Raw genomic sequence first — 71,283 nt, 5'->3', positions numbered from 1 at the left:
ATTGGGGTTGGGGATTTAGCTCAGTGGTAGAGCGCTTGCCTAGCAAGCACAAGGCCCTGGGTTCGGTCTCCAGCTCTGTAAAAAAAAAAAAAAAAAAAAAGACCAAATCAAACATCTGCTGTGACATCACTTGGGCCCTTTTTATAGCAGCAGACAAGAAGCTGACTAACCTGGTTAAATAGTGGAGACTAGAGTAGGCTGAACATTTGTTTTGTAAAGAGCAGTGGCCACAGGCTAGGGGAATTCTTACAGGCTAATGACACTTGCTGCCAAAAAGCCTGACCTGAATTTGACCCCTGAACCATATGGTGGAAGGAGAGATTTGACTCCTACAAATTGGTCTCTGACCTCCACAAACACACCGTGACATCTGTCCTTACACATAAATAAAATATAAATACCTTAAATAAATAAAGTAAAATAATATAAATAAAATTTGTTTATACAAATAAATAAAGATTTATTTTAATTAACTGTACTGGCTGGTTTTATGTCAGCTTAACACAAGCTAGAATCATCATAGAGGAAGAAACCTCAGTTGAGAAAATGTCCCCATGAGATCCAGCTGTAAGGCATGTTCTTGAGGCTGGGTCTCAGTTAGTTCCAGCTGGCTTCAAGCTCTGCTTGAGAGAGGGCCCAGCCCATTGCGGGTGGTGCCATCCCTGAGCTGGTTGTCCTAGGTTCTATAAGAAAGCAGGCTGAGCAAGCCAGTAAGCAGCGCCCCTCCTGCCTCCAGGTTTTTGTCCTGTTTGAGTCCCCATCCTGACTTCCTTCTCTGATGGACAGCAGCAATGTGGAAGTATAAGCAGAGTAAACTCTTTTCTCCCCAACTTGCTTTTTGTCCCCTTAGGGCAGTAAAAACCCTAACTGGGATTTTAATTAATTAATTTTAGAGCAGTGGCAGGCAAAAGGACTATGGATAGATATCCTAGGCATTAGGATATGAATAAGGCTCTCTGGGCTTAAGAGGTCAGAGTGAGAGACTGGAGAGATGGCTCAATGGTCTGCTCTTCCAGAGGACCTGAGTTCAATTCCTGCAACCACATAGTGACTCACAACCATCTGTAATTGGATCCAATGTCCTCTTCTGGTGTGTCAGCAACAGGATGCTCATGAACATTAAATAAATAAATAAATAAATAAATAAATAAATAAATAAGGTCAGAATGGGACCTGAAACTCCTGAAGTTCTTGCTTTAACCACTTTCTTTCCTTCCTTCCTTCCTTATTTTTTTTTTTTTCTTTTCTTTTTTTCAGAGCTGGGGACCGAACTCAGGGCCTTGCGCTTCCTAGGCAAGCGCTCTACCACTGAGCCAAATCCCTGACCCCCCCCTTCCTTATTTTATTTGAGAAAGGGTCTCACTCTGTATCTCCCCCTGGCCTGGAACTCACAGAAATCTGTGTGTCACTGCTTCCTGAGTGCTGGATTAAAGGCATGCACCACCATGCCGGGCTTTCTACTTTCTAAGAGAGGCTCGGAAGCAAAATACACAAAAGGTTGTAACCAAGTCTCTCATCTTCAGATGCAGCTGCTCATGCTCCTCAGAGTCCTGAAATTACACCGCAGCCCTCTGCTGTGAGACATTTCACAGAGCGAGAGAGCACAACGCTTCCTGATCGTGAGTTCAGCATGGGCTGTCTGCAGATCCAAGATGGAGGCACAGGTCTGTAAAGAATCCATGGTCATGGGGCTGGGGATTTAGCTCAGTGGTAGAGCGCTTGCCTAGGAAGCGCAAGGCCCTGGGTTCGGTCCCCAGCTCCGAAAAAAAAGAACCAAAAAAAAAAAAAAAAAAAAAAGAATCCATGGTCATCCTTGACTACATAATGAGCCTGAGGCCAGCTGGAACTAATTGATCCTCAGTCTCAAAACACAAAACCCACCAAAATAGATAATAAATAACTATGCAAGGGAGCTGGTCGGCAGTAATAAAGAATTTGACATCCTGAAGAAACAGATTTCCTAAACTTGGCTGTCCTGTCCTTTAACTGTTAATTATCAGAACTTCCTTAAAATAAATTAATTTTCCCTTCTTTCTTTTGTTTCTTGAGACAAGGATACACATAGTCCAGACTGGTTTCCAATTCTCTGCACAGAATAACCTTGAAATTCCGAATCTCCTGCCTCCACGATTACTCCACAATTACTTTTATCAACAATGATTTTAAATTCATTTGGTGCTTAAGGATTGAACTTAGAGCTTCTTACATGCTGGGCTTGCATTTGACCCAATGAGCTGTGTGTCCAGCCCAGGTTTTTTGTCTTTTATTTAATTTTTTTTAATGAAAAAAAAAAATGGAAAAGTAGCCCTAGCCTCTGCATGGACCAGAGTAGCCTTGAACTCACAGATACCTGCCTGTGTCTGACTCCTGAGTTCGGAGATTAAAGGTATGCACCACTGTTTTTTTCTTTTGGAAACAGGGTTTAAGTTGGTAGGCCAGGCTTGCCTTAACTGTCATCTGTCCTGTAGCAAGGCATGAGGTTCCATAAATAACAGGTCACGAAAGTGCGGGAAAGTGTAGAAACATGTCAGGAGAAAAATGCTGTCCAACAAACCCAAGGAGACACTCCACGCTGGGGGAGGACATCTGCAAAACATCTGTGTGTGAAATGACAAGGGCAGGGAGCTGACGCCATGCAGCAAAGGTTTCTCAGTCAAGCCGAGGGGAAGCCTCTACTGACTCCTCATGCCAAGGACAGCCAGCTCTGTCTTCCTCATCCAGGCATTTGAGTTGACAAACCAGGGATGTGACGCTCACTGAAGTGTGTGTGAAAGTTCCACGTTTCGTTCCCAGTTTTTGCACTGGTCACTCACTCTGAGGCGACGTGAGCCCAGGGATCTAATGACTTAATTCTAATTTGCATCTCTGTGCCGGTTTGGTTGGTTTTTGAGACAGGATTGCTCTCTCCATAGCCTGGCTGTCTGGGAACTTACTGTGTAGCCTCAATTTCACAGAGATCTGCCTGCCTCTGCCTCCTCCTAAGTGCTGGGATTAAAAGTGTGTACCACAGTGCCCAGGTGCGACAGATTAGAAAACAAAACAAAACAACAACAACAGGGGTTGGGGATTTAGCTCAGTGGTAGAGCACTTGCCTAGCAAGCGCAAGGCCCTGGGTTCAGTCCCCAGCTCCGGGAAAAAAAAAAAACAAAAAAACAAAAACTATTGAATTGTACTTTCTCAAACATTCTCTCTGAAACATCACATTTTGGACTGGAGAGATGGTTCAGCGGTTAAGAGCACCTGACTGCTCTTCCAGAGGTCCTGAGTTCAATTCCCAGCAACCACATGGTGGCTCACAACCATCTGTAAAGAGATCCAATGCCCTCTTCTGGTGTATCTGAAGACAGCTACAGTGTACTTATATATAAAAAAAATGAATAAATCTTCAAAAAAAAAAAAAAAACAACAACAAAACAGAACAAAACCTCAGGCTGTAGAGATGGCTTAAGAGTATTTCCTACACCAGCAGAGGGCCTGGGTTTTGGTTCCCAGCATCCATGTGGTGGCGAACACACCTCCTGTAACTCTATATCCAAGTCTTTCAACCCCCTCTACTGGACTTGTGCAAGCATGTGCTATACAGGCAAAACAGTCACACAAATCAAATAAATCTTTTTTTATCATAACTGTTTTTTGAGAAATTAATTCAGGGGAAGATGCATGTTCTCTTCCATTATAGACAGATTTCTGAAGCTCTGCTAACTCTAGATGAGCAAGGATCTCCTAATAGGACTCAGTGGTAGAGCTCTTGCCTAGCATGCGGTAGTCCTGGGGTTCATCGAGGAGTTTATCAGTGCAGCCTCAAAGCTGGCTCTGGGGTAACTAACACATTCTTTTTCTTTAGTGGCTTTCAGCAACTTAGCAGTTTTGTACTCAGGGGGAGTCTCAGTTGGTCAGCCAGACAGGAAATATTTATCTTCAAGTCTAGCCAGTTTCAGAGGACAAATAGTTCAGCTAATGGTTTACACAGTTTACGAGACAAGGAAAGGAAATTTGAAGTGTCTGTGTCTAGTCTGACACAGGGCGCCAGGGCAGGCTGACCTAATCATGAGGAAGAGCTTGTGTTTGCAATAAGCTGGAGGCCTTTCCTGTCAAATGCTACGAGTGAGTGTGTGTGTATGTCTGTGTGTGTGTGTGTGTGTGTGTGTGTGTGTGTGTGTGTGTGTTTTCAGACCAGGGCTTCACTATGCAATACTGGTTGGCCTGGTACTCATATCTAGACTAGGTTGTCCTTGAACTCATGGACCTCTTTGCCTCCCACACTCAAATGCTAGGGTTACAGTTATGAGCCATCGTTATACTTGGTTTTGTGTTTTGTTTTTCCAGACAGCCTCTCTCTACCTATCCTTGGGTGTCCCGGAACTCACTAACATAGACCAGGCTAACTTCTCAAACAGCGGTCTGACTGCCTCCGTCTCTGGGGTGCTGGGATTAAAGACAAATTCTGCCACGCACGGCGATCATGCTTGTTTTTAATTTTTATCAATTATTTTATTGCTTCCTTTTTTGGTTTTATTTTTCATTCATTTAGATTCTTTTTATGTATATGAGTATTTTGCCTTAATGTATGCTTGTGCACGATGCTTGTAGAGACCAGCAAAAGTTGTCGGGTCCTCTGGGACTGAGGCTAGAGACAGTTGTCAGCCATTATTCAGGTGCTTGGGATGGAGCCCTGGTCCTTTGGAAGAGTAGCAGTGCTCTTAAGTGCTGACTCAACTCTCCAGTCCCTCTTTTGTCTACTTTGAAGATTTATAGTTAATGAGCTAATTAATTTTGAGCAGAGAGAACATAGATGTGTTAAGAAAAAGTGAGAAGGGATTCCCAGAGCAGGAGGGGTTCCAAGAGAGGAATAATTTATTCTGAAACAGGCATAGAATGTAGTTCTGGTTGGCCTTGAGCTGGGCAATATTTCTGCTTGAAGTGTTGGGATTCCAGAAATGAACCTTAAAATTAAGCCCTGGCTTTGTTGTTGTTGTTATTATTATTATTTTTGAGACAGGACATTATGTATTCTAGGCTAGCCCTAAATTCAGCACATAGCTGAAGATTTGCCACCATGCCTAGTTTTTAAAGGTTCGTTTTTTCATTTATTATTTTAAAACATTACAAAGCAAATCTTTCTCCTCCTCCTCTTCCTCTTCTTCTTTTTCTGAGCTTGGAGGCATAGGACCGTGACCCAGAATTTAGAGGGGAGAGGTAGAACAATCATCAGTTCAAGGCTGTTGTTGGTTTTGAGTTTAAGGCCAGCCTGGACTATGTCAGAACCTGTAGGGGGAGGGTGGAGGTGGGGAGAGAGGAAGGGAGGAAGAGAGAAGCATGAAAACTGGAGACCCTTGTCAACAGAAAAACCTAGTTTTGTTGGCAGTGACTGAGCTTAGGGCCTCTGCCCCACCCTCACCCCAGGATTTCCATTGACCGATTCCCCTAGGCGTCGGTTTCTGTCCTATGTCTCACCCAGATATGAAGCTAGATCCTACTTTGCTGTTCTCACAAATCCTAGCACCTCATGGTTTCTATTTGTAGGCTGTAGAGAAAGGTTGTCTCAAGGCAGAGGCCATCCCCTACTCCCTGCTTCTGAGTCTCAATGTCCTTCTTTCCTTCCTCTCGGATGAAGTCTTCTCTACTCCTTCCTGTGCCTCAGCCTGAACTCATCCTGTACTCATCACCTCTGACACTCCCTGGGACCTTAGGAAAGTCTCCATCCTATCCCAGGCTTATTTCAAAGCCTGCCCAGGCCTGCCTAGATTCCTTAGCTAGCTGGAAACCTGTGCACACCCTTTCTCTTCTTTTTTTTTTTTTAAAGATTTATTTATTCATTTATTATATATAAGTACACTGTAGCTGTCTTCAGACACACCAGGAGAGGGCATCGGATCTCTTTACAGATGGTTGTGAGCCACCATGTGGTTGCTGGGAATTGAACTCAGGACCTCTGGAAGAGCAGTCGGGTGCTCTTAACCGCTGAGCCATCTCTCCAGCCCCACCCTTTCTCTTCTTAAAGTAACTGTCGGGGCTGGGGATTTAGCTCAGTGGTAGAGCGCTTGCCTAAGAAGCACAAGGCCCTGGGTTCGGTCCCCAGCTCCGAAAAAAAGAAAAAAAGAACCAAAAAAAAAAAAAAAAAGTAACTGTCACACATTTTGGGATTTTTTTTTCTAGCTTTTTTTTTTTTCCCTCCAGAGCTGAGGACTGAACCCAGGGCCTTGCGCTTGCTAGGTAAGCGCTCTACCACTGAACTAAATCCCCAACCCCTTTTTTCTAGCTTTTGATGACATAACTGCATGTAGCTCACCCCCTACCCCCAGTTACACTGGACTCATCTAAGCTGATGAGTCAGACTCTCTCACTGGAACTCACTTGTTCTGGGGGTGGGGCAAAGATTTACATTTTTTGCATTTGATATATCAAGTTCCAGGCCATCCAGAGCAGCAACAGAGTGAGACCCTCTTCCAGGAAAACAAAAACCACAGGTCTTCAATTTCCATGCTTATTTAGAGCTGGTCCTGCACATTTAGAGCCAAGGAGATGCCAATGCACAGGATGAGGAGAAAGGGGGCCGTGGCAGGGGGTGGGGTTGGGGAAAGAGTAGGAACACAAGTGTGTGTGGTGGTGATGGTGGTGCAAGTTTATTTGTAAAGAAACCATTAGCCAGCGTGATGCTTTAATCCTAGTACTCTGGAGGCTGCCGCAGGTGGATCTCTGTAAATTCAAGGCCAGCCTGGTCTACAGAGTGAGTTCTGTGACAGTCAGGACTACACAGAGTAACCCAGCCTTGAAACAAAACAAGCAATTGATCCCAAAGCTTCTGATTGGTTGCATCGGTGATCTATAGCTCTAATCCTAACATCCATTAGGTTTTTGCAGGAGAATGGTGAGTTTGTAGTCAGCCTGGGCTGCATAGAAAGTATTACATAAAGAGAGCTGGTGAGATGGCTCTGGCTGCCCACCTTAATGACTTTTGTTTGATCCCCAGAGCCCAAGGGATAGGAGACAACCTTCTCTCAAAGGTTTTCTTCTACCCTCCTTATGATCACTATTCATTAAAGAGAGATAATTAGAACGGAAGGCTGGGTGTGGGCAGTGCACATCCGTAATCCCACTATTACAAGCTCTAAGCCTGAGGTACATAGAAAACTGCAACCCAGTGAGGCCTTAGAAGTGAGGCTTTTGTCTCCATGAGATTGGGCTGTAGGCAAGCCTGCGGAGCAATTTATTTAGTGGTTAACGTGGGTGGGGCCACCTTTGGGCTGGCTAGTCTGGGTTCTGTAAGAAAGCAGGCTAAGCCGGGCATGAAGGCGTACCCCTTTTATCCTAGCACCCAGAGACAGAGGTAGGCATGTCTCTGACAGTCCGAGGCCTGTCTGGTCTACATATCAAAACTCGGGACAGCCAGGGCGACATACCCGTGAAGGTTTGCTTTTTTACCACAGTGGTAGTAACCCTGACAAAAACAACCTTGTTATAGAAACAAACAGCCTGGAATTCCTCTACTTCTTTATTCAAAGTTGGGGATCCACTCTTAGTGAGCACAGGGTATATGGAGTCTTGATGATGGAGCAAATGTTTAAGGTCTGTCTACCTACTCCCTTGGGTGAACTGGATGACTCCAATAATTACTCCTAGAAAAATTACTTTTGCATTTTTAAATATGTGTATGCCCTCGTGTGTGTGTGTGTGTGTGTGTGTGTGTGTGTGTGTGAGTGTGTGTGTGTGTCTGTGCATGAGTGCATGCGCACACATAGGAATGCAGGGCAGTGAAAGGACAGCTTGTTGGAGTTAGTTTTCTCTTTCCATCATGTAGGTCTCAAAATTCAATTCAAATTGTCAAGCTAGGTGTCAAGTACCTTTACCCACGGAGCCATCACTGTCCTCAGTGAATGCATATCGACATGGATACGGCTCTGTTAAAGGTCCCAGTGCCTCAGACCCATTGTTAGTTAGCAACATCTTCTCTGGGTCAGGCTCCAGAATTGGTAAAGCCTTCCTCTGGATGTGTTCAAGTGTCGACATCATGTATAGAAAGCATCTTCCTTCCATATGCCCAGCCATGGAATCACCTACGCTAAGCTGGGCCCCCTTCTACCTCAATCAGCTCTTATGAAAATGTCACAGCCTACCTAATCTGATCTGAGCAATTATTCTCTTGGGGTTCCTTTGTCCCAAGTGACTCTTGGTTTTTTTGTCAAGTTGACAACTGAACTATGACACTTTCAGGATTAAAAAAAAATAGGTACTTAAAATGTTTTATTTGTGTGTATGTCTATGTGTATGTGTGCCCCATGTACACAGGAGCCCATGGAGACCAAAAGAGAGTTGCTGAACCTCTTGGAAGTGTAGTTACATATGCTTGTCATCAAAGTGGAGGGAGGGGTGCATGAAAACTGAACTCAGGTTGTCTGGAAGAGCAGCAAGTGCTCTTCACCACGGAGCCATCCCTCCAGCCTTCCCCTGCTCCCAAATAAACTTTTGACATGGACAGAAATGGCATAAATAAATATCCATGTTTAGTGGACTACAAAATATTTCTTTTTCTTTTTCTTTCTTTTTTTTTTTTTTTTTTTTGGTTCTTTTTTTCGGAGCTGGGGACCGAACCCAGGGCCTTGCGCTTCTTAGGTAAGCGCTCTACCACTGAGCTAAATCCCCAGCCCCTACAAAATATTTCTAAAAGACAATTCTCTCTCTCTCTCTCTCTCTCTCTCTCTCTCTCTCTCTCTCTCTCTCTCTCTGTGTGTGTGTGTGTGTGTGTGTGTGTGTGTGTATGAGTTTTACTGGCTGGCTTTGAACTTGCTATAAAGCTGGGGATGATCTTGAACTTCCCATCCTCCAGCCTCCACAGTCCCAAATTCTGGGATCCCAGATCTATGCTTCCACATCCAGTGTCAGTTACCTGTTTCTGAAGAAAAACGACTCTATTACTCTGTCTTTGCTAAATAGTTCTTGAGTTTACTTATTTTTCAAAGCATTTCAAGAACACAGGTGCTCTTGCGCTTTTCACTTTGCAGTCTCTCTGAGGTGGAAGCTGCTTTTGGATGCTGTTAGGTTTTTGTTTGAGGCGTTGCCTTTGAAGGAAGACTCCTGATGCTCCCACGGAGCTCAGCTCCTCATCCCACGCCCGGTGTTTCAGCCCCCGCCTTTCGCTACAACTGGATTTCTGTGCCATTCCTTAGAGACCAAGTTAGGTGTGCATTGCTGCTGTCCAAGTGTCAAACTGTAAGCATCTGGGATATATTTAGAGTTTGAACTCACACTGCATTTGCACGTTAACTAGATGACAACAAGAAAATAAATGGTCGCCCTTTGGTTGTGAAGCAATGTCTGGGCAGAGAGCCACATGAACTTGCTGCTTGTCCACAGCTCTGATTCTCTCTCTCTCTCTCTCTCTCTCTCTCTCTCTCTCTCTCTCTCTCTCTGTGTGTGTGTGTGTGTGTGTCTCTCTCTCTTTCTGATTAGACCTGGGTCCTCCTACATGCTGGGTAAATGTTCTATCGCTGAACAACAACACCCTTAGGCCCCTCGCTTACACTTTGTGAAGAATTCTGGGAGTCAATCTATTATAAGGGTCACAAGGCCTTAAAAATCACTGTTACTTAATCAAAAACCAAAGAGTGTCGCCTCCTGAGATAAGAGGACCGTGGTTTGGCCAGAGGGAAACCTGCCCAGGATATGCTGAGTACTGATTAGTCTGAACATCAAAATTAAAAAATGGCCCAGAAACTTTCAATTGCGGAAATTAGAGAGTGACCGCTGCTGGGGTTGGGGGGAGGTGGAGTGGACAACTTCTGCTGTCAGCCGACAAGTCCAACAGACAGGACTCAGGTGCAGAGTTGGAATGTCAGCTGCTGGAGATGGAAGGAGGCCCAGCCTGGGGCTGGTTGAGGCGAGGATGGATAAAGAGACTATGAGTCACGCCAGGAAAATTATTGGTGATCAAAGGGCTTAGCGTTAAATTGGATCCTATCAACTTATAAGGCCAGTAGAAGTCTGTGCAAAGTTCACCTAGCATTTTAGGATCACGAAGAGGCAAAGGACTGAGGCACCTAATGACACTTCAGAGCAGATGTATAGGAGAGGCTTCCTGAATAAGGGCAAGCGTGAGTGGCTTTGGGGAAGAACTCAGTGATACATAGTGCTGCTGAGGAAGTGGACAGTGTGAGTTGAGCAATGAGGATATCACCGGTATGGGATGGAATGGAACCCTAGGGTTTGTTGTTATTTTTGGTGGTGGTGTGTTCTATGTAACACAGGTTCGCCTCAAGCTCTGTAGTGGAGGATGTCCCTGTGGTAAGCTTATGAATGCAACACCAGGTCAGTTTATGTCGTGCTTGGGCATAGGGCTCAGGGGTTTGTGCATGCTTGGCAAGCACTGTAGCAACTGAACCATATCCCCGCCCAGTGTTTATATCAGAAAAGCATAGCGAGAAACTGCTGCAGAGAAAACAACTGGGGACCAAACTCTGCTCAACCACCTTTTCTCAGCCGGCTCTGTCTTTGTTATTTAGCAGAATCTTCTTGTATGTCCCTGACTGGACTGGAATTTCCCATGGAGCCTGGGTTGCCCTCAGACTCCCTCTCTTTCTTAGCCTCTCAAGGTGCTGGGTTACAGGTGTGGGCTACCGCATTCAGTTTGGGGTTCTGGAATTTAAGAACAGGGAGCTGCTTTGACTGAGGCCCATTGTTCCACTCTTGGTGAGGTGGGGGAGGCCAGACGGATAGCATGACTCAAGCATGGAGCTTCCTCAGGACACTAGTGATTGGCAGGAGGCCAAGGATTCCAGTGACCACTCCGTGGGTGGGGATTATGAGTTCTCAACTGACTGAGGACTTTTAGTCTCTCGGTGGGTATCTGATGATGTATTTAAAAATAAAACGAACACTGTTTTTGATTGCTTAGAACTAAGTTTAGCCAGAACTAATCTGTACCAGAGAAAAACACTAGCTAACTTCCTGTTTCTAAAATGTCCAGGATGCTTGCTGTATGAGAACCTGTGCGCTGAGATGAGTTTGCACACAGAGCCCCCAGCACCACATGTCCTGGAAACTCCACGGCTGTGCTGTGCCACTGAGACTCTGGGAACCCTGCCATTCAGATTCTTTGCAATTCTCAAATAACCCTTTTGACTTTGTGTATTTAAATATCCCAGAATAGCCTCTTGAGCTATAAGTTTGATGATCCAGGAAACTATTTTTAGCAGGACTCTGTGACTGATATATTTTAGTTGAGAAAGACAAATTGTTAAAAAGATAGGGCTGTGGGCTTTTTTGTTCTGTTTTGTTTTTTTTTTTAAGCCCTAGCTGTCCTCAATTTGTAGACCTGGATGCCTCGAACTCACAGAGCTCTTCCTGAGTGCTGGGATTAAAGATGTGCACCACTATGTCCAGCTTGGGCTGTGACATTCTGGATGGAAAATAGTAGTAGGGCCAACAGGGCATGTTGGGTACAAAGCTGTGATATATATATATATATATATATATATATATATATATATATATATATAATTTTATTTTATTTTTACAATTTTTTAGTGTTTAGCCAAAGGTTGGAAGAAGGCTTCCAAGAGAAGGCAGATAGAGAGTCTCAGCTTCTTCTCCTCTTCTTTAATTTAAACAAGGGTTACTCCATAGATTTGATTAATTGGACTGGAACTTACCCTATAGACCAGGCTGGCCTTGAAATCACAAAAAGGCCTTCTTGCCTCTGCTTCCCAAGGGCCGGAATTAAACATCTCTGCTACCAGGAGAAATCAGTAAATCTTTCAGGTTGTTGGGTCACTTTGGGCTAGGCAGCCTGGACTCTGCCCAGTACTTGATAACTCAGATGAGACAGGTCTCTGTCACAAGTCAAACCAATACAGTCATAGGGCCTCTGCATCTCCTCTTACAGCCAGGACAAACATCAGAGGAAGGACGATCATTGCTAACCTTAAAAAAGGTTAGCCAATTTTATTTTTTGAGGTGTTTTTTGCTGTGTCAACCTGGCTAGCACAGAACTCTTGGGCCCAAAGGATCTTTTTTGTTTGTTTTTACAAGGTCTCACAGGAATGGCGGTGTCTGCCAATCTGCCTATGAACTCAGCACTTGTGGGGCAGAGGCACACAGATCTGTGAGTTCAGGCCCAGCCTGGTCTACATTGGGACTTCCAAGTCAGGCAGGCTTTCCCATTACAATCCTGCTCCCCCGAGTAAACAATATACAAACAAACAACAAAATCAAGACAGGGGGTTGGGGATTTAGCTCAGTGGTAGAGCGCTTGCCTAGGAAGGGCAAGGCCCTGGGTTCGGTCCCCAGCTCCGAAAAAAAGAACCAAGAAAAAAAAATCAAGACAGATTCTCTGACCTTGAGTTTTTGGCGTGGCTGAGACTGAAGTTCTGATCCTGCTGCTTTCTCTTTCTAAGTTTCAGAATTATGAGTGTTGGCCATGACTGCTTAGCTTTTCAGATAGCTGGATGAATAGATACATAGCATCCACACTGACTTCCTCCTCTGGAAATTGTGATACAAAGTAATTTCCTCTGGAAATTGTGATACACAGTAAACCCATTCTGGGTTTGTCACAGATTGGAGTCATGCACAATTCCCCCAGTGGAGTTCGGCTTCTTTCCTTTGTCATGTTTCAATGCTCATCCATGTATGTGTTGCTAGTATTAGTTTCATTCACTCTTTTTTTGCTTGTTTTGGCACAGGGTCTCGCTATGTAGACCTAGCTGGACTTGAATTCTCAGAGATCTATCTGACTCTGTACTTGAGTGCTGGGATAAAAGATCTGTGTGCTATCACACCTGACTTAGTTTCATTTATTTTTTTTTTAATTTTATTTATTATGTATAGTGTTTTGCCTGCATATATGCCTGTATGCCACAAGAGGGCGCCAGGATCACATCACAAATGGTTGTGAGCCACCATGTGGTTGCTGGGAATTGAACTCAGGACCTCTGGAACAGCAGTTAGTGCTTTTTTTTTTTTAAAGATTTATTTATTTATTTATTTATTTATTTATTTATTTATTTATTTATTTATACACTGTATGGCTGGAGAGATGGCTCAGCGGTTAAGAGCACTGACTGCTCTTCCAGAGGTCCTGAGTTCAAATCCCAGCAACCACATGGTGGCTCACAACCATCTGTAATGAGATCTGATGACCTCTTCTGGTGTGTCTGAAGACAGCTACAGTGTACTCATATCTAATAAGTAAGTAAATCTTTTTAAAAAAAGTATGTTTTAAAAAAATATACACATATTTACACGTGTATGTATATATATATATTTACATACACAGATACACACATATATATACACATATGTATATACACACATGTATCAGTCAAAAAATTCATTTACTGTGAAAAGCCCTTTGGTCAACTCCCAATACTTACTAAACAACAACAAAAACTCCCACTCAGTCATTATTAGACATTCAGATTATTTTTACACTTATTTACTTATTTATGGCTATAGTTTTCTGTCATCCGAGTTGGCCTTGAATTCATCCTGTTATTCTGGAGCTGGCCTGGTCCGTCGGCCTCTTCCTATTGAGTGTGGGATGACAGGCATCCACACCTATGCCCTGCTCCTTTTGGCTTTTGGATGTACTGCTCTTTCTCCTCAAGGTCTCATGTAGTCCAGGCTGTCAATTAACTATGTAGCTGAGGTTAGTCTTGATCTCCTCCTATTGCCTCAGCCTTGTAACTGCTGGTATTACAGGAGGGGGCCACTCTCCCTAGCTCACTCATTTTTTTTTTTTTATTTTTTCAGACTTAATTCATTTATTTTTCTTGTATAAAAACCCTTATGTGGTAGCCACAGCTGGAGCCTGGGTCCTCTGAACAGAGACTCTGGTGTGGATTTTCACAGATGGTCAGTGAATTCCTGATAAGGAGACTTGGTGAACACAGTCTCTTTCCAGAGGTCAGGGGTCAGGTAGCTGTAGATCTTGGAGATAGCGTCAAAGGTGGCCTTGGCAAAGTTGCCCAGGGTGGCAGTGCAGCCCCTGGCTAAAGTGTAGCAGTCATCTATACGGCCATCATCAGTAGCTTCTTGGGCACAGGAGCAGAGACAATGCCAGTGCCTCTGGGGGCAGAGAAGAGACGCACCAGCACGGAGCCACATCGGCCCGTCACCTTGCATGGCACAGTGTGGGGTTTGCCAATCTTGTTCCCCCAGTAGCCTCTCCGCAATGGGACGATCGAAAGCTTGGCCATGATGATGGCCCCTCGGATGGCAGTGGCTACCTCCTTGGAACACTTAACACCAAGACCAACGTGGTCATTTTAGTCCCCAATAGAGACAAAAGCCTTGAACCTGGTCCACTGGCCAGCCCGAGTCTGCTTCTGCACTGGCATGGTTTTCAGAACCTCATTCTTTAGGGATGCACCCAGGAAAAAGTCAATAATCTCAGACCCCTTAATGGGCAGGGAGAACAGGTAGATCTCCTCCAAGGACTTGATCTTCATGTCCTTAACCAGGTGGCCCAGCTTGGTGAACGGGATCCACTCCTTGTCTTCAGCTTTACTTCCTCGAGCCCTGCGGCCTCGTCCACGGCCATGGCCAGGGCCACGACCTTGGCCCCTAAGGCCTCTGCTGAATCCTCCGCGGAAGCTGCCGTTGCCTCCTAATCCTGGACCCCTGAGACCTCTGGGCCCTCCCGCTGCACCCGCGTCATCTGCCATTTGGTGTTTTCCCGAAGAAGACTCATTTATTTTTTAAAGGCTTTTCTTGTATCCATTTATAAAACCCTATTACCCTGTCCAGTAGTAGCATCTGGTTATTGTCTTTAGTTCAAATGTGAGAACTTCCGGTAATTGGCAAATTTAAAGGTGGTACCATTTTGTCTACTAGAGAATGAAAAAGTCTCCAGGGGCAGGGATAGATTCAGAGAGACTCCTCCTTCCAAGAAACGGGAAAGGGCTTTGCTTGCTTGACGTTAGCTTTTTGGGTGATTGCTCTTACTGGATCTGTCCTCTAGCAATACCACACTTACTATGGGCCAGGCGCTGTAACAGTTGGTCAGAAGACTCTGCAGGTGCCACTGAGCCTCACGCCTGAGTTCAGTCCCTGGAACCCACAGTCATCCTCTGATCTCTACATGCGGACCACGGCACACAGAGAGATTGAAAAAAAAAAAAAAACACCCTTACTGTTGAAACCACACTAGATAATGTATTGCTAGTTTTTTCCTCTACCTTGGCCTTTTTCTTTGGTGGAAAGCCTTCCTCATTGCCACCATTTTATGCCAATGACTCTTAGTGTTAGGCCAGGATGGATCGAGGTGACGTGGAAATAAAAGGGAAGACTAACCCCTTACAGGGTCAGAATCATATCTTAATCAAAATAACTGAAGGACAGATTTTCCTCCCTGGGAGAGGAGAGTGTGTCGGGGCTCTGGGGATTTGGGATTTTGTAGGGCAGCGGAGGGAACTTTTGGCTGGGAAGACTTTTCTGCTTTCCCATACTCCTGCATCTTGGTGGGGTCGTTCTATGTTGGCATCTCTGTCGGAAGTTCAGTCATGTTGATCCCTGGTCTGGAGCCTTCTTGCTCCTGACTACCAGAAGGGAGTTTCTCAGGTGCTGAACCCTTTAGGCTATTAACCCTCACTCATTACCTTTTACTAGAATCCTTTTACTCCCTCCTGATAGGGATAAACCAGGGTTTGTGCCTGTGCACCCCTGTGTGGAAATGATGTGAGGCTGGCCATGCGCTGCACAGAGGCTTGAGGAGAGAAGATATCCTCTGTTGCACCCTGATGTAAGTTTTGGAGGCAGGGTCTCTCTCTGAAACTGTAGCTCTAGTTTTTGGACTAGGCTGGTAGTCAGGGAGCCCCTCCAGTTAACTTCTTGTCTTTGTCCTGCTTAGGGTCTAGATTATAGGTGTGGTGGGATTCAAACTCCAGACTTTATTGTTTCACAGCAAATATTAACTGTGGGCCATCTCTCCAGCACAGTTTATTTATTTATTTATTTATTTATTTATTTTAAAGATTTATTTATTTATTTTGTATATGAGTACACTGTAGCTGTCTTCAGACACACCAGAAGGGGACATCAGATCCCATTACAGATGGTTGTGAGCCACCATGTGGTTGCTGGGATTTGAACTCAGGACCTCTGGAAGAGCAGTCGGTGCTCTTAACCACTGAGCCATCTCTCCAGCCCTCCAGCACAGTTTATTGTGTTGAAGCTTACACTGTTAGGCACCTTTTAAAAAGAGGGTACAGATAAGCGAAATTTGAAAATTCTGACAATTTTGAGGTGTTGGGGATCCAATCTGAGGTCTTGAGCCTGCAAGTATTCTAGCACTGTATTATATATCCCCAGCCACAAAACAGCTGGAAACTGGGAGACTCAGGATTTTCCTTCTGTAATCTGTGTGGGTAGATTATCAGAAATGCTTTGAAGCTGGCCTCCTCTCCAACTCTCAGCAACTGGCTCAATCCGGCGTCGCTGTAGTTTCAGATTCTTTAGCCTAAAGCAGATATCGTGGGGGGCAGGGCTGTAATCCCAGCACTAAGGACAAAAACAAGTGCTTTAGAATTTCAAGGTCATCCGTGGAAACTGCATGAGATTTTGCCACCTCCCCACCTACTCTATATAATAATATATGTATTAGCATCAAGTAAACTTGACACTGGTCTTAGACCTTCCACTCCACGGAACATGTTATCTGGACCCTTGTGTCCAGCTCAGGGACATCTATGACTGAAAGGTCTCTTCTCTGACCTAGGGACGTGAATTAGGTTGAAGAGTGGATTCCTCTTTTCTTCGTTAGCGTTTGTTTTTAACACTGAGTTTTACGTAGAACCAAGCTGAAACAGAGGACTCTTAGCAACTGCAGAATTAACTCAGTTCACAGTGGGCCCTTATAAAAACTGCGGAGGGCTTGCGAAGTCACTGCCGGAAGTTCCTCCGCGGTGACGAGGACGGCGGAAGTGGGCTCGATGCAGCTTTCTGAAGTATTGTCTCACTCCCGCTCTCCTTACTTCTGGATGGGAGGCGCACTACAGTTCAGCGCGGCTGTAGGGGCTTCTCCGCGCAGGCTCAGTTGACAACTTCGCGTCGGACAGCTTTCGTCCGCCCACTTCCTTTCCCGTTTCCTGTGCTAGGATGTGACGCAATACTTTGTCAAACGGGAGGAGCCTCAGGAGGAAAAGCGTCTGAGCTGGGATCTCGCGAGAATATTTCGTTCCAGCGCAATTCTCGCGCTGCAGCCTTGCTCCTGTCGCAACGAGAGCCTTCGAGATCTTCTCCGCCCCCACTACCGGCGCCTCTTCTGCGGCCGTGGAGCCGGAGCCGGCCTGAGCGGTAGAGGCCCGTCTTTTTCAAGGACCCAAGCATCCTCGTGGACGGTCGTCCGGCTTCGCCCGCCCAGCCGCGGTGCTCCATCAGCCCACGCGGCGCGCCCTCTCCACGCGCCAACCCCGTCGGGTTCCGTGTGCAGTGTCGGCGGCCGGCCCTGGGCCCGAGCCCGAGCAGTAGCCGGCGCCATGTCGGTGGTGGGCATAGACCTGGGCTTTCAGAGCTGCTATGTCGCTGTGGCCCGCGCCGGCGGCATTGAGACGATCGCTAATGAGTATAGCGACCGCTGCACGCCGTAAGTGTGGGTTTGGATGGTGGGGTCGCCTCGCTTTCCAGTGGAGGGTCCGCAGGAGACCCCCGCCGAGTGCCGGGTCGCCCGCGGCTGCCACCTGCTTCGGAGCCTGGGCCTGCGCCAGGCACGAGGCCTTTCGCGCGGTCCAAACGAAGGCTTTGAGCCGGTAGTCTGATCGGCGGAGGACACGAGTAGGAAGTGAAAGGGAAGGCGGGCCTGAGACCGTAGGATGGACCGCTCTCACCTCTTTTTTTGGGGGGGGGGGTGTCGGGGGTTAGCTCTGAAACTGGGCGCAGGGCTTGTTGAGCTAGTTGAATCCAGTAGAGGTTCGAACTCTGCACACCGCGAACATTTAATAAAAGTTAACTTGCAGATTTTGGTCTCGGGACTGGGAAGCGGTCTGAGTCCCACGTGAGTGGGGGCGGGGTGGCGCCCGGAAGATGCGGAGAATGAGTACCCATGGCTCACGCCCTTTTTCCCAGCAGCTCGCAATTGGGGTGACCAGGATACATAACGAGATTTAATAAAGCCGATGCTTTTCTTGATAGCGTTTTAACTCCCTCCATTCGTTTTTGGATATTGAGTTATGTTGGGTAATTCTTCACCCAGGCTGCTCACCTACTCCTTAATAGCATTAGTTTTTCATGCTAATGAATTCCAGCCGGAAGGTTGCCACAATTGTTGATGCATGACTCAAGGACTCACTTTGACTTCTAGAACTTACATGAAGTTACGGGATCGGTGTAGACAAATCGGCAAAAAAGATGACTCACCCAGACCTTGCTGGAGTAAAAGGGAGTCTTACTTTTTAAATATATGTAGTTTTTTCCACATATGTAGCCCAGGATGACCTGAAATTTTTATTTTTTTACTTCTGTCTCCCAGTGTCTGGGATTACAGGTGTGTTAAAATTTTTTTTTTTTTTTTTTTTTTTTTTTTTTGGTCCGGCGATGGTGGCACAGGCTCTTGGTAGGCAGAGGCAGACCGATTACTGTGAGTTCGAGGCTAGTCTGGTTCACAGAGCAATTCCAGGACAGCCAGGGCTACACAGAAAAGAAAGTCCGGTCTTAAAAAAAGATTTTAATCTACCCAATTCTTTTTTTTTTTTTTTCTTTTTTTCGGAGCTGGGTACCGAACCCAGGGCCTTGCGCTCCCTAGGCAAGCGCTCTACCGCTGAGCTAAATCCCCAACCTCATCTACCCAATTCTTTAAATAAACTTTGGAAGAAGCTCTCTTGTTTCTGGGTTCACAGTCTCAGGTCATTGTTTTCATCTCGTGCTTTTAACCAACCTTCCACGCAGCTTTTCTGTATCCCAGACTGTATTGAAGTAACTTTGTGTCTGAGAATGAGTCTTACCCATCCTTCCTCCGTCACAATACCCAGTTTTTATACGATGGGGATTGAATTCGGGGCTTCCTGCATACAAAGCAATCTACCAACTAAGCTATTGTTATCCAGTTTTCAAGTTCGGAGTCACAAAGCTCTGGTACCATTATCAAAGTCAATTTTCACCCTCCCTCTCTCCTCCAATTGCCAAGCTCTTTCTCCATTTGTCATTTTTAACTAGGTATTCTGGTTAGTTTTTTTTTTTTTTTCCGGAGCTGGGGACCGAACCCAGGGCCTTGCGCCTCCTAGGTAAGCGCTCTACCACTGAGCTAAATCCCCAACCCCTTTTTGGTTCTTTTTTTTCCGGAGCTGGGGACCGAACCCAGGGCCTTGCGCTTCCTAGGTAAGCACTCTACCACTGAGCTAAATCCCCAGCCCCTCTGGTTAGTATTTTGACAGAGGTATATGGTACTGTTTTTTGAAAAGTTAAAAATCTTGCTTCTAGGTATTTTAGCATTAATATATTTGATAATGATTCTGCTGGTTCCTGACTTTATCTGTAAAAGATCATCTTTCCAAGGAATTTCAATCTGGCTTCTTGGTCCTCATCTGCTTAGAATTGAACATAGTCGGGCAGAAGAAGCCTGAGGCTTGGGAAACACCGCCCCTCTCCTTCCTTTAGATTGCCTTAACCTGTTCCTCTCTTAGACGGACGGCAGCTGTGGCAGTTTTGCCAGGAGTTTCATCATTTGAAATTTTAGGAGTTGTTTTCTGATGGCAGTTAAATTTGCATAAAGACTGAATAGGTCATTAAGTAGATCCTGTGATTGTGTACTTTGCACATTGACTTATTTTTCCAATGTATTTTCCTTCATCACCTGACTGGGTTTTTTTTTGGTGGGGTGGGGGGCAGGATCTATCTACATAGGTCTGGCTGTTGTAAACTCAGTGCGGACAGTGCTAGGAGTAAAGGTGTGCACCACCACACCCTACTGTAGTTTCTTTTTTGAGACAAGGCCTCACTCTTAGGCTGACTTTGAAGGAACTAAAGAACTGCAGCCTTCAGAGTGCTGGCACACAGGTGTGCACCACTGTGTCTGACTTCATTTATTTATTTATTTATTTTTTCTCGGAGCTGGGGACCGAACCCAGGGCCTTGCGCTTGCGCGCTCTACCACTGAGCTAAATCCCCAACCCCGTGTCTGGCTTCATTTAAATACTTTGCACTATGCGCTTGATAAACAGATTTCTATGCTGGCCTTAAAAAGGAGCAGAAAGCTGTGTCTTTTCAGGTTGTGGAGGAATGGATTTAAATCTTGTAAGTATGCAGAGACTGTGTTGTAGGTTTCTTCTGAGGTGAAAGTGTAAAGGTGTAGATCCTAGTGGTTTGGCTGTGACAGATGCACCTCATTTTTAGTCTAACACTGCCAAGTTTGATAGAATTCTGTAAAGGCAGATGAAGCTTTTTGTGTACTCCATTTCACTTTGGGATTTACTTGAACCAGAGGAGTAGCCAAATCTTGGCATTTCCATCTCTGTTTTAGCAGATGATGTAGTGTGACTGTGGCTGTGTGTCAAGCACTGGAGATGTACTGTGATGAACAACAAAATACTCAGGCTTGCCATCATGGGCAAGGTCATGGAAAAGCCGTAGGCTAAACACAAGATACCATTACTGTCTGGTGAAGAACAAGGTGAAAAGTACAGAATGTGATGATAACTGGGTGTGGGTTGGAGTTGGAGGGTGCTTCTAAATGTCATTTGTGACCTGGAAGGTAGGCATGAGTTTACATGGAGGCCATGGTGGGTTTGAAGGAGGAGTGATTTGAGCAAATGGTAAAACCTGAGGCAAGCAGTGTTTTGGTTTGACAGATTGAGAATGGTGGCTCATCTTGAGGCAAAGCTTGGAATGGTTAAGATTTCTCATGTTGGTGCATTGGAAAGTGATCCAGCTTTTAGAAATGTGTTTGACAGCCTGTCTTGAATCCCACCACTCTTTTTTTTTTTTTGGAGCTGGGGACCGAACCCAGGGCCTTGCGCTTCCTAGGTAAGCGCTCTACCACTGAGCTAAATCCCCAGCCCCGAATCTCACCACTTTTAAGGCAGAGGCAGGCAGATAATCTGACTTTGAGACTAGCCTAGCTTGGTCTACAGAGTAAATTCTACTGCTACACAGACACCATCTCAAAAAACAAATACTGACTTCTGAGAAAGTGAGAATGGATATGAGAAAAGCGGAGGGGTGATAGTGAGGAGATTGCCTGTAGTATTTGGTTTCTCCTTGTGTGGTAGCAGTGGGGGAGAATTGAGCAACTTTTGAGCATACCTGAGGCTTTAAACTTAATGTTAATTTCTTGCTCTGTATTGTGCATGTTTTATTGAGCACACTTGTTATGGTGTGCGTGAGGCGCGGACGACAACTTTTGAGTTTGCCACGTTGTTACCTGGGTATTGAACTGTGTAGCCAGGAGTGACCTTGAGTTCCTTGGGCTTTTGGTTGTTCAACTTGTACTTGCCGAGGGTAGGGCTTATATGTGTACACTGATAGGCCTGGCCTGCTTTTTTCTTGACTCGATGCATACAATAATAGTATAGTACCAGAATATTTGCCAGTAGTCTGTTTTTGTATTTCTCTCTCTCTCCTTGAAGACAGGTCTTGCTGTGTTGCCCAGGCAAGAGTGGGCTCAAATTCATGATCCTCCTGCCTCAACTTTCTAAGCACTGATATTATAGGTGTCAGCTGCCATACCTGGACCTTTTGTATTTTTGATTAATACTCTATTAACTATTATAGTGACACTAAGATGAAACCATGGAAATTTGTGCACTATTCTTTAAAACATTTTACCTGTTTTTAATGGGTATGGGTGTTTTGACTACATGTATGTCTGTACACCAAATGTGTGGCCCTTGGAGGCCAGAATGCATTTATGATTCCCTGGACTGGAGTTATAAGGAGTTATAAACAGTTCTGAGTTGCTGGGAACCAAACCTGTGTCCTCTTCAAGAGCAGCGAGTGCTTTCAGTTCACAGCCATCTGTCTAGCCCCCCGTTTTATTTCTGTAATTTTATGTGTGTGTGTCTGTATATGTGTACTTTGGATGTTGGAGGACAGTCTGTGGGAGTTGGCTTTTAGTCTTGTGGTTATTATACCCAGTCCTCTGGTTTGATAGTATTTTTCTACCTGCTGAGCTATCTTGCTGGCCCTGCTGCTTTTCTTTAAATGTGCAATACTTACTAAGAGTTTAATTTTGAGACATGCTTTTTCTGCATAGCCAGAACTCAGCATGCTCCAAGCTGTTCCTGAATTTACAGGGGTGCCTCTGCCCTCAGAGTGTTTGGGTAAAGGGGTGTATCACCACATCCACTTCAGGGGCTGCAGCGCTTAGAATCTGAGTTACTTGGCTTATTTGGAATTAACTTTTTGTTATTTTCTAGTTCTAGTTTAAGGCCAGTAACCTCATTAAGGGAATATGCATTACCAGGCCAGCCAGTTGAAGAGACAAGTCTGTTGAAGAAAGTTAGAGTAATATTTTTTTTTTTTCCGGAGCTGGGGACCGAACCCAGGGCCTTGCGCTTCCTAGGCAAGCGCTCTATCACTGAGCTAAATCCCCAACCCCTAGAGTAATATTTTCTTTAATGTGCTACTAAATTCTCTCTGCACTCAATTATATGAACCTGTGTTTAAAGATCTCTGCATTGATCTTAACCTGTTGAAAACATATAAATATTTGACTAGTAGGATCTTATCTGAAAAAGAACAAGTGTTTTCTGCCTGAAAAAGGGTAGTTTTTAGGATTTAAAGTTTAGAACAGAGGATCTTGACCTTAAATGTGAATTAGTTATCTGTAGTAGCAGTTTGTAATTTGGAATGGAGGAAAAATATTGTCAGGCTGTTATTGTGTGACTGTTCCTAGGGGTTTGTGCAGGGTTGACTGGTTATAGTAAAGTGCACAGACATAAATACAGGCAAACTCCCTTGCACATAACGAAAAGCACAAATGCTTACTGTCTGGTGTCCTCAACAGTCCTGATTTTGAATTCTGGGGTTGCAGTTTGCTGACTGTTTATGAAGCACTTGTCTCGAGTGAGTTTTTAAGAAGAGCAAGTATAAATTTAAAGAGATAGGTGGTTAGGTTTAGAGGACAGCTTGGAAAGTTAGTTTTCAGAGTGAACAATTTGTCATTTTTTGTATAAAACCTAGTCTGTATGGCTTTTTGAAGGTGTAATGGCTGTTTTTTTTTTTTTTTAATGATGTTATTAGTCTGTGATATGAACCCTTTAGAAGTATATCATTGGGCTGGAGAGATGGCTCAATGGTTGAGAGCACTGACTGCTCTTCTAGAGGTCCTGAGTTCAAATCCCAGCAACCACATGGTGACTCATAACCTTCTGTAATGGGACCTGATGCCCTCTTCTGGTGTGTCTGAAGACAGCTACAGACAGCTAAGTAAATCTTTAAAAAAAAAAAAAGAAAAGAAATATATCATCAAAATTGATCTTTAGCAATGTATTGAGATCAATGCTGTAATTTCCCCCATATCATATTTCAGACTAGGAGTTGCCTAGCTAGAATGAAGCCCATACATATTATCTGTTGGGAGAATGTCAACAGCTTGGCAATGCTTGTGTCCGTCACCCATATTGATAGCAGAGTGGAGATGCTGCAGGTCTCAGTAGTTGGTGTTGCTACAGAACTTCTAAAACACAAATTCATAGTGGACGCTGCGATGGTTTTTTAACATTTTATGTATATATAATGTAATTTGGACTTATCTACCCCTTCCTCCTCCTTACTCTTGCTCCCTATGTTCTTTCCCCCCAACTTCATCTCCTACCCTTAGAACCCACTGAGACTAATACCTGCCATATATACTCCAGCATTGCCAGTGCACCTTCAATTCATGGCTACTGCTCCTTCCCCTCCCTCCCACCGTAACTTGAACCCAGGATGTCATGTGATCTCAGGTATCTGGTCTCTTCCACTGAGCTGCACCCTCAGCTAATTTATTCTTCATCAGTTTCATCCAGGTATATAATGTATTCTGATCACACTTGCCTTCCTCACACCTGTGACTTAGCACTTTTGATAGAGTTTGAACAAAGGGCTGCAGGAAACGTAAAGACAAATAACATTGTCTTATGTTGGGATTGTGGTACTGTATAGTTCAGAAGTCAGAACTGGAGATTTCTAGAAAGATGGAAGTTTGCCAAGGGTTAGGCCAGGCAACCTTTTTGGAGTGGGATTAGTAGGATAAGGTTGCTTGGCTATTTTTTTAAAGGGCAGTGTGGCTTTTGTGATAATACATTTAAGTGGTTCTTAGGCGACTCTATCTAATTCCTTCCCCTCCCCCTCCCCTCCCCCTCCCCCTCCCCCTCCCCCTCCCCCTCCCCCTTCCCCAAGCTCGGCACCTGCTTTGTTAAAAAAGGGACTGCTTCTATATAGGCCCAAACAAAAGCTCAGGACTCAGAAAAACTCATGAGCTCTCTGGCTTGTTTGTGTTCTATCTGACACGGGACAATATAGCATGCAGAGGTCTGTGCCACCTAAATGAGCATATCGGGTTCTTAGCCTCTGAGGCCTCACAGTCTCTCCAGCCTGCTCATGAGTATGTGCAGATACCATAGTGTGCCTTTGGGGCTCAGAAGATAGCAGCTTATGGCAAATCAGTTCGCTTCTACCTTATGGGGCCTGGAGATTAAATGTAGGCTGTCATGCTTGGTGGCCCCTTCAGGACTCTTAATCCTTATTCTGTTGAATTAGAAATGAAGGTTCAGGGTGGAGGATTTGGCTCAGTGGTAGAGCACTTGCCTAGCAACCGCAAGGCCCAAGGCCCTGGGTTCGGTCCCCAGCTCCGGAAAAGAAAAAAAAAAGTCAGTTAAGGGGGCTGGAGAGATGGCTCAGTGGTTAAGAGCACTGATTGCTCTTCCAGAGGTCCTGTGTTCAAATCTCTACAACCACATGATGGCTTACAATGAGATCTGATGCCCTCTTCTGGTGTGTCTGAAGAACTACAGTGTACTTACATATAAATGAAATTAAAAAAAAAAAAGAAGTACATAGACATGGTCTGAGTCCATCACTTTTAGACCCTAGAGAAATCAACTTACTGTACTGATGATATTCCTTTTCTCTCTGATAAAGGAGGTAAGTTGGGATGCTTCTGAGGGTAAATAGGATAATACATGAAGTAAGCAGCCAATAAAGTCACAGTTAACAAAGTAGGAAATAAGAGAAATTCAGTTACTGGGAAGGAAGGGAGGGACGTGAGCATAAAGAGAGTATGACCTGGTTCTAGGGTGTTAGCTTGCAAATCACGTGTACATAGCAAAAGCATCAACTCTCTAGCAGCCTACTTTTTAAACATAGCATTTTGTTTCAAACATACAAGCAGGTTTTTGTTTAAACTTTTTAAAAGAAGCAGCAAAGGGGGTTAGAATAATGTCTCAGTGGTTAAGAGTACATACTGGGAGTTGGGGATTTAGCTCAGTGGTAGAGCGCTTGCCTAGCAAGCGCAAGGCCCTGGGTTCGGTCCCCAGCTCCAGGGGGGGTGGGGGTGGGGTTTAAAAAAAAAAGAGTACGTACTGTTCTTTCAGAGGACTAGAGCTCACCCACTCTGACACCTCACAACTGTCTTTAATTCCAGCTCTAGGAGATCTGACATCCCTGTCTTCCTCAATCATATGCAGACATGTGTATACATAATAATAATAAAGATATTTTTAAAAAGCAAGTAACTCAGTCCAGTGTATGTATGATCGATTTGGAAAAGTTAGGAGGTAGGAATGAAGTTTCTTGGCAGTATACTACTATTGTGTCTGGAAGATAGTTCTAAATAAATTACTCTTTCCTCACACAAGCAGGGCAAGAGTTTTTTTGCTTATTTTATATGTATGAGTGTAATGTATGTATGTCTGTGTATCATTTGCATACCTGGTACCTACAGAGGTCAGAAGAGGGCAACAGGTTCCCTAGAAGTGGAGTTAAAATGGTTGTGAGCTGCAATTTGAATGCTGGGATGGAACTCTTGTCCTCTCAAAGTATAACCACTGAACCCAAGAGTTGTTTACTCTTTTTTTTTTTTTTTTCCAGAGCTGGGGACCGAACCCAGGGCCTTGCGCTTGCTAGGCAAGCGCTCTACCACTGAGCTAAATCCCCAACCCAAGAGTTGTTTTAAGTTTTTGTAGACTATTCATTTTGAAATTGAACTGTTTTTTTGTTTTTTTGTTTTTTTTGGTTTTTTTTTTGGTTCTTTTTTTTCGGAGCTGGGGACCGAACCCAGGGCCTTGCGCTTCCTAGGCAAGCGCTCTACCACTGAGCTAAATCCCCAAACCCGAAATTGAACTGTTTTATCTGATGCCGGAATATATTGTTTTGTACTAAAATTTGAACATGGGATGTTGAAGGTTAGAGTGGTAGGTCTTGTTCTGTCCACCTCTTTAGTATTTTGAACAGGTGGTTATCAAGACCTGTGCTCCAGCTTTGAAATGACAAGATTCATCCTCAGACAGCCTATTTCATGGATAGTTTTACAAAACAGAAATGTTGAAATCACGGACAGGTCATGTGGTGTTAAAATTTATTATGGCTTACACCTCAAATCATATACAAGCAACACTACCTGGACTCAGCAGATTATATTGTGTGTTGTATGTGTGTTTAGTAGTTAAAACAAGATCGAAAATTTAAGGAGAGTGGGAAAGGTGTAGGAAGGGTTGGAAGGAGGGGGTAAATGATGTGATTATATTTTAATTCAAATGTTTTCACATAGATTTTAGGCTAAACTCAGAACTTTCTGCTGGAGTTTCAGATGTATTATAATAAAGTTTGATTCCTAAATGTTTTTATCTTCTAGGGCTTGTGTTTCTTTCGGTCCTAAGAATCGTTCAGTTGGAGCAGCAGCAAAGAGCCAGGTATATTGTCTGTCTTCCTCCTAAAATGACTTTCTTTGATTTGTCTTTCTTTTCACTCAGTACCAGAGCCCTCTTTTTATGTACCTGTGGGAAATGGCAGTAGCATATAATACATTTGATGTAGTCCCTACTGTTTTTCTTTTTTCTTTTTTTTTTTTCTTTTTTTCTTTTTTTTTGAGGTAGAGTCCTGTTACATGTCCCAGGTTGTCTTAGAACTCTTTGTAGTTCTGTAGTTCAGACTGGCCTTGAGCTCAGTCTTTCTGCCTTAGCTTTTCATGTACTGTGTGCCAGCACTCTCAGTCCACGTAGTTCTTTTAAAAGCAAAGTTGTTAACTTTTGCTGTTTTAAATGCTCTTTGAAAGTATTCTGCTGGGCCTTTCATCTTCGCATCTAAGGTTATTGTTAATCAGGGGCCACTAGACCTGGAGAGCTTAGTAACAACTTGCATTGTTCTTTGTCAACCAGGAGCTTGATATATTTGCTTGTTTCTAAGTAACCAGAGCGACAAAAACTCTCAAGAATCTGTTACTCTGGATGCCTGAGGTATCTGTAGAGTTAAGGAGTTGCATGTTTGACCTCAATACAGCTCAGTCTGGAGCAGCAAATGTGTGGGTAGCTTTTTTGAGCACGCTGGACCTAAAATGAGCCTAAGATGCCACTAGGGTTGGGGCGATGGCTCAGTGGGTAAAATGCTTCTCTCAGAAAATAAAGTGGGAAGGAGTAGAAGAAAAAACTCGACATTGACTTTACGTGAAGTTTCTTGCCTGGATGGCTCTCACTTGGTGTAGTATACATGAGTCCTGGGTTCAGTCCCTAGCATTACACAAAAACATGCACAATTTGTTTTAGAGCCAGCACTTGTGATGCAGTGTCTTGGTTAGGGTTTCTGTTGTTGCAACAAAATACCATGACCAAAAAGCAAGTTGGAGAAGAAAGGATTTATTGGGTTTATGCTTCCCCATCTCTGTTTATTACCAAAGGAAGTCAGGGCAGGAACCTAGAAGCAGGAGCTGCTGCAGGCAGGCTTACTGGCTTGCTCTCCACAGCTCACTAAGCCTGCTTTCCTATAGAACGCAGGACCATCAACTCAGGGATGGCACCACCCACAATGGGCGGGCCCTTCTCAATTGAAGGTCATTCCTCCCCATTACTGCAACTTGTGTCAAGGTGACATAAAACTAGCCAGTACATGGAGGAATGAGGATTAACACTTCAGGCTTATCTTTGGCTACATAGCAAGTTTAAGGCCAGCCTGGGATAAATGAGTAGAGATTCTGTCTTAAAGAAAAATGGTGCTTGGTTAGTTGTTTGTTTGTTTTAATTTATTATATATAAGTACACTGCAGCTTCTTCAGACATAAGAAGAGGGCATCAGATCCCATTAAATTTTTAAATTGAATCCAGAGTGATGCATATGCTGGGTATGTATTTGACTTCTTAACACCTTCAGCCCTATGCTCTGTCTGTTTAGTGGGACTTATGAATTAGTAAGTATTGACGAATTTGTTCCTGGAAAGTTTGAAGCATAAACTGTGAGCAGTTTTAGAAGCTAATAGTCATTTTCTGTAAATATTAAAAGTTTAGGGGTTGGGGATTTAGCTCAGTGATAGAGCGCTTGCCTAGAAAGCGCAAGTCCCTGGATTCGGTCCTCAGCTCTGAAAAAAAAAAAGAAAGGAAAAAAAAGTTTAGGAACAATATTTTGGTAAGTGCAGTGGCCTTACTTGGATAGAGAGGAAAAACATGCTTTAGATGGTTTTTAGCCCTGCCAGTGGGACTCTCATAAGTCCCTTGTTCTCATTTCACTAGATTTAGAAAGGTAGAATGTCTAAAGAAAATTGAAACTTGGAAGGATACTTTTTTCTTACATCTTATTACCCCACCCCCTTTTTTTGTGTTTGAGCATTTGTAAGATTGTTACACTAGATAGATTAGTGAAGTAGTCATGTTCTTGCGTCCCAGAGCAGAGTTTTACCAGACACATAGTTAGGAATAGGGAAATAGGACAGCTTATTAAAGGGAAAGTACACATGAGAAATGGGAGTAGGCCAGGCACCTGAGGGAAAAACATATCTTAGAAGCCTGTTGGCTTTGTGTGCGTGTGGTGTTCTTTGGACAGTATATTCCTTCATACATAGCCCTGGTTGGTCTAGAACTTGGTGTTTTGTTTTTTTTTTTCCCCCTGCTTTTATCCCTAGAAGGAATTTTGCAAATTAAAAGGATCCTAATTAACCCTAGGCTGTTGAAAATTGGAAATGGAATAGTTTTTCTATGCATTTCTCTTTTCTAGGTAATTTCCAATGCCAAGAACACAGTTCAAGGGTTTAAAAGATTTCATGGGCGTGCATTCTCAGATCCATTTGTGGAAGCAGAAAAATCTAACCTTGCATATGATATTGTACAGTTGCCCACTGGATTAACGGGCATAAAGGTAAGGATCTGCAGAGACTGAGGTCCCATTTCATCAGTTCACTATGGTCAGTGTAGTTCTCCTGAAGCCTTAAGGAAATGCTCTCTTTACACATTTTTATCTTACACATGTGAGTTTGTTTTTTTTTCCACAAATGAGTATTTTGCCTGCATGTGTATTAGTATACTGTGTATTCCTGTGCTCTTGGAATTCCAAAGAGGATGCTGGATCCTCTGGGACTGGAGTTATAGTTTGGAACCCTCATGTGTGGGTTGTGGGAATTGAACTCCCATCCTCTGGAAGAGCAGGTCTTAAACTACTCAGCCATTTTTCCAGACCCTATAATGAAAATGAGAAAGAAGAACATTTCTTGCTGATTAAGGCTGATAGTCTTTGAATGATAGTGATGGTTTACGAGCTATTGTTGGTGTTGTTCCTCTGCATGGAAACATGGGGAGTGACATTAACTCTGTCACTTCTATTGGTATCGTTCACAGAGAGTGCCGCCTTTCCGAGGTGATACTATTGATAACTTGTAGAAGAGCAGGCCAAAGAGTAACTTTAAGTTATTAGCCAGTCTCATTGCTATAGTCATGTCAGCAGGACTGAAGCTGCAAACAGATATTCTATTCTAGGGAACAGTTACAGAAGAATCTCTGTGGATCAGTAGTGACCCCATCATACTAACAGGTTAGGATATGGGCTGGGGTAATAGACCTGTGTCTTCTACAGTAGGCAAGTAAGCATAAGAGTGGTATTTCATGTGTTATGGTTTCGTTTTTTGAGACAAGGTCTTATTCTGTAGCCTAGGATAGCCTTGAATTCACCTGCCTTGGCTTCCTGAGTGCTGAGATTACAGGTGTTAGCCACTATCCTCAGCTGGGTGTGGTATTTAAGACCAGAGCAGTTGTAGAAAGAAGAGTCCTGAGACTCCTAATTGAGATTCAAATGAGACTGGGAATAGAACTTAGTAGTAGAACAATTTATGAGGTCCAGATTCAAAAAGATCACCTGACAGATAGCGGGAAGCAGAATGGCGTTACTTCTGAGAATTGATACTGGGAGCAAAAGGTGTTTTCCTAAAGATTGATTGATTACCTTCTGGCTTAGTGAGTAAAGGTGCTTGTCACCAAGACTCAATGTTTGTGAACTACATCCTGAAAGTTGTTCCCCCTGTCACCACTCTGTACATACTGTAGCACACACCCACCCTCTTGAATAGATGCAATTTAAAAGTGACGACTAGGTTTATGTAAGGTGACTGGCAGTAATCTCAGAAGAGTTTGAATGGTTCACTGAGGGAAAAGGCTCTGATGCAGCAGAGGGAAAGTGGAAAAGGTGTTACGAGGAAATGGGGACCTGTTAGTCAGGAATCCGGACAGCTTTGTAGAAAAAGGAAAAAGATCTGGGGGAACTGGTCTGTTGTGTAGACAAAAGTCACAGGGACTGACTAAAAGCCAAGTAGAAAGTCAGTAGATGGGGCAGGTTATAAAGAGACTCGGTGAGGGGAGTCTGTCCCTGCCTCTGTCAGGTAAAGTGACCAAGGGTCTGCTTGTCCACTGACTGAGGATTGGAGGAGACGGTTGCGCAGTCTGGATGTTAACTGCTGGGTGGGCAGAGCTTTTTCATGAAGCATTTCCTGAAACCTGGTCATCATTTATTCTTTAACACAATAAGCATTTATTGTGACTGTGTGGGTTCTGGAGCATAATGAGCCCAAAACCACTTGTGGCCTGGTTGGGAAAGGGAACAGTGTAAACTCAGTGCGCAGTCCACCCATCTTCTGGTGGCAAGGCAGTCCTGCTAACCGTCAGTCTTACGGCACGGCAGGATGATTTGCTTTTTTGGATCAGGTGATTGCCTCCAGGTTTGCTTTAGGTTGTCTCTCACTGAGTGTCATGTATATTAAGCAAAAGAAGTGATTTTGAAAGTAATATTTGTAAAGATAACAATTCTCTAGTTCCTTCTTGAGGCACTGTTCCTCTGACTAGGACATGAAGTGGACTAAAATTGGATCCTTTTGTCTTCCTGCAGGTTACATATATGGAAGAAGAGAGGAATTTTACCACTGAACAAGTGACTGCCATGCTCTTGTCAAAACTGAAGGAGACAGCAGAAAGTGTTCTTAAGAAGCCTGTTGTAGACTGTGTTGTTTCGGTGAGTTTGGCTCTGGTTTTAGGGAGCTGTCTTAAGAACCAGAGAAAGGAAAATTGTTTTTACTACGAATTGTTACTGTGCTGTGTTGTAGTGGTAATTTTGAGAAGTAAAATTTTTTGAGACAGAGTCTTGCTGTGTAGTCCAGGATGCCCAGTAATGTTTTTGCTTCTATCTCCCATGTTTGGGATTCTAGTATGATACCATGCTCAGAAATCTAGTCTTCATTTTCTTTGGTTTTCTTTTTTCTGGTTTTCTTTCTTTTCTAGTTTTGGAGACAGGCTCTCACTGTGTAGTGTGGGCTGGCCTCAGAGCTTGCTGTGTAGACCACCTTGGTCGTGCACTTGGTTGACATCCTTCTCACTGTGCCTCCTGCCTGTGCTGGATTCCAGGCATGGCTCAGCTTGCCTGGCTGGAAGGAAGAAGATCACCACCACCCTGCCCACTCACCCAATCTGAGCCAGCTCCCCAACCTCATACTACATTTTTCTCAGGACTCCACTGTTATACCTATTTAAAATCTTGTCCTTCAAGCCTCATTTGAAATCCTCCTAAGATTTTTCAGTACCTAGTGTAGTGCTTAGGGACAGGGTAGCTACTCTACTTGACTGAATGAGTTGAATGTTAGATGTCTGCCTCCATCTTTTTTCCTTCCTGCCTGTATCTAGTACTAGAAAACAGTCACGCACATCTTTTAGTTTTCTGTGTGTCCTTGTTGTGATTGTAGTAGGGTGTGATATGGCGGGTCGAGAGTGTATGGGTTTCAGTGCCTTTGCCATGTAATGCCCTCATCTTGCCATTGTTATCTGATTGTCCTGGTTAGGGTTATCAAAAGCAACTCACTGCTGACCAGTGAAGGAAGTCAGGATAGGAACTGAGCTTGGAAAGAACCTGGAGGTAGGAGCTGATTGTCCAGGCCACAGAAGAGCTGCTGACTGCCTCGCTCCTCATGGCTGATTCTGCCTGCTTTGTTACAGAGCCCAGTAACTGACTGAGGGACAGCTCCGTCCACTGTGGACAGGCTCTTCCAGCTGTCACTGATTAAGAGAATGCCTTCCAGGCTTTCCGTCTTACGGAGGGCGGCATTTCCTTAGTTCATGCTCCCTACTCTCAGATGACTTGTGTGTGCCAAGTTGACATAAAACTATCCACTACACTGATGTTTTAGTTCTTCGGCCTTTTCATCTTAATTGGTACATTAATTAGCAAAGCAGGGTGCCTTTTTCACTGCAGATTCCTTGGTCATCCAGGAAATTGGTACTGATACAGATAATAATTGGGTCATAGTTGTGGACCACATTCTGGCAACTAGCAGAATACAAAGGTTGTTAGCCCAGGTGAAGTGATTCTCCACATGTGGGTCATGATCCTTTTGGGGGTTGCATGTCAGATAACCTTCATACCAAATAGTTATTTACATTATGATTCATAACAGGAGCAAGGTTATAGTTAAGAGGTAACAACAAAAATAATTTTATGGTTGGGGGTCATCACAACATGAAGAACTGTGTTAAAGGGTCATAACATTAGGAAGGTTTAGTGGCTGAGGTATAGTTATAGATAGATACAGCTCTCCATTGGTCTCCCAGTCTTGACCTTTTTTCTTTGTCTTAGTGTCTTTTACTTTGAGTAATGCTAACATTTTAATGAAGTAGTGGGATATGTACATTTTTTTTTCCATTTTGAGGGACTTGGGAGTTTTTTTTTTTTTTTTTTTTTAATTTTTTCGGAGCTGGGGACCGAACCTAGGGCCTTGCGCTTGCTAGGCAAGCGCTCTACCACTGAGCTAAATCCCCAACCCCGGGACTTGAGTTTTAAAAGAAAGTTTTTTAATTGTTGCTTAGAAGTCCTTGAGACCTCACTGAGTTTGACCAGTGTGGTGGGAGAATTCTTTTGTTGCAGTGAAAGGATACTGCAGCCTACAAGGGAAATGTAATGAAGCAGCTTGTGAAGGCTTGTTGGCACAGGTGTGCTTCATTCCTTCAGCATAAGGTGTGGGAACATAGATGACACATTTTCCATTCACAAAATGTGGCCCAAGTCTAGAGATCCGATGGTGGGGTTTGGTATTCTACCCAGCATGAACGTGTACAGCATTCTGGACTTTAGAACAGCAGGCGGTCAGCACAGCTATACTGCTAAGTAGTACAGTCAGCTGTTCTTAATTGGTTAAGGAAAAATTTCCACCAGTTATTTAAAAAAATTTTTTTTGAGCTTGTGTCTGTTTATCTCAGGCTACCTTTAAACATGCTGGGATTACAAGTGTGCACCTTAAAAATTAGCCTGAGGAAATAATTTCTTAATCTAATTTCTAGATGTCAGCTTTTTGCAGGCCTTTGTAAAGAGAGTGCTTCTTTTATAGGTTCCTAGTTTCTACACTGATGCAGAACGACGGTCAGTGATGGATGCCACACAGATTGCTGGTCTCAATTGCTTGCGGTTAATGAATGAAACAACTGCAGGTAAAAGGGATTAACAAGGCTAGGCCCCAAATTCCTTTATTCCCAGCACTGTCAGCAGAGGCAGGCGGATCTCTAAGTTCGAGGCCATCCTGGTCTATAGAACAAATTCCAGGATAGCCAGGGATCCATTAAATAGAGAAAACCTGCCTCAAAAACAAATAAAAAGGTGGTAATGAATGAGACAGCTGCAGATGAGAGGACTATTGTTAACTCTTATTTGTGGACTTGTGGAATTTTCAAGCTGGTTAGCAGAGCACTGTGATGGTGATGTTCCACATGAAGAAAAACTCTGCAGTGTTTATATACAGAGTTCAGTTCTGTCTCCACCATAGTACCCAGTAGCTTGTTCCTGAGATAGAAAATTTGTCCTCTTTTTCTTTTGCTTTTTTTTTTTTAAATTGCTTAAATGAATTTTAGTATTTAGGAGATACTCTGTTGAACTTACTTTTTCCCCCTCTTGTGTAGTTGCTCTTGCTTATGGAATCTATAAACAAGACCTTCCTGCCTTAGAAGAAAAACCAAGAAATGTAGTTTTTGTAGATATGGGACATTCTGCCTATCAAGTTTCTGTATGTGCATTTAATAGAGGAAAACTGAAAGTAAGTATTTTTCCTGAAAACTGGAAATTAAAATGTGATTATTAACAGATTTTTGAGTGACAAAATTACTGTTTTTTTTCACGAATTCACTTATTGTGAGTCACCTGAGCTGGAATGCTGATATGGTGGATGGTGGGAGGAGTGGAGGTTGTGGGCCAGAAATAAGCTTTATGTCGAGTTGGTGTGGTGTGAAGTAAAGAGCGTGAACTGTGAGGTGAGGCTCCTGCGCTCTCTAGTCATGATCTTCTCACTTGGAGGCTGCATAGGAAGCAGCACATCCTGGTGGGCTTCTTTGGAGCATTTTCTCTCTCTTGGTAAAGTGAGCAACTGAGAGAATGTTAAAGGTGCTCTTGTGATTTGGAGAGTTCTAGAAAGAGGTTGTTGATCGAGATTTTGGATGCTAAAGTACTCTAGACTAGAAGTGATAGTCTAGATTTCTAGAACATTTAGAGCTCTAGAGTAACAACTATTGTTTATAGAATTGTACAACTTTAGAGAGGTAACTACACAGTGAATAGAGGCTAGTGGCCCCTTGGCTAGGTAACTGTCTAATGCCTGCTTGAGTTGAGTGTGCTTCAAGATTCTTGGTTCTAAGGTTTAAATTTACCCCCCTATTTTTGTGGTGCAATGTAGCGAGGTCTAATGTACAATCATTTGAAGACATTTTTTTGTGTTCTGGTTCTTTTTCTTTTTTTGGATAGTAGCCATGGCTCTGTTTTTTTTTTTTTAATATTTTATTTATTTATTATATATGAGTACACTGTAGCTGCCTTTAGACACACCAGACAAGGGCATCAGATCTCATTACAGATGGTTGTGAGCCACCATGTGGTTGCTGGGATTTGAACTCAGGACCTCGGGAAGAGCAGTCGGTGCTCTTAACCACTGATGGCTCTGTTTTACTTTGTTATCTATATTTCTATGTTCTGGGGGTTTTTTGTTATCAAACATTGGTTGGGAAATGAATATTTACAAGGTCGATAGCTATAAATTGTGGGTCAGACATAATTCTTAGTGTTCAGGTAATTTAAGCTGTGCAGAGGGCTCATGACTATAATCTGAGCCCTTCAGAAGCAAGGGCAAGTGTATGTATCGCCTTGAAGACAGTCTGATCTGTAAGTGACTCTTAGTCCAGTCAGACTCCATAGCTGCTGAGACATTTGAATAGATGAGGCGTACTTGCTTCAGAGCCTGGTGACGTGAGTTCCATTTCCAGCACTCACAGGGTAGGAGAGAACTGAGTTTTGAAAGTTGTACCCTCTCCATCCATGTGTGCATTCTCAATAAATATGTAAATAAATGTGTTAAAATAAAAAAAATTAACCACTGTTTTAGGGTTTCATTGCTGTGAAGAGCACCTTAAAGGACACCATATAAAAGCCACTCCATAAAGGACAACGTTAATTGGTACTGGCTTAGAGTTCAGATATCCACTGTCATTATGATGGGAAGCAGGGCAGTGTCCATGTAGATACGGTGCTGGAGAGGGAGCTGAGAATTCTGCATCTTGATCTGAAGGCAGCAGAAGACTGGTGAATACTGGGTGTATCATTGGAGACTTTAAAGCACCTCCCTGTTCGCACCCCAGTGACACATTTCCTAAAACGAGGCCACACCTCCTAATAGTGCCATTCCCCATAGGTCAAGCATTCAAAAACATGAGACTGGGGCTATACCTATTCGAAGCACCACAACGTACTGATAGAATTATTTCTAAAAATCTGACGATTTTCGCATTTAAATAAATGAATTGGATTTTGAGGCAAGTTCTCACATTAACTTTGGCTGATGTTTTATCTCTACATGGAATTCTGGGATTGCATATGCATACCTGTATGCCTAGCTTTATTATCTTTTTCGGGTGCTGAAAGTTGAGCCTAGGATTTCAGGCTTGTTTAGCAAGTGATTTACTGCTATATCCTCATCCTCAGGTGTAGAAAATAAACTTGGGATCACTGTACTCAAATCTATGTCCAGTTTTTCAGTTAACTATCAAGAAAATTTCTTGAGCCAGGCAGTGGTGTCAGGTGACTTTAATTCCAGCACTCTGTTGAGTTTTAGGCCACACTGGTCTACAGGGTGAATTCCAGGACAGATAGGTCTGTGTACCCTTATATCTGGAAAACCAATAAAATAAAACAAAAGTAACAAAAAAGTATGTATCATGGTAAATTTTACAATTGATTAACTTTCGGGTTATTTTTTTTTCCTTGAAGGTTTTGGCCACAGCTTTTGATACAACATTGGGAGGCAGAAAATTTGATGAGGTGTTGGTAAATCACTTCTGTGAAGAATTTGGAAAGAAATACAAGCTAGACATAAAATCTAAAGTTCGTGCTTTATTGCGACTCTCTCAAGAGTGTGAGAAACTCAAGAAATTAATGAGTGCGAATGCTTCAGACCTCCCTTTGAGTATTGAATGCTTTATGAACGATATTGATGTATCGGGAACCATGAATAGGTAACCATATTAATTCTTTTTTGGTTCTTTTTTCGGAGCTGGGGACCGAACCCAGGGCCTTGCGCTTCCTAGGCAAGCGCTCTACCACTGAGCTAAATCTCCAACCCCAACCATATTAATTTTTAATGTTAAATGAACTGAACCGTGACCTTCCATTTTGTTTAACTGACTAATGAAATCATGGCGGTTAACATGTTAAAAATTACAGGCCATTTAGGACCCAGTTTTCATGTAAAGGTTGTATCTGGTGGTTCTAATAATGGAAACCGAAACTTTATTCTGGTAACTTAAATATTCCTGAAAGTCACTAGTTAACTTAAATATGTTTTAGACACAAATTACTGGTTTTCATAAAACTAGTGAACTGTTTTAATGCAGAAATAGGATGAATTTAACTTAGACACCAATTTTAAAACATGTTCTTTTTGAGTAGTTGAGGATCATCTGAGGGCAGTATCCCTTTTGTACAGCACTGCAAGAATTCTGGGTAACTGACATTTAAGATTATTTCAGAAACACTCAGTGTTATTGTTTCCTGATTGTGTTGCTTGGGTGAAGGAGTGAGATGTTCTTTTGGCTGTGAACTCTTGGTAGAATTCAGGCAAGACTAATGGCTTGTTTGGAGAAGTGTGCCTGAGTGACCCTTAAAACATTTGAGATGGTATTTATTGTTGACCGGTGTCCAAGTGTATCCTAGCTCACCCTTTTCTCCTGCTTGGAAATTTCTCCTCTTTGTTTTTGGTGAGTGGGGCCTCCTCCTCCTCCTCCTGTGTGCATGAGAGAGAGGGGGGTGCGGAGGGAGAGAGACTCGGAAAGGCCAATATGTTTCAGAAATTTGTTGGTCAAATGCTATTTATAAGAGTTAAGTAGATTGGTGTGTGTGTTCATAACCTGTTTTGCCCGTGTGCTGTTTTTCAAATGTTAATTTTTATGTGTATGTGTGCTTTGCTGGCATAAATGTCTGGACCACATGCATACTTTGTCTTTTGAGATCAGGAGGAGATCTCTAGAGCTAGAATTAAAGACAGCGGGGGCTGCATTGTGGGTGTTTGGATTTGAACCTGGGTCTTCAGGAAGTGTCTGAGCCATCTGTCTCTCCAGCCTTGAATGCTACATTGTGTCTACATGTGGGAATACAACTATTTTATAAACTATTTTACAGCTTTCATATTTCTTGGGAGTTGACTCTGCTTATTTTTTAAATGAATAAAATTAGATTACTTTTGCCATTCCAGTATTCTAAATTAACTTTGTCTTTAGTTTTAAAACAGTTGAGGTATGTCTGGATGTGCTGGCAGAGGCAGAGGCAGAGGCAGAGGCAGAGGCTGATCTCGGAGTTTGAGGCCATTGTAGTCTACAGAGCAAGTCCAAGGACAGCCAGGACTCCATTACACAGAGAAACCCTGTCTTGAAAAACCAAAAAAAAGGGGGGGGGGCGTGGGGATTGAGGTAATGGCTAGACCTAGCTCAGTAGGTAGTGTTGGTTAGAGTTCCTGGGTTCAGTTTTTAGCTCCACATAATAGATTTGTAAGCTAAAGGGCTAGAAGTTGGAGATCAATCAAGCTTGAGAGATGACTTGACAAGTAAAGGTGATGACTGTCACCCCTTGTGACCTAGTTCAGTCCCCAGGATTGACATGGTAGAAGAAGAGAGCCTCTGTGTATGCTGTCACACTGCAAACACATACACATCACTAGCTAAAAGGAAACAAAAAGTTTTGCTCCATGGGCTGAGGTTGGCTTGGTCTTCATGAAACATTGCTATCCTGAATGTGTATTTCCTTGCGGTAATCAAAGACCAGGATTTACTGCACTAGGTAGGGACAGGGGAAGTATTAGTTCCTTTAATCTTCTGTCTGGGTAAATGTGCTATCTCACGGTGTTAAGAAGCTAGTTAGGCAACTGCTTGAATATATATACCATATTTAGGCCAACCTCTGGGACATGAAGATCCCATCTCAAAAAGAAAAAAGAAAAATCCCACACCAGACAGTAAACCATTTAAAAGTGACCAGCTCGTGGTATTAGTACATGCATGCCACGGAAGCATCACTTGTATATAATGGAAACAGTCATCCTATAGCTGAAGCCCCAAAGTCTTGTCTATAAGCAGTTTTCTTTCTGTTCCGGTTCAGATTTTATTTGCATTCTCTGCACATATCCTAGCAATGGAACCGTGAATGTGTGATGCATGATGGTTTTGAGGTTCATTCATGAAGTGTGCACCGGTGCATCGTTAACCTGCTCTGGCAGTTGCTTTGGATCATGTGTGTGCATTCATAGTCAATGTTCACTGATGGTTTGAGAATTGAGGTTGGCATATTTGAACAAATACTTCGATGTCTCTGTTTTCAGTTCTTTGAGATGTGCCCCTAGGAATGTGCTTGTTCTTATGAGGTAGTTCTTAAGAGCTTTGATGTGTATGTGCAAGCCACTTTTTGGAGAGCCATCTCCCCAGTCCTCATCCAGCTCTAATATAGTGAAGCTTTTCTGAGTAGCAGTTGAGTATTGGCTGTATTTTTCAGCTTTGCTTTTCTTGAGGAACCCTGCCTTTCTGGGATGTGACAGTCTCGGCTGAGTCCTCTGGGTGTTAACTGCTGGCTTGTTTTGTTCTAAAACACTTTGTGGTTAATTTCCATCTCTAATTTTTCTTCACATGTTTGTTTTCACTTCCTGTTTTTTTGATTTTTTTTTTTCTTGTGGCTGTTGAGGTAGACTTCATGTAAAGGAACTTACCATTTTAAATGTACACTTGAGTGTTTTGTATGTATATTCATAAGATGGTTACTCATGGCCAATGTCTAATTATGGAGTGTTTATCATCCCCTAAAAGAAGGAAGCTCAGTCCTAATAGCAGTCCCCGTGAGTTCCTTCTGTTCTTGGGGCAGATGATACTCTGGATTCTTTTGTGCATTTTTAGTTGAAATAAGTTTTCCAGGTTCTTCTTCGTTTTTCTGCTCCAGACCCTTTTACTTTTGTGACATAGATGCCACTCTGTAATCCTGGTTGGCGTGGAACTCATTGTGATACAGGCCAGTCCTCACCTCCACAGTCCTGGCATTACATCATGGCTGCTTCCTTGGGCTTTTTTTTTTTTTAAATCAGGGTTTGTAGGTCTGTAACCCTGGTTGTTCTGTAGACCAGGCTGGCCTTGAATATTCAGAGCTCCACTTGCCTCTGGCTCAGGAGTGCTGGGATTGAAGGTATATGTCACCACTGCCTGAACTTTTTGTTTGCTTTTTTTGGACACAGGTTTTTGTTTGTTTGTTTGTTTGTTTGTTTGTTTTTTCAGAGCTGGGGACTCTCAGGGCCTTGTGCAAGCACTCTACCACTGAGCTAAATTCCCAACCCCTGTTTGTTTTTAATGTTGACTTTGAACTCTTGCTTTGTGTACTGTTGCAGAGTGCTAGGATTGCAGTCATGAATCACCATATCCTGTTTTAAGTAGTTCAGGGATGGAATGCAGGGCTTCATGCATGCTAAACAAGTGTCCAACTAAGCACTCTCTTCAGCCCTTGGGAAATGGCGTTTAGAGTGGTTTTTTCCCCCGTTTGACTTTACTGCTATTTTCTTGCCCAGTTTGGGGTCACTTATCATTGTTTTTTCTCTCCTTACAGTCTTGTTTCCCTTTTAAGAGGACTTTTTATAAATGCTACTTAAAAGATTTATTCTTCTGTATGTGAGTGTTTGCCTGTTTGTATGTAGGTGTACCATGTGCATGCCTGATCCCTTCAGAGGTGAGAAGAGGGTTTGGTTTTCTGGAACCAGAGTTAGGGTTATATGCCACCATGTGGGTTCTAGAAAAAGCAGCAACTGGGGCTGGAGAGATGGCTCAGCGGTTAAGAGCACTGACTGCTCTTCCAGAGGTCCTGAGTTCAATTCCCAGCAACCACATGGTGGCTTACAACCATCTGGGATCCAGTGGGATCTGATGCCCTCTTCTGGTGTGTCTGAAGACAGCTGCAGTGTGCTCACATACATGAAATAAATAAAATCTTTAAAAAAAAAAAAGAAAAAAAAAAGAAAAAGCAGCAACTGTTAACCCCTGAGCCACATATCTAACCCCTTTTAAGGAAACATGTAAGTTTGCCCTCTGCTGCCGTCCTGTCTTACCAGGACCTGTTGATATTTTTTCCTCCAACAAACAAAGCATGTCTTGGCTCATCACATGGATTATTTTTTGAAATGCGTAGATATGGACCTGGAGATACATATATATATATATATATAGTTCAGTGGTTAAGGGACCCTGGGTTTTGTTCCAGCGTCATCCTGCTAGCTAACGACTATCTCTAACCCCAGTGCTAAGGATCTGATACCCTCTTCTGATCTGAGGGCACCTGGCCATGCATATGTGTACATGGATGCATGCAGACAAAAATGTCCATACACAGTAAATATGAAAAAGTAATAAAATGTAGATATATAATAAATCATGGGTGGACTGTGAGACATGCTAGTTACTAGGCTCATTTTGAAATAACTGCGTATTCCATAATTCTGTTTATATAGTTATGTTCAGAGCAAATAACCAAAACCCAAAATAGTTTAAAAGAAAACATGGAAGAAAAACAGTCAACCAAACAAAGATTGATGGTTGTCAAGGATTCTGGAGGAAAACTAGTGGTGGATGGGAGCCTCATTGTTAAAGCAATTGGCAGAGACTTCTGTGTTAGTGCTCACTAATTGTAAAAAGCCACCACACTAGTTAGTGCACAAGGTGTGGACATAGGAACTCTTTCTCTGATTCTAAATAAAGATGCATGTATGTACACTGTCACTCTCTTCAGACACACCAGAAGAGGGTGTGTGACACATTACAGATGGATGTGAGCCACCATGTGGTTGCTGGGATTTGAACTCAGGACCTCTGGAAGAGCAGTCAGTGCTCTTAACCACTGAGCCATCTCTCCAGCCCTCTTTCACTAATTCTAAACTGATGTTTCAGAGAAGTATTTTATGTATGTTAATGTTCTCTTTTTTCCTACCCAAGCTTGCACTGAACTATTTTTGTGTTGATTTACCAATCCTGGGTATTTCAATATAGATGAAATATAAAAGGTGTCCTTTGTTTGGCTTCTATTTAGCACAGAACTTTCAGGTCTAGCCTGATACACCACGAATCAGTTACTTTTTCTTCCTGAGTACCATTGACAGGCATTTGAATTATTTTTGATTTCTCGATTTTATGAATCATGTTGGAACAAGTCCTATCGTGTACATTCTTTTTTTCCTGTGAATTTACATTTTAATTCTAGTATAGACTTGAAGTCATCTGGCAATGCTGTGTTTAGCATTCCAAGCAAAAACCAAACTGTTAAGTGTTCATTTTACATTGCCTAGAAACATGTAAGGCCTGCAGTTTCCAAATCCTTATCAGTGCTTGTGATTTCTTGATTTTTGGTGATAGCCTTTTGTTTTACATACATATGGTTTGTGGTTTAATGTATTATTTCTTTACTAGAGGCAAATTTTTGGAGATGTGTGATGATCTCTTAGCAAGAGTGGAGCCGCCACTTCGTAGCATCTTGGACCAATCCAGTGAGTACTTTTGTCACTGAATTGTTTGTAGACCTCAGACTCTGGGAATGTATTGCATGTTATCATTTTTCTCCTCCCAGCAAATATTTGGTGCATGAACACTTGTCAGCTTCATGCTTCAATAAGCTTTTATCTGTTCCCTGGGATGTTTTCTTTTTCCTAAAGCCTTCTATGAAGAATACAGGGAAATAAAAAGTGTTTACTCTGAAAAAACTCATTTCAGTCTCAAGTACAGATGGATGTATAAATCTGTTTATTGAAGTTGTTTTGCAGTGTGTATGTGGTGGTCTTTTTGTCAGTGAACCCTTTGTTAACTTAGTATGGCTCTGAGAGATGGCTCAGTGGGTAAAGGCTTGCTGCTCAAACATGAAGACCTTTGTTTGGCTCTTTAGCATCTACGTAAAACCCAGGTGCAGCTGGTGGGAAGGCAGACAGATCCTCCCAGAATCAAGCTCCATGTTTAGTGGAAGACACCAACTATAACTCCAGTTCCAAGAGACCTGACCGACCCCCTCTTCTGGCCTCTGTCAGCATCAGGCATACATGCGGTGCATTGTTGGACATGATGTGTGGATTCGTATGCAGACAGCAACCATTACATTAAATTTACATTTTTGAAAGATAGAGGTTGAATGGTGGTGTGTGCCCTGTATTTTCAGTAGACAGATCAGAAGTTGAAAGTCATTATCAAATTTTAAGGCCAGCCCAGGTTAGAGATCCTTTCTCAAAATAATCTCAGTACTCAGGAGGAAGAGATAGATGGATCTCTGTGAATTCCAAGACAGCCAGAACTTCATAAAGAGATCCAGTCTCAACAACAAAAAAGACTAATAAATACACAAAAATAAAATGGAGAATCCCATTGATACAGGAGCACAGAAAGACATGCAAACCATGTGTGTGACTTATAAGATGTTTCAAACTTTAAAGGATGACAATTCCCTTAGGAGTACATTATTAACTAAAACAGTTTTGGGTACAATGTTTACCTTTTTGTTAGTCACTAACTCAGGGTGTTGATGTAATGTTAGCACTGACTTGGGTCTTAAATCAGTGTTGATGACAGGTAAATGTTTTACTTTGGATTTTGGGAATGTTGCCCTCCCTGAGGAGTCTCAGTCATATTGTGTAGGCCGATCTGGAATTCTTGGACTCAAGCAGTACTCGTTTCTCTGCCTCCAGCTAGAACTACAGGCACATACCCTATGCGCCTGGCTGCAGCTCATTTCTTTTTTAAAAAGTGAGTGGAGGTCAGAGGATGCTCTTTCCACATTGTTTGCATTCTGGAGGCTGAACTCTGGGTATGTTTAACCTGCTGAGCCATCTCACCAGCCCTCCAGCTTGTTTCTTTAAATAGGTCTTTTCAGGAAACTGTGGTTGTTAGATAAAGTGTGGCTGGGAAAGCACTTGGCATTAGATACGTTTTGGGCGATAGCCAAGCCTTGCCATGCCCTGGTCCCAGGAGACCACATCATGGCCATGTGCCTTGTTCTCTGTCCTGAGCACTGGGAGCTTAGATGAGACTAAAACTTCTTTCCTTCATGGCAGGTCATGGATGACTTAGTATTTTGAAGTGCATTTTGGGGCTAACATGCTGGGTGGAATGTTGGATCTCATGACAGTACTTTGTGTGGCATTCTGTAAGGGGACACAGGACCTGAACAGGCAGAAGTGTGTCCTTGGGCCATGCCTTCCAGATCCCACTGTTGTACCATTATTCTCCATTTCAAGAATCAGGATGACTACTTTTTTACCAGAGTCTATGTTCCTGTGAGAGAGAGAGAGAGAGAGAGAGAGAGAGAGAGAGAGAGAGAGAGAGAATGAATGTGTGTGTGTGTGTGTGTGTGTGTGTGTGTGTGTGTGTGTGTGTGTGTGTGTGTGTGTGATGGTGAGGGTAATGAATTTTGGGATGTGGATGTGAGGAAGCTGAACTGAGTTTTTATCAAGTTTCTTTTTTTTTTTTTTTTTTTCCGGAGCTGGGGACCGAACCCAGGGCCTTGCACTTGCTAGGCAAGTGCTCTACCACTGAGCTAAATCCCCAACCCCCTGAGCTGAGTTTTTAATACGTTTGTGGATTAGTTGACTACTTTTTTCTTCATTGTAAAATGCCAATTTAAAGATTCTTTCTATAAATGTCTCATTTTTTGTCGTAGAGTTAAAGAAAGAAGATATTTATGCAGTGGAGATAGTTGGTGGAGCCACACGGATCCCTGCCGTGAAAGAGAAGATCAGCAAGTTCTTTGGTAAAGAACTCAGCACAACATTAAATGCGGATGAAGCAGTCACTCGAGGCTGTGCTCTGCAGGTGAGTTTGGTCTTGTTCATAGGTCACAGCAAGCTCGGATCAACCCATTACCATCAGGGCGATCTTAGGTGTAAGATTCTGAAGCCTTTGCTTAAAATGGGCAGCTGACATATATAAAAGGCACTGATGGTGTAGTAAGATGAGTTCAGAAGATGCAGAGGTAGAGGCAGATGAATCTCTGAATTTCAGGTCTGACCTACAAAGTGAGTCCAGGACAGCTAGGGCTACACAGAGAACATCGTCCTGGGGGGATGGGGAGGTGGGGTCATTCTGTGGGGCTGGGTCGATGATTCTAAGCTAGAGCTGATAGAATTGTTGGATTGTCTGCTGATTCATGAAATAGTGCACTTCAGTAAAGGAGGACTTCAAAAAGTAACTAGTTACACAGTAAATTAGACAACAACGACAGCAGTTTGTAGAACTGTTCAGATAACGTCATATTACTATTGAAAATACTACATCAATGATGGCCTCCTGAAGTCATTGTTTGTAGTTCTATAATACCAATTTATAATGTCTGTATGTGTCAATGGAGTTCTAAAAATTTTCATTCTAGTGTGCAATCTTATCACCTGCTTTCAAAGTCAGAGAATTTTCTATCACTGATGTGGTACCATATCCAATATCTTTGAGGTGGAATTCTCCAGCTGAAGAGGGGTCAAGGTAATAATATATTATCGTTTTGTTCATACGTACTCAGTTGGGTGTTGAATCTAGGCAGTATGTTGTTCTTCATTTCAGTTTACATGTATGTCTGTCCAATGCATGTAAAACAACATGGTTGTTGGTGTAAATTGAAGGCCAGGCATGATAGTGAATCCCTGTGATCTAGCGTGTTATTGGTAGAGGGAGGCAGGGGGATCAATAGGTAAGGTTGTCTTTGGCTGCATAGTCAGTATGAGGCTGGGCTATATGAGATCCTCTTATTTTTTCTTAAAAGATACAAGTAAATTAATTCCCTGTCCTTTTTTAATTATATACACTCGTTCCCATTCAGACTTGGTTCCTTTTTGGCTGATTTGGTATATTCTTTTTAAAAAATATTATTTTTTAAACACTCTTTAAAGAATTTTTAAAAATTGTTTTACTTGTGTATTTTAGCTGCATGTACCGTGTATGAGAAGGCCAGAGAGAGGGCATTGGTTCTAAGATAACATGTTGGTGCTGGGAATCAAACCCGTTCATTTAGAAGAGCATCTAGTGCTCTTAACTTCTGAGCCACCTCTAGCTTCTCTTAAAGAACCTAGAAATAGTAATAGCTGCCAAGGAGGAGAAAGTAGGACTGTTCAGTAATTACAAACCTAGGACACATGTGTCAAAGGTCAGTGATGTCATGATTTTGTCTGAGGCAAATGCTGTACAAGCCAGCAGACCTGGGTTCAGATTCCCAGAGCTAATATGAGATGGGAGGTGGAAGTTCAGGAATCTCTAGAAGCTTGAGAGCCTGGAATGTTTAACAGCAAACAGCAGAGATTGCTGTTTCCATAAGGTAGAAATTGCTCTTATCTCAGCATGTGCACACCTGTCAACACCTCCACCCCCAATAACATAAAAAAATGGAATATTCTAAAAAGAAAAGGAATATTAGGAATTTTTATGGTTTTGTCTTTTTCTTCTTAATAGTGACTGTGAAGTCTTCCCCAAAAACCATGCTGCTCCTTTCTCCAAAGTCCTCACCTTTTATAGAAAGGAACCGTTCACTCTGGAGGCCTACTATAGTTCTCCTCAGGATTTGCCCTATCCAGATCCTGCTATAGGTGAGTAGAATGAATTTGAAACAAATATAGTAACCAAATCTTACCATGTCTCTAGTTAAGAGTACTAAAAGTAGACTATTCAGAAATGTAGGTGCTTTGGGCCATGAAGGCAAACATCTGTCCTTAGTATGTGGTTACAGAAGCAGTCAGATGGTTATTTTAATGGAGGCTTGCATTTTGTGGCAGTATACCTGGGTTTAGTGCACATCGTGGGTAATTGATGGTCCTGATGAAGAACATGTCTGCCCTAGAGTTCAGTTGGGTTTACAGCATCAGTTTATTGTAGATTTTGGAACCAGGTTGACCAGAGTCTTTACAAATTGGGAACGTTTATAATTTGGAAGTAATATCACTTGACAGAAACCAAGAGTTCTATAAGATTTGTGCAGTGGGTGAAGAGCCAGGAGCAGTTTCAGTGACCTGTAGGAATCGTGAGAAGAAAGTTTTTCATTTGTAGGACAAGAAGAACCATGACAGTCATACCCAGAAGAACTTCTGTAATCTTTCCTATGTCTTTCTGATACTGGCCTAGCCCTGGGTATGCTCACTAACACATTGGGCTGCCATAATCTTCCTCTGAAACCCACCCTGTGGCTGACCTCCCTCACTGACTTTTCTCTTAGGCAACTGCCAAGATGTACAGCTTGCCTGACTCAAGTTCTCCATGTTTGTTTGTTTGTTTGGTTTTTAAACTTGAATAGAATTGTCATTGAACTTCAAAAGATAAGAAAATAAACTTCAACAAACTCTTGGTATGGAGTGAGATTTAGAAATGACTCTCTCTTAGAAAATGACAAACTGGAAAATTTTAAAAGCAGATTGTGGAAATTGGATCTTGACTATCTGTCACAGCATATGTAGATGACATATAGGGGACTGGAGGAAAAGAGAAACCAGTAGGAAATATTTGAGCCCTTAGTGTGGGGGTGCCAAGCGAGCTGTGTTGAGAGGAAGGAGATACTACTTCTCTGAGAAATGATCCTGACCTGGGAGCCTGGTTATTTTATTACTATGGATATAAATGTTTAAGTTCAGTCTTACTGTGCATACTCTCTTTAAATCCCCAGCTCAGTTTTCAGTTCAGAAAGTCACTCCACAGTCTGATGGCTCCAGCTCAAAAGTGAAAGTCAAGGTCCGGGTAAATGTGCATGGCATTTTCAGTGTGTCCAGTGCGGCCTTAGTAGAGGTGCACAAGTCCGAGGAGAGCGAGGAGCCAATGGAGACTGATCAGAATGCAAAGGAAGAAGAGGTAACCTGCACATTCAATGCCATTTATATTGGTGACAGCTGACTGGCTGACAGGAGCACTGAGGCCACTCAAATCACTTTTACATTTCATTCCAATGGAAAGGAACTGAAATTGGCTCCTCCTTTTTGACCATTTTTCAGTTTAACACCATTATTCCACTAATTATGGGAAAATGCTAAGTCTGTTAGTTGTTTCTAGAAGTACAGGAGGTTATAGACTCAGGTCTTAGTGTGGCGGAGCTCAGGTACCAGCACCATGCAGAGCCACCCGCATTGGATCGTGGTTTCAGATGCTTCTCAGGCTTCTTTATTAATGGTGCAGAAAGAATTGTCTGTGAGTCTCTTCACAAAGTCAAGGCTCTGGGAGGAGCATGTGGAAGGGAAGCTCAAGCTTGCTTTGGGGTTGTATTGCTGCACTCCACTGAGGCTTTTATGATTTACGAACGAGTTCCATAGTCCCACAAGAGTGGGCACTCCAGAGAGGAAGACTTCATGTTCTGTGTAACTGTGCATAATAGGGACTTTGAGCCCTGGCGCTGGTGTGCTGATGCTGGTAATTCAGTGACTTTGACTTTGTTGTGAAGTCTGCCTAGGTTTTTTTCTGTTAGAACCTTCTGGTTTCAGTGTTTAACTTTTTTCAGAAGATGCAGGTGGACCAGGAAGAACCACATACTGAAGAGCAACAGCCACAGACACCAGCAGAAAACAAGGCGGAGTCTGAGGAGATGGAGGTACAGCCTTGGATAGAATTCAGTCTCTTGGGAACCCCAGGGCCTGGCTTGAAACGCGGCTCTCTGGGCTAGTATTTATTTGTATTCGATTTTAGCTGCATTATATAGTGTGCCTTGGAAAGTTAAAAGAACATTACCATTAATTTTTTTATTGATAAACAGGGAGGCATAAACTTTCTTTTTGCATTTGAAATTTTGCCAATTGTTTTACTCTTTTTTTTTTTTCCTTTTTGCTAAGTTTTAGTGAAGAGAAATTTTGATGGTTTACTTATGGTGCATCTGTTCTGACACATTTGTAAATTTGAGAATATTGTTATCCTTAGATGATAAACAGCAACGCAGGGCAACGGAATATACTACTCTATTTGAGATTTATGTCTTTGTGGCCACCATTTTTCTGCCTCAGGAGTGGAATGGCTGGCTACCAACCAAGAACAGCCATGAAGGTTGCTAAGGGGCAAGAAGGGCCACTCCTTCTTTTGTGGCTGGAGAGATGGGTCAGTTGGTACCAGTGATAAATTTCTACACCCACAGCAAGGCCAGCACCTGTTGCCAAACTTGTCAATTTGAGTTGGATTCCTCAGACTCACATGGTGGAAAGAAACTGATTCCTCATGAATTGTCTTCTGAACCCCACCCACACGTACCGTGGCATGTGTGCATGTGTACATACAAAGTGTTGAGAATGTAGTTTGTTTAAAGGAAGACACAGCGTGTAGGTGCAGAGGTGTAGGACACAGAAACCCCTGGGGCTTGAGGCCAGCGAGTCAGGCTGAATTGGTGAGCTTTGGTCCCATTTCAAAAATAATGTTCGGGGTACTGGAAAGACCAATGCCCTCTTCACATAAAATAAATCTTTAAAAAAACAAAAAAACCAAGGTGTTGGATCGACAAGTTGTTTTAGCAGGTCAATGAGCTTTGTCAACAATCCTGAGTAACCTGACTTTTCATCCCTGGGGCCTACATGGTCGAGAAGACAACTGACTCCTGCAAGTTGGCCTCTGACCTCCACACATGTGCATGGCACATCTGCACACGTCTCTAAATAATACAGGTGATAGGTAGATGTTGTGATCAGAGAGCTAGGAAGATCCCTGATGCTGACCTTTGTCCTCTACACGGGTGGCTACCTGGGCACATACCTGCCTGCTCTCACCCATGAATGTGTAATCATGTGTAAATACAAGCATATTACTATGAAAGCTATGTTTAGATAGCTGTAAAATATTTCAGGATGTATACATAAGCCTTGTACAGGCTGCCTTTATTTATGGAAGTGACTCGGTCTAATTCCACCATCTTTGCAGTGCCTGCTTTATAGGCAGATTTCTATGGTAGGCAGTTAAAGTCTGTAATAATCTGTTTTCATCCGATTTCCCATGGCTTTGTACGTGGTGTTTATTTTTTTAATAATTTATTTTTATTTTACATGCATTGTTTGGCCTGCATGTATGTTTCTTGTATGAAGGTGTCAGATCTTGGAGTAATAGACAGTTGTGAGCTGCCCAGTGGATGCTGGCCATTGAACCTGGATCCTCTGGAAGAGCAGTCAGTCCTCTTAAGTACTGGGCCCTATCTCTAGCTTCCATCTCTACACCCCTTTATTTTATTTTAGAGACAGGTCTCACATAGTTGAAGCTGTCCTTGAACTTCTGATGCTGCCTCCCCCTGTGCTCTGTAAGCAGTACACTGGCTGACGACTGTGTTGGTCATGAGATTGCAGAGGGTTGCTAGATACAAACGTTTTTCATTTTTAATTGTAAAATACACATGGCTACATTTTTATTTTTTATTTTATTTTATTTTTTTCTTTTTCTTTTTTTCGGAGCTGGGGACCGAACCCAGGGCCTTGCGGTTGCTAGGCAAGCGCTCTACCTCTGAGCCAAATCCCCAACCCCACATGGCTACATTTTCAAAGCTTATAGCACTGTAACATTTGTTGTTACATTCAGTTTTGTAGAATGGAATTCTCTACCTGTCCTTTTCCAACCCCCCCCCCCCCCTTTTTTTTTCCGGAGCTGGGGACCGAACCCTTGCGCTTGCTAGGCAAGCGCTCTACCACTGAGCTAAACCCCCAACCCCCTTTTCCAAATTTCTAATGAACACCATTATGCTTTCCCCCTGAATTTATTATAAGACATACAACAGATTCACTCTTTATTTTCTAGATATGATAATTATATATTACATCATCAGAAAGTTAACTGAAGCCAAATCAGCTTTTGACATTTGATACATTTTAAGATAATTAAGCTAGTCTGTATGGTTTTGTTCTACATAGTTTTTGTTTCTTTAGACCTCTCAAGCTGGATCAAAAGATAAAAAGATGGACCAACCACCTCAAGCAAAGAAGGCAAAAGTGAAGACCAGCACCGTGGACCTGCCCATTGAGAGCCAGCTGCTGTGGCAGCTGGACCGGGAAATGCTCGGCCTGTACACAGAGAATGAGGTACATTTGGACTTAGGGCAGTGCTTTTTAATCCAGTTCTGTGTGTTGTGTTGACCTCCAATGATAAAACTATTTCCTTGCTACTACTTCGTTAAACTGCAGTTTACTTCTGTTAGGCATTGGAATGTGAGTATCTGGTAGCGCAGGGTACTGATATTGACTCTTGTGAGAGGATGGTTTGATGACTGCTTTAGGGTTTTGGCCAGTTTGGAATATTATTGGTAAAAGCAGATTTAAGTTTTAAGCTATGGCTTGTTATATTCCTTTGTGTGTGATAATAACATGATATCTACATTGCTAGCTCTGTCAAATGGGTTTTTGCATTTGCTTTTGGTTTTGTTTTTTTTGAGACAGGGTCTCCTTGGCTGTCCTGGAACTCACTATGTAGTTCATGCTGGCCTGGCCAGAGATTCATCTGTCTCTGCCTCCCAAGTGCTAAGATTAAACGCATGTGCTGCCATGCCAGGCAAAAAGGTTCCTGTAAACAGCTTCAGGGACTTTTTTCTCCCCAACCCTTCCTCAAAACATGGTTTCTCTGTGTACCCCTGCTGTCCTGGGATTCACCTGGTAGACCAAGCTCACCTCACACTCATGGAGGACCCTCTTTTGAGTGTGGGGTGAAAGTTCTGGATCAGCACTTCTTGTCTTCAAGGGTCTTTATTTTTATTATCTTACCCCCAAAACCTGTGCTTTTCCATTTTTTTTTTTTTTTTTTAATTCCTGGGTCTATTTTGTTGGGGGGGTGGGGAGACTGAAGAACTGGAAGGATTTGAGGAGGGAAAGCTCTTGGCTTTTAATGTTAGTTGATGCTTCAGGGGAAACTGTCCTAGCTGTCCTGTGTTTAATTCATTGCTGCTGTTCCAGGGTAAGATGATCATGCAGGATAAACTGGAGAAGGAACGGAATGACGCCAAAAATGCGGTGGAAGAGTATGTGTATGAGATGAGAGACAAACTTAGTGGTGAATATGAGAAGTTTGTGAGTGAAGATGTAAGTGTGCTGCTCCCTTACTGTTGAAGTCTAGGGCATCCTCAGATGCTCGAAGGAAGCTTTGCTATTCTGTGTGATCACATTACTAAGAAATGCTGGAGAGAACTGAGTGGTGAGGAGCACTTGCTCTTTAAAGGCTTGAGTTTTGTTCTTAGCACTCATAGTGGCTCACACTGTCTGTAGCTATAGTTGTAGAGAATCGGCAGCCTTTCCTGGTCTCCATGGACACTGCATGCATTACATACATGCAGGTAAAACATTCATATGCATAAAATCTAAAAAATGCTAAAACTTTGTTGGGGAGTTTCATAGTTGTAACGTTTTGAATATTCAAAGTTAGTTTTACATGGTGTTAAGGGTTCACATGCATGTGAGTCCATGTAGAACCTCAAAACCTGCAACTGGCCGATTTATTTTATTTTATTTTACTAGTATAACTAGGCAGCCCATTTAGGGATCCCCATCTCTTGCCTACCAAGTGCTGGATTGGAGGAGTTGACACCTGTTTGCTTCTACGTGGGTTCTGGTTTTCAGACGTGAGCCTTAAACTTCCACGGCAAGCACATGATTACTTATAGATGCATCCCCTACTACCTACCCCTGGTTTGCATTTCTGTATTGTTTCCCATTACAGTGTGTGTGGGTTCAAGAGATAGACATGTGATTGACTTTTGTTGTTGTTTTCTGCTTGTTTATTTACAGGATCGTAATAATTTTACTTTGAAATTAGAGGATACAGAAAACTGGCTGTATGAAGATGGAGAAGATCAACCAAAGCAAGTTTATGTAGACAAATTGGCTGAGTTAAGAGTAAGTGACTCTTAAGCAGAGACTCTGACTTCCAGAGTGGAGCTTCCAAGTATAAAGAGCAGGCTAAAACATGCATGTAAGAAATGGATCACTAATGACCTGTTCTTTCAACCAGTTAGCGAATGAGTTAACTTCTGTTCCAGTGAATTAGCATTGAAGCCCTTCTTATGTCAGGACATAGAAAGGGCAGCAAGTTCTAGCCCTTCCTCAGGGACCTGCTAATGCAGTTTGGGTCAGGGATGGTATGAATATACCTGTCTGTCCCCCACAGTGTAGGCTATCAAGCTCCTCGCCTCCCCAGGGCTGCATTTGCACAAAGCATCTGTCACAATGTGAGGAACATGACGTTGAGCCTGGACTGTTAACATAGGAAGTATTATCTAGTTTGTAGCCTTTGAAAAAAATGATAAATTCCCTGAGAGGAAATTGAAACTCTTCCTTTTGTTTTGGCTTTATTATGGACTTTCTACAAGAACTGGACTGTGGTAGCTGTCTAGACTATACAGCTCAACAACAGCCTGGGCTTAGTTTCCTTTGGCAGGGGTGCATGTGGTCCTGCTACACCACTGTGCTTTCATTTGTTTTGTTTTGTTTTTGTTGTTGTTGTTTATTTTTAAAGATTTATTAAATATAAACACACTGTAGCTGTCTTCAGACACACCAGAAGAGGGCATCAGATCTCATTACAGATGGTTGTGAGCCACCATGTGGTTGCTGGGATTTGAACTCAAGACCTCTGGAAGAGCAGTCAGTGCTCTTAACCACTGAGCCATCTCTCCAGCCCCTGGTTTTGGTTTTTTTAAAGACGGGGTTTCTTTTTTGTTGTCCAAGCTGCTTGGAGCTCAGTCTGTAGATCAGGCTGACCTTGAACTGAGATGCACCAGCCTTTGTCCCCCAAGTGCTGGAATTAAAGGCATGCACCACTACTGCCTGGCTTCACTGTGCAAATTATTTTTCTTCTGCAAAATGCCAAGCATAAGGAAATTGAGACTAGTCATTTTAGCCGTCTCGGCTATTCTGTCTTTTCTGTACCTTCTTCCAGTTGAGTTAAGCTTTTTGTGATGTGGGTTATGTTTATCTCAAAATATTTTATTATGTTTGTAAAACCTACAGCTTCTTGCTACACCATCATTGCACCAGAAATCTTTAGTGTCACTGTGTTGAGTTTTCCAGTTCTTATTTACTAAACAGTGATTATTTAGTGGATAAGAACTGGGACCCAGATAATGTGCACATAGTTCACCTGTGTCTGTAGCTGACTTTGTCTCTTGCTTTCCCTCATCTGTGTGTGGAAGAGACGGGGTCATTTATTGTGGAGAGTTTTCTCTAGGTGTGGATTTTGCCACTTTTTCTTGACCAGTGGTAGTGTGGTTTCATCAGATTGTAATGTGGTTTTAAAAAAATCGTTGGAGATAGGTATGTATGTATGTATGTATGTATGTATGTATGTATGTATGTATGTATGTATGTATCTATCCATCCATCCATCCATCCATCCATCCATCCATCCATCCATCCATCCATCCATCCATATTTATTTATTGTTGCACCATGTATGTGCAACATTCTTGGAAGCCAGGAGTCTGAGCCCCTGGGACTGGGAATATACATACCGTGTGTGTGTGTGTGGGGGGTGTGGGTGGGTGTGTGTGTGTGGGTGTGTGTGGGTGTGTGTGGGTGGGTGGTGTGTGTGTGTATTTGTATGTATATTCTCACACATACACAGTTCTGAGCCAACATATGGGTGTGGGGACTTGAACCCTGGTAGCCTGTGCTCTTTAACTGTAGAGTCATCTCTCCAGCCTCCCCATTGTGGTGTTTTTGTTTGTTTGTTTTTTAATAAAAATTGTTAGTTAAGTAAAAATTGTTGGACAGGTAACTTTTGGTTGTTTTCCCATTGTGAAAATTAGGGGGCTTAGTCATGAGAAACAACTCCAATTGGGGCAGTCTTGACTTGGGCTCATGAGCAGCTGGAGAAGGTGCCTGATACTTTGAATGTGTGTGTGTGGTTTTTTTTTCATATTCATGTGTGTGTACATACATACCCATAGCATTACTCTTCATCCTAGTAGCAACAATATAACTTGGATAGTTTAAGCTACCCTATACAAACCTGTATTCTCCTGTCAGACTTTAGGTCAACCTATTAAGACACGGTTCCAGGAATCTGAAGAAAGACCAAAATTATTTGAAGAATTAGGGAAGCAAATCCAACAGTATATGAAAGTGATCAGCTCTTTCAAAAACAAGGTATCTTAATTTCATTTCCCTATGATTTTTGGTCATGGCACTGTTTGTTTGATTTTGTGTTTTTGGGGCAAGATCTCACTGTGTGGGCCTGGATGGTCTGAGACTAACTATGTAGGCCAGGTGTCTTTGAGCTAACAGAAGTCCTGAGTGCTGGAATTAAAGGCATGTGCCACCAGATCCAGCCTTAGTTTTTCAAAGATTTTGTTTTTTTATATTACTAGTTTTACTCTTGTGCACATAGAAGGCATTGGATCCTTCTTGGGGCTGGAGTTCCATTTGGTTTTATGCTGCCCAAGGAGGATGCAGAAAACTGAACTTGGCTTTTGTACAAGAACAGCAAGTGCCTTTAGCTGCTGAACTGTCTGTCTCTCCAGCCCCAAGATGAGAAATGTTTTGGTGGTATTGGGCAGGGAATTACTCATCCTCCACTCAACTGTCACCTCCACTTGTAGGAGGACCAGTATGAACACTTGGATGCTGCTGACATGACAAAGGTAGAGAAAAGCACCAATGAGGCGATGGAGTGGATGAATAGTAAGCTGAACCTGCAGAACAAACAGAGCCTGACGGCGGATCCAGTTGTCAAGACAAAAGAGATTGAAGCTAAAATTAAGGTAGTTCTTGTCCTTGGGTACTTTGGACATTTCTCGATGGCTTTTTTTTTTTTTTTTTAAGATTTATTTATTTACTATATATAAGTACACTGTAGCTGTCTTCAGACACATCAGAAGAGGGCATCAGATCTCATTACAGATGGTTGTGAGCCACCATGTGGCTTCTGGGAATTGAACTCAGAACCTCTGGAAGAACAGTCAGTGCTCTTAACCACTGAGCCATCTCTCCAGCCCTCTGGATGGCTCTTTAACAGTTGGGATTTCATTATAGCTTAGGAACTGGGGTTTATTTAGCATGTTATATAAAGTTTAATTCATAAGAAACCACAGTTTTCTTTCTTTACCACTCTAGGAGCTGACAAATATTTGCAGTCCTATAATTTCAAAGCCCAAACCCAAAGTGGAACCCCCTAAGGAGGAACCAAAACATGCTGAGCAGAATGGACCAGTGGATGGCCAAGGAGACAACCCAGGCACCCAAGCTGCTGAGCACGGTGCAGACACAGCTGTGCCTTCTGATGGTGACAAGAAGCTTCCTGAGATGGACATTGATTGATTCCAACACTTGTTTATATTAAAACAGACTATTATAAAGCTTTAAGTTGTCAACTTTGTTCTGAATATCAACTAGAGCAAGCAAATACTGGAGATTTCTTAGTCAGTTTTTAGGGGATCTCGGGGTGGGGTATATAGGTAATATACAGAGCATTTTGACTTCTAAATAGTTAGATCCAGAGATGAAGTGCACTGTTCTCTCTTCATTATGATCCTGTTTAAGAGCCCAGCTAGTCTTTCTGAGCTCTTGCCTCCCTCCTTGTTTTAATCATGCTTCTACAAGGTGAAGTGTGTTTGGGGAAACTGAGCTCTAACAAAAGCTGTGAGAGCCACTAGGCAGGCTTTTCCTCAAACATGACAGAAGTTCAAATTATGCTTGGAAAGGCTGAGTGGAGATCACCACCAGCATTCTCTGCCTGTGTGGCTGTGGGACTGTGGGGCTGGTGCTTCCTCCATTTCTGAGGGTCTGAGAATGGCCCAGCATGCATTAACACAGGAGAGCGCAGAGCGCAGCAGGGCCTGCTCTCATTGCCCTCTATTCCCAGCCCTGTCTTCCTCTTCCGTCCGCAAGCAGTATAAATGCCATGTGCCCTCTGCACTTAGAGTGAGCCTTAGCGTATCAAGGGGCTTTGACGTGGCTCCCCGTACTTCCTGAAAGTATTCACTGACACTGAAGCGTCAGAGTCTAGTGTAACCTTAAGGTAGGTTGTAAATAACAGTTGGCTGTAGGCATGGTAAGTCTGAGCAGCCCATCCTTAGTGTGGTGGGAAGGTCTGTACCCTGACCTGCTCCACGGTAGATGGTGTATGTAAATTAGAGGTTTCGATGGAACAGGATGAGAGCTCAAGGTTCTTTGTTTGGTATTATTTGTGTTAATGTGTCTTGAATCTGCCAATCTGTATGTTAAAACAGCTGACAGATTGTAAAGCTATTGCCCTGGACAAGTCTGAAATTAGTGTAAAAGAAAACCTCATCGTTGACTGCAGCCGCTGTCAGGGTACCATATATTCCTGGAACAAGTCTATGGGGAAGAGATGTTCTGCAGACAAAGGGACGGATGCCTATGGTAGAGGTCAGAGTTGGTTACCTGCCTTAGTTACAAGTGTTACGTTCTGGGTCTTTGTAATCACTGATCTCTGTAACAGAGCCTCTGTTTATTCTTGCTTGTTGGAAATAAGCTTAAACCATGCATAGTTAGAATTACTATGCTTCCGTCTACACAGGAAGTGCTGTAGCTCTCAAGTGCTCTAGAGGCCATTGGTTGGAGAGGAAGGAATGCATGCTTATGTTATGTAAGCAACTGGACTCCCGCTCAGTACAGGCCTGGAGCTCCAGGCCGAGTGCATACTCTGCTGCTTTGAGTGCTGCAGGAGTGCCCACTGGCCTGGCTGTGAGGCTGATAGCTTTTTCAAGTGCAGGCTGCAGGATTAAGCCAACTCTTATGCAACTGACTGTCCTTAATGATGATCTCATAAACATTTGTGTGTGGGGGTGGGAGGGTTTGGGTGTCGGGATGGGGAATGAATTTGAAGTCTAAAGTTAAAGCTAGAAATCAGATGATCAGCTTCTGCTCTGTCTATATAGACGATTGGATTTATGTGGAGGCAGGCCAGATGGCAACTGATGACTTGTGTGCAAACAAGCATTTATCCAGGTTGCAATATCCAAATTGGTTTGTTAAAAACTCTAGGTCACATTCTTACACTAAGAAAAACAGTAAACATGAGACAAAGTTTAGGAAAAACTAATAAAAGAAACCTGTCTTAACTTGAATGGTTTTCTTAATTTCCTTATGTGGGCTGGTGTGTGAGAGACTGAGGGGTACTTATTTGGGTTGTTGAGAATGTATGTGTGTGTGTGGGTGGGTGGGCAGGGGCGGGCTGGGGGAGACTGTCAACAGAATAATCTGGACTGAGTGCATTGCCTCTTTAGTTCTGACCAGTCAATCATTCTGCTGTAGCTGCTTACCCATGTGCTGTCTGTTGGCCAGTACTGGAGCCCTTTGCCCTGGAGAGTAACAATCCAGTGTTTGTCTAGGTCCCCTGTTCTTGGTGTAGGAGTCTTGTTGCCAGGCTGGCCTTAGGTTTGATAATAGTAGATGACACAGTATTGACGTAAGCGTCAGGACTGGATAGGGCCAGAATCTGCTAGGAACTGACGGCCAGTGGTAAATGCCCTGTGGTGAGTGTGGGAACAGGGTTGAAGCAGTGAGAAGTTTACGACCATGGCATGGGTCCTATGTAGGTAGAAGTCAGAAGCTGGTCGTCCTGGAACTTAACCTTTATAACTCAGATCTGCTTGCTTCTGCCTCCCTAGTGTTGGGATTAAAAGCATGTATCACCATACCCAGCCTGAAGTCATGCCTCATAACTGCTCTGGACTATGTTCAGGGAGGAAAGAGGTTGGGGTGGGCCTGACCATGGCTGTTCTAGAGCATCAGGACTCCTGGAGAAGAGCAGTCCTGTTCAACCATGGTCGGCAGTGCTCCTGCATGGGGTTGTGGGAGCTGTGAGGGTTGGGGGTAAAGCAAGGACTGTTGTAGAATTGTCTACTGGTCACTGAGTGGAAAACCCTCAGTTACAGGATCTGGAGGCGTGAAGTACCTGTGTAAGGAAAATGGTAGAAAGGGCACGGGTGACTACTTAGATCTATTTACCAGTGGCCGAGTTTTTGTGGAAGATTAATTTTTCTTTTACCATGTGGTGGAGTTAGATTAGGCTTAGGAAAACCAGACATAACAAGACTGAAAATAACATTGGAGCCAAGATGTACCTGAAGGATTTTAGTGTGGCTCCAGCTTAGCCTATGGTGAAAAACTGGTAGTTGCTTTTAAGGAAGTGACAAGGTGGCAGGTTTAGAGGTCTGGCTGACTTTCTGTTGTCTGAAGATGAAACCTAAGGCCTCACACGTAGCAGACAAGTGCTCCACATTTCATCTCATTTCCCTTGCCTGCCTGTCTCCCGACTGCTGGGATCAAAGGCGTGCGCCACAATGCTTGGCCTCAAACTGTTTTAAAGAAAATGGCATGGAGACAAGGGCAGATGTATCTTTGAATTCAAGATCAACCTGCATAGTGAGTTCGAGGCCAGCCAAGGATACTTTGTCCCATCAAAACAAAGGAAAGTGAAGAGAGAGACACTCTAAACTGGGGTTACAGCGCAGTTGGTAGAGTGCTTGCCACAGGGAAGCCCTGAGTTCAGTCATTCAGACTCCAGCACCACATAACCACCGTGATGGTTCATGCGTGTCTATAATCCCAGCGCTCTTGGAGTAGAGAGTGGTAGGATGGAGGATCGCCGTTCAAGATCTTCTGCTGTGTGTGGTGAGTGTGAGGCTGCTCTGCACTACAGTGGGATGCTCCGAAATAAGCAATGAATAAACGACTTTAAGGCCTTAAGTCGAAAAGGTGTGGAACCTTAGGTCTGTGGGGGTCACGGCAGGTCAGCTGCTGGCTATAAAGGTGGTAGAGGATAGAGAAAACTGTCCCAGGTGGTTGTGGAAGGAAGTCCTGGATTTGGGAAAGGGCTATTTAGAAGTACTTCCAGAAAGGAAGTAGAGCCTTCTAGAGCAGGTATGTTGGGAAGAGGGTGGCTGACTGTGAGAAATGGAATGGCCTATAGGCCTAGATGCTTCAGGAGTGCTCCAGTACGTGGCAGCCGGTTGAGCATAAGGAGCTTGGGTTCAGTGAAACCAGAAGTTCCCAGGCACTCTTGGCTTGCTGGAAACAGGATCAGTTGACAGGCTGGGCAGTGTCCTGTGCCCATGGTCTAGAATTAAATGGTGATGGTTCAGGGAAAGAAGGGGTCCAGGCAATGTCAACAATACAGACATGCTTTCCAGATTTGTGAAATACCCAAGGGCAGTCACCGGCTGGCCCTAACCTCACCATCCGGTATTGGCACATGCATTCAGGACAGAGAGAATCGGAGGGATATTTGCTTCCAATTACTCAGTGGGATTTGCATGATTCAAGTCCAGCACTCAGAGTCAGACACTGTAGAAAGCTGTGTTTGTCTTGGGCCCTTTCATGAGCTGTGCTGAGACTTAAAGCCATCCAGCGCTGGGTGCCTGTTAAAATGTGGAGCTCTGGATCAATGGAGTAAGAGCGAGCACCGTGACTACTTTTCTTATCTCCAGTTAGCAGGCTTTCCCACCATTACTGCAACACTCACATTGTTCTGCTTTGTCTTGAACTAAAAAACTCACTTTAAAATTGGGAATGGAAAGACAGCTCAGCAGTTAGGAGTGCTTGCTGATCTTGCAGAGGCCCGAGTTCAGCTCTCAGCACTCATAATGGGCTGTCTGCAGGCAACTGAATTTGCTCGCACACCCTCCCTACCCAACAGCGCGTGCACACACACTTAAAAATGATGAATCTTAAAACCCCTCTTTATACTTTAAAGCAACAGCAGCCTACTATTTAAGCTTGCCTAGTGCTTGCAGCTCAGCTGGCCGGACAAACTCTAGCCAGACATTTGCAGGGAGAGCTGGATCAGACGACATATCCAGCCTGAGGGCATCTGTTAGTTATTCCAGGGGAGAGTGCATTACCTTTTTTTTTTTTTTTTTTTTTTTTTTTCTGTGACAAAGTACCTAGCAAAAGCAGTACAATGAAGGAAGGGCTTCTTGGCTCACAGTTCGAGGGTTCAAGGCCATCCCGGTGCGAGTGGGTTATGAGAGCAGGAAACAGATGAACCTTAGTGATCCGATCTGCTCCCTTTGTATTCAGTTTGGGACCCTGGCCCATGACATGGTTCTGCTTGCTTCAGGGCAGGTCTTCCCTCCTTAGTTAAACTTCAGGGAAATATTTTCACAGATATACATTGGTGTGCCTCCCAGGTGATTCTAAATTCCATTAGGTTGATAATCCCAGGAGGTTTTTAGGACGAACATGAAACATTGAGAGGCCCATGCCGCAGTTTGGAAAGGCCCTTGCTTGCCTCGTCTCTCTAAGGAAGCAGCCACTGGACTAAAGAATGTTCCCAGTGAAGACAAGCCAGCCGTTAAGAGCTCTGGTACCTGTTCTTCAACTCCACTTTCTGGATGGGGAAAAGGTCAAAACTGGTGCTCATCATTGACTCAGGAATCCTCATACCAGCTGGTTACAGTAGCATCGCCGACCTTCCGGAGAATCACGTCATAACGGATGATGACTTCCAAAAAGCCTCAATATGCATTACCATAGTCCCCTATAATCTTTAGGGAATCTTTAGATTAGGGTCTAATCTAAGACCCTTCGAACCCATGGTGACATTAAATCCTATGCAAATTAATTAGAGTTTCTTCTATACATTCCTTTGACAAAATTCAGTGCATAAGTTAGGGAGAGTAAATCAGGAGTGATTTCACATGCCTATAATCTCCTCACTGAGGGGCAGGGGACCAGAAGTTCGAGGACATGTTAGTTCCATAGTGAATTCTAGGCCAGCCTGGTTTTTATTTCGGGGGTAGAAATAAGGGCGTGAAGAGATGAACACTACTGAGAGAATGTTGAGATCTCCTGTCTTGTACATAATGAATGCTACAGGCTACATTCTAGTATACTAGTTTGCTGTGTACGAGTGGTGTATACGAGGCTGGGCAAAGGGACGAGTGGTGTCCTAGGGAGAATCGAGCAGCACAGCATGAGATTTCTGCACCCTATTGGAAATAGTGTGTAATTTAAAATTTATGAGTTGTTTTGGAAATTTCCATTTAATACCTTCAGACCCTGGCTAACTGTAGGTAACTAAAACGGGAAGTCAAGACAGCGGATGAAGGGGCCTACTGTTTTTGAAGTAGCTCTCATTTCCTTTTTCGAAAAGTTTTATTCCATCTATTTATTTCATGTGTGCATCGCACCCTTGTGAGAGTCAGATAAACCTTTTAGGAATCAGTTCTCTCCTTCCACCATGTGATGTGTAGGAATTGAACCCAGCTCCTCAGATTTGGGGCAGGTCCTCACTGTCATCTCACCTAATCTCATTAATTAAGAGCTCGAGTTTCTTCTCCAGCCAGTTCTGGTCTTCCGCGAGCTGCAGTGCCAATGCTGCCACACGGGGGCGCCATCGTCCTTTCTTTGTTATGGTGAGTTGTTGCCACGCAGGTCAGAATCAGCACACTATTCAGACTTCAGGTTTGGAGAAGAGATGGTGGCCCCTCCATCTATGGGCTAGGTGAAGTGAAATAAAATCAGTCTGGTGGCATACAACAGCAAGACGGCGAGAGTGTTAGCCACTAACCCTGCTGTGTTGTGATGTTTAATCTTCACTGCCAACCTGACAGCTTACAATCACCCAGGAGACACACCTCAGAGAGGGCCTGTGGAATTGTTGTCAGAGATGTTTACCTAGAGAAGAAAGAGCTTCCCTAAATCTGGAGTGAATTAAAACAACAACAACAACAACAATAACAACAAAACCCAGCAAGTTGACGGCTGGAGAGGTGGCTCAGTAGTTATGAGCACGAACAGTTCTTTCTGAGGACCTGGGCTCCAGTCCCAGCAACCACTTGGTGGCTCACAACCATCTGCAATTCCAGTCTCAGGGATTCTGCTGCCCTCTTCTTGCCTCTGTGGATACTGCACACATGTCATGTAGACATAGACCCAGGCAAAACATCCACATACATAAAAATAATAAAGAAATGTTCAAAAAATGGAAAAAACGAAGAAAGTGGAGGCCGGGGAGTGGTGCAGTTGGTTTAACTGATTGCCTTGCAGGATGGGGAGCTGAGTTCAATCCGCAGAACCCATGTAAAAAGCCGGAAGTGGAGGCGAATACCTACATCTTAGTACTGTGGAGGCAAAGGAGGCACATCCTGGGGCTTGTTGACCAGCAGCCTGGCCCATTGGCCAAGCCCTTGGCCCCAGAGAGAGAGCTTGAGTTGGAAACCAAGGAGGATAGCTCCCCAAGAAAGAATGGTTCCCAAGGGTGACCTGTGGTTTCCACATGTGCACGCCTTACCACATGCAATCCCCCAACCCACATACACACATGAACATGAACACGTACCGGCACAGAGAGCTGAGCACCAGTATTCATCTTCACTTCCCCACTACAGATGCGATGTGATTGCTGCTTTGAGCTATTGCTGCCATAGGTAGAGTTTCTCTAACCACCCAGCTTCCCCACCAAGATGGACAGCACCCTCATGGGGGGTCCAACCCTTCCTTCCTCCTTTCCTTAAGTTGCTTTTGTCAGATACTTTGTTACAGCAGTGAGACAAGTAACTAAGATACACCTAGAGATCTGACCACGGAAAATGTGGCTGCCTTACTGGGTAATAAAGGAGACTCTTGCACCGATGTTAGCCTAGGGTAGACACTACAGGGTCCTGGGGTAGACTGACACTAGGGTAGACAGACACTGGGGTAGACAGACACTGGGGTGGACAGACACTGGGGTGGACAGACACTGGGGTAGACTGACACTGGGGAAAACAGACACTGGGGTAGACAAACACTAGGGTAGACACTGAAGGGTCCTGGGGTAGACAGACACTGGGATAGAATAACACTGGGGTAGACAGACACTGGGGTAGACAGACAGACACTGGTGTTGTAGGTAAACAGATAGCAAGCAGCATAGACAGACACCAAGACACTGGGGTTGACAGAAACCCGCATAGACATTTACGCTTCCTGGAATCAGTCTTAAACACTCCCCTGTTTCAGCAGGTCCAAGTTGTCCTGAGCTTCCACAGCAGCAGGAGAACCCTCCTTCCTTTCTCTAGAAAGCCAGGCGGGCCCTCAGAGGAACAGTGTTGCCAGCAAGGGCAGGACCCTCCCCCTGGGAGATGTGGATTCTGGGTTGGAACTAGAGCTACTTTCTGTTCCTTCTGTGACACATGGCCGTCCCAGGGCCTCATGTGCACCAGCGAGGACCCTTTACCAACTGAGATACATGCTAGCCATTTTGTTATTTATCTCGAGACTGGGTCTCCTGCAACCCAGGCTGGCCTCAAACCTGGACTCAGATTCACTAGATGGCCTTGAACTCCATCTGCCTCTGTGCCCTAAGTGTTGGGATCACAGTTATGCATAACTCTGCCCAGTTTGTGCTGTGCTGGGGACTGAACCCAGGACTTCCTCATTGCTAGGTCAGCAGCCTACATCTGAACTACATTTGCCGCCCCAGTTGTCCTTTCTAACTGAGCCTGTAGTCTCCAGTCCTGCTACGTAGCAAGCCATCCCTCCCCCAAATTAGAGGGTGGCTCTGTGGCACGAGGGATCCTTGCTGCTCAGGGGTTGTGCCTGGGTCAGCTAGCCAGGCCACACAGTTTCCATTAGCTCAGACCCAGCTCTTCAGCCTGCTCTATACAGCTTTTAAGGACGCTTTTGAAAGGAGCCCTAAATCGGAACCAGCTCGTCAAGCGGCTCTGTCTATTAACGAAATTGCTTCCTGTTAATTTGAGTTTACAAAATAAATGGCTCCTGACAATCTGGCATGGCTGCACCCCACCCGCCGCGTGCTTTGGGTACAGGGCAGAGCATTGATGGGGGAGAAGGGGAGCTCTGGCCCAAATGCCATGGCAACCATGAGAGAGGACTTGGGTTATCACAAATAGAAAGGTTGAGTTATTTGCGGGTTTGTTTGTCACTCCGAGGAGCCTGGGACATTGCACTGGTCTGGCAACATGGTTACCACAGGATCCACAGCTGCTGGTGTGCAGCTCTTGGTGTAACAGGGCCTGCAAATAAATGGAAAATTAACAGTCATCAGGCAGAGAGGAACAGTGCAACCTGGACAGAGGAGCCCGGAGCTGAGAGGTGAAGACCGAAATGGGAAGAGAGGGTTGCGGGCAGCTTGACCCCAGGCATGCAGGGAGCAACTGTGAGGTAGAAAAGAATTCAAGGCAGAGGTCAGTGCGGTCAGACGCCGACAAGGGCCTCCAGTTCAGAGCCATAAAAGCCTTGTCCAGTGGGAAGATGGCTGAGGTGGTAAAGCGTTTGTCACATAAACATGAAGACCCAAGTTCAATCCCCCGCCTCTATTTGAAAAACTGCCTGTCTTGGTGATGTGTGCTTATAATCCCAGTGCTGGGGCTGGAGAGATGGCTCAGCGGTTGAGAGCACCGACCGCTCTTCCAGAGGTCCTGAGTTCAAATCCCAGCAACCACATGGTGGCTTACAATAATTACATTATTATCTGTAATGGGATCCGATGCCCTCTTCTGATGTATTTAAGGACAGCTACACTGTGCTCACATATAATAAAGAAATAAATAGGGCTGGAGAGATGGCTCAGTGGTTAAGAGCACTGACTGCTCTTCCAGAGGTCCTGAGTTCAAATCCCAGCAACCACATGGTGGCTCACAACCATCCATAATGGGATCTGATGTCCCTTTCTGGTGTGTCTGAAGACAGCTACAGTGTACTCATATACAAAATAAATAAATCTTTAAAAAAAATAATTAAAAAATCCTGGCGCTGAAGAGGTAGAGACAGATTCGCTGGGGCTTGATGGCCAGCCCTCCTAGCTGAATCAGCGAGCTCCAGGCCAGTGAAAGATTCTGTCTCAGAAACAGGAGATGCTTCCTGTGGTAGTTTGAATGTGATTAGCCTTCCACAGGGGTAGCATTATTAGGAGGTATGGCCCTTGGAGTAGGTGTGGCCTTGTTGGAGGAAGTGTGTCACTGTGGAGGCGGGCTTTGAGGTCTTATATAAGTTCAAGTCACACCCAATGGGACAGTCTCCTTTTGCTGTCTGCAGACCAAGATATGGAACTCTCAGTCCCCAGCTCCATGTCTACCTGCATGCAGTCATGCTTCCTGCTATGACAAATGGACTAAGCCTCTGAAACTCTAAGTCAGCCCCAACTAAATGTTGTCCTTTACAAGAGTTGCCATCATCATGGTGTCTCTTTACAATAATGAAACCCTAACTGAGAGAGACACCTCCGTGTGAGGGAGGACACCCAAGGCTGACCTCCGACCTCTGAGTGCCCACTCTGTTTGAGGCAGGGACTCATTACTAGCGTTCACTCCAGTGCAAGCATTATCTGGCCCTCGAGTTTCCATCTTGCCACAGGGATGCTGGGAGGACAGAGGATCACGGTACCATGAGCAACTTTTCTGTGGGTTCTGGGGATTTGAACTCATGCCTTCAAACTTGCACAGCAAGCCCTTCGAACATGGAGCCATCCCTCTAGCCTTTATATATTGTTACTACAAAGTCTCATATAGCTAAGGCTGTCCTTGAACTCTTGATCTTTCTGCCTCAACCTGCCCTGTGCTCTGATAGCCGGCCTTAATTTGGGTTCTGGAAGGCTGGCGGAGGCAGGGGGTGTAGGGTGGTCTGTTGGCGTGTGCCACATGAAGTATAAAGTGTAAAAGCGGCAGCTGGTGACTCCCTTTTCCTCTCTGCCAGGACGGGGGTCTTTAGGATGAGCCTGGGTGGCCTGTCCTCTGCTGCACCTTGAACCAGGGACTGGAAATGCGTTTTTCTGGCATGGTGCAATGGGTAATTACCAGCACACCGACACTGAACTGTAGCCTTGGTTCGAGGAACGAACACACACAAAAAAGCCGGCTAGAGCGGAGTTTCCGATGTAGATCTCCCGCACTTAACATTTATGAGTGGCCATAAACAGCAAGGTTGGAATTGTATCTGCAGTTCCCAAGCACAAGCCGTCATTTTACACACTCTAACATCTGTTTTAAGATCACAGCAGAGAGTGCTGGGTAATTGGCTTCCTTTTGTCCTGGGCCCATCGGTTAGGCCCCATCAACTCGATTATAAATTCTCAGGGATTTACTGGTAAACAGCATTTGGGGAGCCCGACGCTGTCCTTCTGCAGCTTGGGTTCTGAAAGAGGCTAAGAGTGGGTTTATTGGTGCTTCCCTGGGCAGCCACAGAGCCGAGGCCACAGCCTGAGACAGGCTTTGCTGGGAAGCCCCAGGCCCAGGGCGATGTGGCAAAAAAGACCGCCTGAGGGGAGGGTGCGAGGGGCCAGTGGTTACTGGAGTGGAAGCTGTGAGGAAATGTGGAAAGCTTTGAGGTTCTGGAAAAAACTGCTGTACTCTGTGCGTCAGTTTCCTTTTGTGTAAAACGAGGCTGGTGGTGGTTGTCTTAATTTCCTGGGGTAACTTGAAGTCAGGGCACGCAGAGTGTTCAGCATTGTATGTCTCGTGGAGAGACCCCGGCAGGGGAACGTTGTGCTACCTGGGAAGCGAAGAGACAAAGACAAAATCTTCAGATGTTCATAGGGGCACGGGGCAGGGGTCCTAGAGGCATAGATGTCGGCTGCCGATCGCAGGTTCCGAAGGCCCCCTTCCTGGAGGCAGGTGTGGTGATGGCAGGCCACATTGTGAGGTAAAATTGCAGAGATACATGGCAAAGACTAGTGAAGGCAGAAGGGGGGTGGCCAGGACAGGCATTTCTCCAGGATTGAGGTGCTGGCATCCATTTGGTGTTCATGAGGTGGGCAGTCCCAGTAGGAACCCAACAGTTCAGGCCCAGGCTCTGGAAGAAGGAACGATGTCCTGAGCTTTCTCTTTGGGTCTCGTGATCTCACTTCAGCCCCTCTGGTTTCCTGCTGGCCAGGCCCAAGGCCAGGCCCAACTCTCCTCATAGGGTCTGAAAGTTCCAGTTTGGCCTTGCTGGGTGGGTTTTCCAGAGATGGGTAATGAGTAGATTCCCAGAGAGCAGACGGGGTATGCACTAAGATAGTCAGTCCCTGGGGCCCAGCCATGGAGTCTGACGCACATTTTCCAGACCTAAGCTCCCAGCTTTGAGGCTGGTGATAACCGAGGCTAGCAAAGACTAACCCAGGTAACGGCTGACAGGCTGAGTTCTGCACCGGGCACTTAGCCCTGCAGCATCTCGGGAGTACTGTGGAGCTCTCTGCTCTTCTGTTAGGTTAAACCAGACACTGGCATTTTGCTTTACTGTAGCAGTGGCAGAATGCTTGCCCGGTGTGTGAGGCCATGGGTTCTACCCCTAGCCCAAGCCAAGAGAGAGAGAGAGAGAGAGAGAGAGAGAGAGAGAGAGAGAGAGAGAGAGAGAAATGTTTACTGCTTTTTAGCAAGACCAGTGCCTCGCTCACGTGGAAGAGAGAGGCTGGGTTTGAAGTGGACCCTGCCTAAGTCACTCACTCCTAAGTCTGCCTTCTTTTTGAGACAGAGCCTCAATAAGTAGCCAGGTCTAGCCTTGAATTCACCCAGACAGGCTGGAACTTGCCACTCTTTTGCCTGAGCCTCCTGAGTACCTGGGATTTTAAGCATGAGCTGCCAGCCTGGCAGGAGGGCTGTTCTCTGTCCCCCTCTTTACTTACTGCCTGACATTAGATGAGTTATTTAAGCCCCTGTGTCTCACGTGTAAATGGAATCAAAGGATTTGATGAGTTAATGGCTGTAAAATGCTGAGGCTGGTCCTGTCAGGAGGCTGGTGCTGGGTGTGTGTGGTGCAGACACACATGCAGGCCAGAGACCCACATATACAAATGAACACATTTTTAAGAGAAAGAGCGAGAGCAAGACACACACACACACACACACACACACACACACACACACACTATGGTGTGGTGGAGGGGAGGGAGGAGGAGGGAGGGGGAGGGGAAGGGGGGAAGGGCAAGGGGAGAAGACTACTTTAAGAATAAGCTAGTTTCATGGCTGGAGAGATGGCTGAGAGGTTAAGGGCACTGACTGCTCTTCCAGAGGTCCTGAGTTCAAATCCCAGCAACCACATGGTGGCTCACAACCATCTGTGATGAGATCTGATACCCTCTTCTGGTGTGTCTGAAGACAGCTACAGTGTACTGATATACATTACATAAATAAATAAACCCTTAAAAAAAAAGAATAAGCTAGTTTCATGGCTGGAGAGATTGTTCAGTTAAGTTTGAGTCCCAGCACCCACACAGCAGCTCATGACTGTCTGTAACTCCATTTCCAGGGCATCTGATGACCTTTTCTGATTTTTGCAGGTACTCATATGCATACATGAAGCAAAACAGCCATGCACATAAATAAGTAAATCTAAAACAAAACAAAGCAAAAACAAAAAAGCAAAAACCCAAAAGCAAAAACCAACCAAACCAACCAACCAACCAACCAACAACAACAACAACAACAACAACAACAACAACAACAACAGAACCCAAAAAAACAAAACAACCAAACCTAGTGCTTGGGGAATAAGCCCTTATTATCACTGCCATAGGCTCTTATCTTGTATCATGCTGTTGAAGCCACTGGACTATATACTCTATTTTAAAAATATTCATGATGATGATGATGATGATGATGATGATGACGACGACAATGATGATATGTGTATGTATGTGTCTATGTGTGACATATGGCGTGTGGACATGCACATGCCACAACATGCTTTTGACAAGACTGTCTCAGGGCCAGAAAAATGGCCTTAGTGATGGGGAGGCGATCTGGGGCCTGAGCTGATGACACAACTGTCCAAAGGCCGGCAGAGGGCCTGAGACTTGGGAAGGCAGCCCTTGCCTGAGCTTTGGCTTGCTCCGTGCTGACATTTCTAGGTCTGAATACTCCTGATTATCTCAACCCACTCACTCTGGCTGGCTCCGGGGCCTTCCCACAGGGGTGATTTTCAGTTCAAGCGCATCCTTCTTTGCCCACTTATGATTGTCCCTGAGGTCTGTTTTACCTTTTCTGATCCCTGGGCATCTAGAAGAGAGCCTGGGGTCCCCTCCTGTCTAGTGTGGTCTTCCACCCTAGAAGGACGAGTGGGGTGGGGACTTGGGCAGATACTGAGGATGCTTCGGGAGTGGTCCATGTCCTACCTTACTGTGACATGATGACATGATGGCCCCAGAGGTACCCGGCTCCCACAGAAGAACACTCTGCCTGGGTGGGCGCTGAGGTAGGAGCTTGGGCCACCCTGACCACTCCTTCTTGGCTGGTTCATGACTTCCCTCCTTGTGTCAGATGGCTCCTTCCCTGATTGGCCTTCTGCTTGCCCTGCCTGGGTATCGAGCCACTGGGCCTACTATACTTACCTGCCGTGGATGCTAGTTGGGACCTGCCTTCTCCAGCATCAAGGTCAAAGGTCGAGGGCCTGAGGTGGCCTAGAAGGAGCCAGAGCTGGGGGCTGCGGCTTTGCCTTCCCTGACCTCTGTTTTCATCCTCCGAGGTAAGTATGCTGAGATTTAGGAACCGCTGGCTTGTGTCCAAACAGTCTCATTACTAACCAGGCTGCAGCCCTATTTGTCTGGTTAATATTCTCCTGGCTTATACCTTTTCTCAGCAATTTAATAATGATCCATAAAGCTGTCTCCTTGGCCTGAGATTTGGAAGGTCTGGGGCCCTAGAGACCATTTTGGTTTTCAGAGATTTTTGAAATTTCCTGAGGGAACTGTCCTCTATCCTGGCTGGCCTGCGACCACACAGGTTTTACTGAGTGTCAGCCCTGTCAGGAGCTGGGTCCTAGTATAGCCTCCCTAGGTCTGTGGTACAGTAATTCCTTTGTAAGCTCATGAGTACCTTGAGGCAGAAACCAGAGTGGTGTGTCTTCATTAGAGTTTCATTGATGTGAAGAGACACCATGACCAAGGCAACTCGGAAGGACAACATTTAATTGGGACTGGCTTACAGTTTCAGAGGTTCAGTCCATTATCATCATGGCGGGAAGCATGACACAGTGCTGGAGGAGCTGAGAGGTCCACATCTTGATCTGAAGGCAGCCAGAAGGAGACCTCAAAGCCTACACCCACAGTGACACACTTCCACCAACAAGGGCCATACCTCCTAATAGTGCCACTCTCCATGGACCAAGCCTATGCAAACCATCACATGGTGGTTGTTCAGTGTTCTCTTCCTTAAAAGAATGAGTGTGTGTGTGTGTGTGTGTGTGTGTGTGTGTGTGTGTGTGTGTAGATGTGCACATATGAATTCTGATGCCCAGGGAGTTCAGAAGAGAGTGTCAAGTCCCTTGGAGCTGGAGTAACAGGCAGTGTGGTCCACCTCATGTGGGTGCTGGGGTCTAGCTACAATTCTCTGAAGAACTCTCGGCTGTTGAGCCAGCTCTCTGGCCTTCTCTTTCTTTGTCCTGTTTTTGTTTGTTTGTTTTGCTTTGCTTTTTGCTTTTTATTTTTTGGTCACATGGTATTAGATTGGAATAGATTGAGGTGATAGAATAAAATAAAATAAAATAAAATAAAAAGAGTATTGCTCTTG

The 71,283-nt window shown here is 44.0% G+C and overlaps 1 protein-coding gene and 1 pseudogene across 2 annotated transcripts; one reads left to right on the top strand and one right to left on the bottom strand.

Annotated features, from left to right (window-relative positions):
• Positions 1 to 13,720: 13,720 nt before the first annotated feature.
• Rps2-ps16 (ribosomal protein S2, pseudogene 16) lies at positions 13,721 to 14,729 on the bottom strand (annotated as a pseudogene).
• Positions 14,730 to 17,223: 2,494 nt separating this feature from the next.
• Positions 17,224 to 57,921, top strand: Hspa4 (heat shock protein family A (Hsp70) member 4). Of its 2 annotated transcripts, none has more exons than XM_087570042.1 (19): positions 17,224 to 17,578; positions 26,759 to 26,816; positions 29,104 to 29,244; positions 31,258 to 31,380; positions 33,740 to 33,839; positions 34,305 to 34,438; positions 36,655 to 36,899; positions 42,363 to 42,439; positions 44,593 to 44,744; positions 45,301 to 45,407; positions 46,368 to 46,501; positions 47,569 to 47,750; positions 48,394 to 48,480; positions 50,777 to 50,929; positions 51,794 to 51,919; positions 52,622 to 52,729; positions 54,860 to 54,979; positions 55,432 to 55,593; positions 55,946 to 57,921. In XM_087570042.1, the coding sequence occupies exons 1-19, from the start codon at positions 17,472 to 17,474 to the stop codon at positions 56,147 to 56,149; spliced, it is 2,520 nt and encodes an 839-aa protein (XP_087426168.1). In that variant the 5' UTR covers positions 17,224 to 17,471; the 3' UTR covers positions 56,150 to 57,921.
• The last annotated feature ends 13,362 nt before the right edge of the window (positions 57,922 to 71,283 follow it).

This window comes from Rattus norvegicus, chromosome 10, assembly GCF_021556685.1.
Source record: "Rattus norvegicus strain SHRSP/BbbUtx chromosome 10, alternate assembly SHRSP_T2T, whole genome shotgun sequence".
Taxonomy (NCBI): Eukaryota; Metazoa; Chordata; class Mammalia; order Rodentia; family Muridae; genus Rattus; species Rattus norvegicus.
This window is presented reverse-complemented; position numbering and strand designations above follow the sequence as displayed.

Bases quoted from the DNA above. Each gene is read 5' to 3' on its own strand.
- Hspa4 (XM_087570042.1), top strand. From the start codon at position 17,472: ATGTCGGTGGTGGGCATAGACCTGGGCTTTCAGAGCTGCTATGTCGCT. The intron at 31,381-33,739 runs GTGAGTTTGGCT...CTTCTTTTATAG, and splicing joins TTGTAGACTGTGTTGTTTCG to GTTCCTAGTTTCTACACTGA. The intron at 50,930-51,793 runs GTACATTTGGAC...CTGCTGTTCCAG, and splicing joins GCCTGTACACAGAGAATGAG to GGTAAGATGATCATGCAGGA.